We start from the raw sequence: 59,650 nt of genomic DNA on the forward strand, positions 1-59,650 counted from the left end.
AAAATAATGAGAAAGCCAGAAAACAACTGATGCAGTTCATAAAACATACTTTTCTACTATACGCTATAACTACCAATAAAAAAAGAGGACTACCAGAACCATTTATACAGTTGTAAGCAATTATCTATTTACAGTTAAGGGGGAAAAAGCTGTAAAGTTTACATTCAGGATATTTCAAACATACTGTTTGCTGTACATTGAGAGAATGGCTCAATTAAAAAAGTCAGATATATTAGCTATTAACTATTACTATCTATATCTTTTCATAGCACATAAAAACTAATATAAAATATATCATATGAAATTAGTCAAAATGACATATTGAACAGGCAGATTCAGTCTGGATCATTAACTTTTAAATCTTTGTACAATCATAGCAATGGCATATGACTTGGCAATGGTCAGGCATACACTTTTTAAACAATTTGTAAAGCGTTTCTTTTGGGGGGGGGCAGGGGATCTTCTTAAAACATTGAACATCTTTTATTTGATATGTAACAAAACACCTACTTTCTGCACCAATCTCAGCTATCCCTTATTATAATATAAAAGCACTTTGAGCACTTGCTAGGCTATATACATGCAGTAAATCATATAGATTATTATGCAACACCAATCATTTTGCTCCACAAAGCCTTTTCATGTTTGAATGTACATCAAATACACGTATACTGACAGTGACACTGAACAAGGAAAGCATAGCTCATCTTAGAAATGTGGGATGATCTTGGAAATGTAAGGCACAGTATGTACAGTGCAGGTAAGAATACCTGGGATGTTATTGTATAGGCAGACACTTATTAGCACTGCATATATAGCATGTTGTTCATTGTCATTACGGAAAAACTCAAAATTATATTAATTACACAAAATAGAAATAGGTAGGCTATAATATATGTTATACACATATTATTAACATTTTGCTCTGTTGCAACCAAACATGCAACAGATTTGGATAAATGTTACAATCATATAGGCTACTAATAAATTGGGCACCCATTAGCAAGCATAGAAAGACTATCCCTTTAAGACCTGAATGTAGTCAGATGCATTGTAGACATGCAACACTCAAAACATTGCCTGCTTAGACATCTTCAGAATCTGCTAATTTTGTAATTGCATTTCCCCCTGATCTTTACCTGTGTAAGGATTTAGCATATCATTCTTTGAATATAAGCCTTTTGAGACTAATTCAATATCCAATAATTAATTGAGAACGGTGAAATACTTTTCTCTAAGCAGTATCATCACTGGCCCAGATGAGGCATCTGGCAAATCCACTGCTTATACTGTAATAAACATTTTAGTTACATTAAGTTCATCACATGACCCAAACACAATGAGGAAAACATAAACTATGGAATAAAGACAACACACCATGTAAGAATACACATACACAAATATTCCCCTACTAAACAGTGCATATAACGTTCAAATTATTTCCTGGGAGGGAACTTCATGTGTTGTGCCGAATTGGTACATAACAACATAGAACACAAAAACATGGAGGCAAGAAAATAAAAAATATGGAGAGGTGAAATTACAAGCCAATATTTATTTGGTTATTAGCATGGCAGTGTTCGTCTCCTTTAGAGTAGCGAGATGAGATGATCAAAGTAAGCTCAAATTGTATAACACAATACACATATCACAGTGAAATGTTGACATATTTTATGAATGGTGCCATTGGTAGAATTGTCAACAAGATGGGTAAGAGAGTTACAATTATTTTAAAGGTTTGCATATAGGCAGCGGTGCGAAGTACTTAAGTAGTACTTTAAAGTATGTTTACTTAAGTAGTTTTTGGGGGGTATCTGTACTTTACTTTTTATATTTTTGACAACTGACTTTTACTTCACTACATTTCTAAAGAAAATAATGTACTTTTAATTACATACATTTTCCAAGACACCCAAAAGTACTCGTTACATTTTGAATGCTTAACAGGACAGGAAAACGGTCCAATTCACATACTTATAAAGAGACTCACTAAATACACATGCTTCTTTTGTAAATGTCTGGATATCCGTAAATAAAATAAAAAACAAGAAAATTGTTACGTCTAGATTGCTTAACATAAGGATTTTTGAATTATTATTTATACTTTTAATTTTATTTTTGATACTGAAGTATATTTTAGCAATTACAATTACTTTTGATACTGTATTTAAAACCAAATAATTTTTACTTTTACTCAAGTAGTATTTTACTGGGTGACTTTCACTTAAGTCATTTTCTATTAACGTACAGTATCTTTACTTTTACTCAAGTATGACAATTGGGTACTTTTTCCACCACTGCATATTGGTTTAACAACCAGTAATGTTACAGCGACTGCCATGATTGTGACTTGTTTAGGAATTTTCACCCTCTCTTATTTATTGTACAGAAAAACATCCATTTGAATCCGATAAACCTAACTAGTAATAAAACAAGGCACAATCTAGTTTCTTTTAGGCCTGAAAACTAAGAAAATTGTCTTTGGCAGAACATTCTTTGGCGTTGGGTAAAAGGCAGAGAATATTTTAGCTGAGAAACAGTTATTTGAAGGAAACGGGCAGAGCAGCCAAACTGCTGGTGGCTGGGGTTGATATACTGTAGGGTTGATATGGAGATGGGCACACAGGGAAGAAGAAGAGGTTCTCATGGCGACGAAGAGTGAGCTGCAGCTGTCCACTTCCTGTTTTCTGTCGTCTATGTCTGACCTCTGGCCTGCACGCCGGTCAGATCCATCCTTATGATCTCGTTTACTGCAGGGAGGAGAAGAGAAACAAATACAGGCTGTTAGTTAGTCAGAGCATCCAAGGTGTTTGATGTAATACTGTGTTTGATGTGTACTGTCATCTGTTCTTCCCAGGCAGCATTTCACAGCTCCAGGGAGGGCAATTTTCATTCCTGGCCTTTTCATATCTTCCTTTCTCTTTCAACAAACACTTACAAAAGGTACAGTATATTACACAGTAGAAAAGGGCATAACATCTTGACAAAAACATACTGATCCTACAGTAAAACATCACCAAGGGAAACATGACACTAAGTACTACTGATTACTCTGTGTGCAAGTTGGCTGTGGTAGCGATACCAGAAGATGTCACTACAGTGAGCTGCATTGGCACAGAGTGTCCACTAGGAGGACCATAGTGTTCCATTCTACTGCTCTTTTTTATTCCCCATCACTTCCTGTTGTTCTGCTGACAGCCAGGTGACACAGCACAGCAGTATATGGAAACTTCAGCGTTCTAAAAATAGACTCAGTCAAGTTGTGTGAAGTGCTTACACAGTGTACACACCACGCCATGTATAAGGTGGGGGAAACACATTTTACACACATTGCGATGAGATTAAACCTGTCCAAAGTTCAAATGTCAAGGAGTTCTTGTCTGGGAGGTCCGTGATAAGGCTAAATATAGACATCTGTATTAAATTCAAATTGCCATCATGAGGTCATTCAGATATTTTACTATTTGAAAAGTCTACATACATTGAATGTAGGGTATCCTTTTTAGCTTGCCATGATGTGTGTTTTAATGTTTAGGGACTATAACAACATATTTATAGGCCTATTGTGAATGACAAAAAAATATGCCTATACCGTGGCTATAATGGCAAGGTGTCAAACGGAATAATGTGTCTCATTCATAACTAGAGCTAGATGTTCACATGAAAATGAAGAGTGATTATATGACATCACAAAAGCAATTAGAGTGCTACTGTAGCCGTAACTTACACTGCAGCAGTTTTTGCTTCACATTGACAATGGGGGAAACCTGCAGTAAAGTTAAAGGACTGTCCAGTATGTTGAACATGTACGGTAGTGGAGTCTGTCCAGATAGGCCACATCTTCCATACTGCAGTCGGTCTGTCATTATCAGTAACTAACAGCTCCAACAGTTCTGGAAGCACACTGTGTATACTGGCACTATGACATAAGAGACCGACGCCATGGCTTCTTGTTTTGACTTTTAGGGAACACATACATTTTAAGACATGCCCAAAATGGAGGGAAAAAAGTGTGAGTATGACAGTGACATCATTTGAGTCAAAATGCATTTATTCATTGATGTAGTATATAAAAGCTAATCATATTCATGTTTACCTGCTGTATACTATATTAGCATGTTTTAAACATTCACAGGGAGGTTGTGTCTCACTTAATACAATAGTTTAATAGAGCAAACTCTGCTAATATGAAGCGTCCTAAAATATATAAAAACATGATCAATCTTTTTCACTTCAAAGGGATGAATGAGATAATATAGAGTGAGTAAGATAGTAAGCAGCAGTGCGTTGTTTTAGAGTCGGTGTCACGTTCTGACCTTAGTTGTTTTGTTATTTCTTTGTTTTAGTGTGGTCAGGGCGTGAGTTGGGTGGGTTATCTATGTTCGTTTTTCTAGGTAGGTTTTTTCGTTTTGGCCTGGTATGATTCTCAATCAGAGGCAGGTGTCGTTAGTTGTCTCTGATTGAGAATCATACTTAGGTAGCCTTTTTCCACCTGTGTGGTGTGGGTGTTTATTTTCCGTATCAGTGTTTGTTCCATAAGGGACTGTGGTCGGTTTTCATTTATTCTCTTGTTCCTTTTGTTTTTCTGTGTCCAGTGATATTTCATTAAAATATATTATGGACACATACCACGCTGCGCATTGGTCCGACATTTCTTACTCCTCGTCAGAGGAGGACGAAGAGAACCGTTACAGTCGGGTTTAGGGGAACTCAATATCCAACAGGCTTTTAGAAGGCCTATTTAAAGATTGTTTTAAATTAAAATGGTTAAAAATATATATTTTTAATTGCTTCTTTTTCTTAAGCAAGAATTTGGCAAGGACAGTACGGGAGTGGTGTGACTTGGGAGGGCAAAACTGAAAACTTGCTATTTTATCATTATTTAACTAACTAGGCAAGTCAGTTAAGAACAAATTCTTATTTTCAATGACGGTCTGGGAACAGTGGTTTAACTGCCTTGTTCAGGTGCAAAACGACAGATTTTTACCTTGTTAGCTCCGGGATTTGATCTTGCAACCTTTCGGTTACTAGTCCAACACTCTAACCACTAGGCTACCTGCCGCCCAGCTTTTATTGGCAGAGAGGTTTGGAACTCTTTCTTATCGGTCTATTAACTAATTTATTTCACCTGGCAGCCCAAAACTCCATCCCACCAAAACAAGCCAAAATTTCAGGTGGTCTTTTCAAACAACTCTCACGCTAAAAGGGCATTATCATAATTTTCACAATTTCACAGTATTATTCCAACCTCATAGTGTGGACATATATATAAAACACAGGAACATCAAGTTTTTGACTGCACTGGGCCTTTAAAGCAGTGATCTATATAGTGGGACAAGGGAAATGGTGTCGCCTTTAAACAGCAAGTTAAGCGAACAGACACACTGATCCCTGGCTGAGCATTAGTGTGTACCAAAGTAACCCCCTCAAAGATAAACATAACTGCACTCACTCCAAACAACTCCAGTCCAACAGATACCACGATGCTGAGGGGTACTCAGTGAAACTGGTATCCACTAATACTGGCACCCTGTTTTTTATGTACAGTTGGAATGAGATAAAACATTGTAAGTTATTGCAAGTCACTGAGTTATTTATCAGATGTGGGAGTTAGAAAGTATTTTGCCTGACAAACAACCCATAAGCTGAGCTAAACCATTGGCAGCTCAGCAAGCTGCAGACCTTCTAATATCATTAATAGTAGCAGCAAGTCTATCCTCCTCCTCCTTTTGACTCCCCCTGTCTCTGACCATCTGCAGATGTGAAAGAGAAATAAACCTTGGCCTTTTATAACAGCTCAACACTAAGCACACTTTATAGAGCAGAGCAGAGCAGAGCTGCATCTGAAACAGGGAGGGAGACAAACCAACTAGTGGCCAAACCGGCCCGGGTGCTCCAGCGCTCTCTGCTGTCATCACAACCACAACCTAAACGTCCATGTTTATTTTAGTCTCTAGTGGAATTCCCTTTGACACCTAATGCCTTAAATAAACTTTCATCTCCCCAATGGGGCCACAGGATTTTCCTGAGTATAAAAAAGGGGTTTAGAGGCGAGTGGTGCACCAGAGAAGTTACACAGTAGAGAGCTTTAACGGAGCCTCATGAAGGGTTGGCATGGCCATTTGAGGCTGGCCCAGGGAACACTCAGACTTAACCATACAATAGGTGAGTGTCTGGCTTTAGCGTCCTGCGCCAATGAACGTGTTTGTTTACCAACCAAAGGTGGGAGAGAGAGACACACACACTCATACACACACAGTACATTACTGTAGCTGACTCAGTCACTTCACATTGCCTACTGTGAGGGGTGTGTGTGTGTGTGTGTGTGTGTGTGTGTGTCTGAGAGGGTTGCCTGGGGGACTTTGTTGGCAACATGAGAAGAAATCAACCCACAGAACAAGTGGCATGGGTAGACAGACAGACAGACAGACACCAGACCTGCCCACCAGAACTTCTACCTTCAACTGCCAGAGAGCAAATAAGGTGTATGATGTTACACAAGTTTCCATTACACTTGAGTATCAATCATCGCCATTCAAAAGTAAAATTCTCAGAATACAGTATGCTATAACACAGTTTAGTTTCTTAACTATGGTTCTCTGTATTAGTGTGGGTATGTTGCTATTGTTGTCTTTCCTCTGCTCGCTGGTAAGTGGGACATCAGTGACCTGAAACTAATGTGTGTTCACCAAGCTGTTTTCCTGTGTGCTTTATCTCTGAATGGTAGCTCTCTCTCTCCTTCTGCACGCTGGAATAATTTCACCTGCTCCACTGCCTTCACCTGCTCCACTGCCTCTGGGGTTAATTCCAGTCAGATTCACTACAACTACAACATGGAAAGCTGCAGGTACTAGAGTGTGTCCCAACTCCCATCCTTCACAAGGAAATCACTTTCTAGGTTGTGGACAGCATCCTTACAGTATAAGAACGTTGTAGGCCTATATACACACAAAGCCCATAGCTTCTGATAAAGGCCTTTTGAGTACAGTATGAACTGTGAAGTTCATTCCATGTTTTGATTTTACTCATAGTGAAATACATTACTTTCTTCTGTTGTCCTTGACCTCTGACACCACAGAGAGCAGCGCTACCCCGATGACACAGTTCTAGAATCTAAACCACTGAGTCATGATGCTCCAGAGTTGAACACTTTCAAAATGAGCAAGGTGTGAAAGACACTCAAGAGTGACTCATTTGAAAATTGTATTTCTCAGGAAACGTCTTTGTGATGTTCAAATAAATGAATGTTTTGGGCATAAAACACAACTTGACATCTTAGTAGAGAAAGACCAACGGGGCTTTCTGCATTGCCCTGTCTTCCTGTGCTGTGTTTGAACTTTGAAGGGAAGGTTTGAAGGTGAGGCGAGGGAGGCACATGTCCTATTCCATTTCTACAGCTACTGTACATAACTACCACTTGTATTGGGTGGGTGGATTCATACTCTATACAACATAACTGACGGATGTTTGAGTAAAAAGATTCTTCTGATGCTCTGTCTCAAAGTGCACCTATAGTTGTACCTTTTTGAAATATTATATAAGGTGTCCTCCCACTCTGCCTAGAGCGGGTGAAAATGTGCTACGGTGAGAAAATGTCACTACCTTATGTTATAAAATACATTGTACCAAGACACATATGATTCTTCATGTTCTGAATCATTCAGTGGGGTCTTTCTCTAACACATCAACATTATATCCAAAAAGTCAGATTTCGTAACCTAATACATCTGATAATAACTACCGAGCTCGGTTGACATAACAGTGTAGGTTTCTCGTAACAATGTTTGAGGATTTTACATTTTGTGGTCTTAGTCTTCAAATTTGTTTCCGGGGGTCGCAAAAAGCTACATTAGCATGACACGAGCTGAATTAAATGTAAAAGGTTTTGAAAATATACGCTCAGTGCTCCGTTGACATTTCACAGGGATACGCTTGTTTTTGAGAGAAATCTTATAAAAAGAAACAGGAATTTCAAATGAATCCAAAAACCGTATACTAAAATACAACATGTCTCAAAATCAATATCCGTCTTAACTTTAGATTGTTTTATGTCCTGCGGATTTGAGAAAAAAGAGGACGAGTTCAACGGGAAAGTAATCTTGTCAGGTAGCCAGTAGCCTTAATTCTAGCACAGAATCCAGCCTAACTGACCCGATGCAATTTTCCAGATTTTTGATCCCTCTTTTTCTCTGGCCTGCATTGATTTAGTCACCCAAATTCTGTCCATCCTACAAGGGTAAACACTCCAATAACTTTTGAACCGATTATGATAGAGACATGAGGGTTGGACCATTGGTTTTCTTAGAGTATTGTCTAAACAATTACGTTACTCATTGGTCAAAATATACATTTTTGATTAGACACCCTATATTATATCAATGATTCAAATAAAAATCACATTTTATTCTTCACACGCGCCGAATACACCTTACCGTGAAACGCTTACTTACAAGCCCTTAATCAACAATGCAGTTAAGAAAAATAAGAGTTAAGAAAGGTATTATGTACATGTAGGTAAGGGTAAAGTGACTATGCATCGATAATAGATATTAAACAGCGAGTAGCAGCCGTGTAGAAAAAGGGGGGTTCAATGCAAATTGTCCGGGAGGCCATTTGATTAGCTGTTCAGCAATCTTATGGCTTGGGAGTAGAAGCTGGTCAGAAGCCTTTTGCTGTGTGGTAGCAGAGAAAACAGTCTATGACTGGAGTGGCTAGAGTCTTTGGCAATTTTTAGGGCCTTCCTCTGACACCGCCTGGTATAGATGTCCTGGATGGCAGGAAGCTTGGCCCCAGTGATGTACTGGGCCATACGCACTACCCTCTGTAGCGCCTTGCGGTCGGAGGCGGAGCAGTTGCCATACCAGGTTGCCTACCCTACCACCTGGGAGCGGTCTGTCAGGAAGTCCAGGATCCAGTTGCAGAGGGAGGTGTTTAGTCCCAGGGTCCTTAGCTTAGTGATGATCTTTGAGGGCACTATGGTGTTGAACGCTGAGCTGTAATCAATGAACAGCATTCTCACGTAGGTGTTCCTTTTGTCCAGGTGGGAAAAGGCAGTGTTGAGTGCAATAGAGATTGGCGTCATCTGTGCATCTGTTGGGGCGGCATGCAGATTGGATTGGGTCTAATGTTTCTGGAATGATGGTGTTGTGAGCCATGACCAGCCTTTCAAAGAACTTTATTTGCTACAAACGCGAGTGCTACGGGTCGGTAGTCAGTTAGGCAGGTTACCTTGGTGTTCTTGGGCACAGGGACTTTGATGGTCTGCTTGAAACATATAGGTATTACAGCCTCGGCCAGGGACAGGTTGAAAATGTCAGTGAAGACACTTGCCAGTTGGTCAGTGCATGCTCGGAGTACACGTCCTGGTAATCCGTCTGGTCCTGCGGCCTTCTGAATGTTGACCTTTAAAGGGCTTACTCACTTTGGCTACGGCGAACGTGATAACACAGTTGTCCGGAACAGCTGGTGCTCTCATGCATGCTTCAGTGTTGCTTGCCTCGAAGTGTGCTTAGAAGTCATTTAGCTCATCTGGTAGGCTTGTGTCACTGGATAGGATTCAATCTTAGTCCTGTATTTACGCTTTGCCTGTTTGATGGTTCAACTGAGGGCATAGAGGGCTTTCTTATAAGTTTCCGGGTTTGAGTCCCGCTCCTTGAAAGCGGCAGCTTTACCTTTTAGCTCATTGCGGATGTTACCTGTAATCCGTGGCATGTACGTACGGTCACTGTGGGGACATCGTCATCGATGCACTTATTGATGAAGCCAGTGACTGATGTGGTATACTCCTCAATGCCATCGGATGAGTCCCGGAACATATTCCAGTCTATGCTAGCAAAACAGTCCTGTAGCGTCCGCGTAATCTGACCACTTCCGTATTGAGCGAGTCACTGGTACTTCCTGCTTTAGTTTTTGCTTGTGAGCAGGAATCAGGAGGATAGAATTATGGTCAGATTTGCCAAATGGAGGGCGAGGGAGAGCTTTGTACGCATCTCTGCGTGTGGAGTAAAGGTGGTCTAGAGTTATTCCCCCTCTTGTTGCACATGTAACATGCTGGTAGAACGGATTTAAGTTTCTTTGCATTAAAGTCCCCAGCCACTAGGAGCACCCCCTCTGGATGAGCATTTTCTTGTTTGCTTATGGCGTTATACAGCTCGTTGAGTGCGGAATTAGTGCCAGCATCGGTTTGTGGTGTTAAATAGACAGCTACGAAAAATATAGATGAAAACTCTCTTGGTAAATAGTGTGGTCTTCAGCTTATCATGAGATACTCGACCTCAGGCGAGCAAAACCTTGATACTTACTTAATATTCGATTTAATTCGACGTAATATTCGATAACAGCTGGTGCTGTTATTGACAAATAGACACAGACCGCCACCCCTTGTCTTACCGGAGGCAGCTGTTCTGTCTTGCCGATGCATGGAAAAATCAGCCAACTGTATGTTGTCCATGTCGTCGTTCAGCCACGACTCAGTGAAACATAAGATACTACAGTTTTTAATGTCCCATTGGTAGGATAGTCTTGAACGGAGCTCATCCAGTTTATTCCCCAATGATTGGACAATGGCCAATAAGAAGGATGGTAGAGGTGGGTTACCCACTCACCAAAGAATTCTCACAGGGCACCCAGACCTGCGTCCCCTGTATCTGTGTCTTCTCTTCACGCGAATGACAGGGATTTGGGCATGGTCGGGTATCTGGAGTAAGTCCAGTTTGAGGTGAGTAATCGATGTTCTGATATCCAGAAGCTCTTTTCGGTCATAAGAGACAGTGGCAGAAACATTATGTACAAAATAAGTTAAATAACGCAGAAAAAAACACAAAAAAGCACAATTGGTTAGGAGCCATTATTTTGTTGTCTTTATTGCTTTATAAGCTTTACATAATGTGTTCTGAATTTATTATTTACAATGCTATGGGATTAAAGAGGGCACTTAAATGTAGTACTTGTGAATTTCCCAACTAATATTTTTTATGAGATTTCCAGGAAGATGGTGAATTGTTCAAGTAGCTAACAGAATAGAGGGAAGGCATTATATGGAGGGGTCTTGCTAGGGAGCTCTGAGATCAACACATTGATGTTAGGGAGGAGGATCAAACAGTCCAACCAGTATGACTCTCCCAGTTACTCTGTGTTAATTCAGAAACAGTAAATGCTGTTGCTGTTTACTGAGGGAAACACTATTAGGCCATCCAAAACTAAATTCCACTCGTCCACTCCTGTACCCTTTATTTCAGTTTCATTTATTCCATCCGAACTCAGTCCCTTCCCTCTTCCTGCTGCTGCCTTTCTCCCGACTCCCACACTTAGAGCTATCTTACGGAGAGCAGGCTGGATTTTCTGGAAGAGAGCAGCTGCAAATAGGAATTTATTGTGCCAGATTGGCAGAATCCCGGGCAGGAGATGGAAAAAAGCAAATCCTCCAGTGGGTTCCCCCACAGAATTGAGGGGTGTGGGGCCAAGGAGAAACCCTGGCCAAGTACAACAAACAAAGAGGCTTTCCCCGGATCTCCGAAGCAGCCCGTTCCACTGTTTGACAATGGTTGCCATGGAACTTGTTTTTCAGATCATAACAGTGTCAACATCTCCAGGCGATTGGTCAGGAGAACTGGCTGCTGCCTTTTCCCCTTTTTATTTAAGAGAATGAAATAAAAAAGAGAAGTGTAATTTGACAGTTGTGGTGCTTTGTGTGATATGTTGTCTCTACCTTGCCCTTTGTGCTGTTGTCTGTGCCCAATAATGTTTGTACCATGTTGTGTTGCTACCATGCGGTGTTGTCATGTGTTGCTGCCTTGCTATGTTGTTGTCTTAGGTCTCTCGTTGTGTTGTGTTGTCTCTCTTGTCGTGATGTGTGTTTAGTCCTATATTAATAGTTGATTTATTTTTTTAATCCCAGGCCCCCGTCCCCACAGGAGGCCTTTTGGTAGACCGTCATTGTAAATAGGAATTTGTTCTTAACTGACTTGCCTAGTTAAATAAATAAAATAAATAAATGTAATGATATGTGGCAATGCCAGAGAAACCCATCTCTCTCTCTGACAGGGTTGTGGTGAACTGAACCACAGGGTTGTCAGGTCCTTCAGACCACAGATCACCAGGGTTACAACCCTTCAACATGGTCTGGGAGCTGCCCTGAGACTGACGAGGACTAGCTACCTACCTCTCCATCCCAACCAGAGAGGACTAGCTACCTACCTCTCCATCCCAACCAGAGAGGACTAGCTACCTACCTCTCCATCCCAACCAGAGAGGACTAGCTACCTACCTCTCCATCCCAACCAGAGAGGACTAGCTACCTACCTCTCCATCCCAACCAGAGAGGACTAGCTACCTACCTCTCCATCCCAACCAGAGAGGACTAGCTACCTACCTCTCCATCCCAACCAGAGAGGACTAGCTACCTACCTCTCCATCCCAACCAGAGAGGACTAGCTACCTACCTCTCCATCCCAACCAGAGAGGACTAGCTACCTACCTCTCCATCCCAACCAGAGAGGACTAGCTACCTACCTCTCCATCCCAACCAGAGAGGACTAGCTACCTACCTCTCCATCCCAACCAGAGAGGACTAGCTACCTACCTCTCCATCCCAACCAGAGAAGGTCAACATCATCATCAGGTCTAGCGATCACACTGTAACAACATGTCGTTTGTATTGGAAGGGGCACAACATAATGAATGGGTGTAAGACCATGACTTCTGGATGTGGTCTGTTATTCTGATCTCACAGGGTAATAATATTAATAATGAGGCTGACACGGGTTAAGTATAAATATATGACTCATAATCCATGTTATTTCCACCTTGAGGAACATACGTAGCTACATTTCCTGGCCATTTCCTATTGGGGGGGGGGCGGGGTTGATTTTTTTTTTTGCCTTTATAATAAAACATTTGCAGGTTAACAATAAGATACATTTCCTAATGTGATGAGCAGCCAAGATTCGGGACAAGATTAGGTAACGTTAGTCACTGCAGCCTAAGTTAATTTAACTCATGACTGTTTACAAAACAAAATTGACTGTTGTGGACAGAGCAGCGCACATTTCTTTGTAGGTTACTGCATAACAATGTGTGTGTGAGAAAGAGAGAAAACAAGAGGGGTGTTGTAATTTAATTAGTAAACACAAGATAGTGCCTATTAAAACTGCGCACAAATGGACAGCTATGCGATCCATCGCAAAGAAAAGATCTCAATCCAGCACCAGTAGGTAGAAAGCGCATCTGCCACTCGCTGGGCCGCACCCAATACTGTGTTGCTTGCTAGATAGTGGGCTAGTATGCATACATGTTTGGCATGGGCAGGAGCAGACCTGCGAGTCAAAGGCGAGAGAATGCCATGTTCCTTATTTAATATTGTTTTCATTCCCTTTGACATCTTTAGAACTGTAAACTAATAGAAAATAGAAGTGGAAGACTATTTGAGAGCACTTCTCCAGATCATTTGATATTCACCACATTAGTCAAAACAGGAACATTTTACATATGGCTAGAAATTAATAAGGTAATTATCGCAGAGAAAAATTTCCTCATGTCTCCTACATATATCCCCCCAACAGAATCCCCATACTTTAACGATGACAGCTTCTCCATCCTAGAGGGGGAGATCAACCATTTCCAGGCCCAGGGACATGTACTAGTCTGAGACGACCTAAATGCCAGAACCTGACACTCTGTACACAGGGGGCACAAACACCTACTTGGAGGTTACAGTATTCCCTCCCTAATATGCCCCACTAGACACAACTATGACAAAACAACCAACCAAAACGGGTCACAAGTCCTGCAGCTCAGTCACACGCTGGGTCTGTACATAGTCCACAGCTCATCGCTTGGCAGTAGTACTGTAGATTACTTTATCATGAACCTCAACCCAGAGTCTCTCAGAGCGTTCACAGTCAGCCACTGACACCCCTATCAGTCTACTTGAACAGAGCAATATTCAACTATGAGGCGCCAAAGTAACTGAACAATACTAAGACATGCTACAGGTGGAAGGAAAGTAGTGTAGAAACCTTCCAAAAAAAACATTAGGCAACAAATTCAATCCCTTTTAGACAACTTCCTGGACAAAACATGTCACTGTAATAGTGAAGGTGTAAACTTGTCAGTGGAAAACCTAAACAGTATATTTAACCTTTCAGCTTCCCTATCAAATCAAAAAAAAATCTCAAGCAGACAACCTAAGAACATTTTAAACAATAACAAATGGTTTGATGAAAAATTCAAAAACCTAAGAAGAAATTGAGAAACCAAAAACATAGACACCTTCACTATTGTGAATCACTAAAATAATACTATGGAAAAAGAAAGAATAGCATTTCAGAAATCAGCTCAATGTAATTTAATAATCCATAGAATCTAACCACTTCTGGGAAAATTGGAACACACTAAACAAACATCATGAAGAGTTATCTATCAAAAACAGAGATGTATGGATAAACCACTTCTCCATTCTTTTTGGCTCAATAACAAAAAAACTACAGCAAAAACATATACTTGATCAATAACAAGTCTTAAAATCAGCTATCAAGGACTTCCAGAACCCACTGGATTATCCAATTGTATTGAATGAACTACAGGACAAAATACAAACCCTCCAATCCAAAAAGGCCTGTGGTGTTGATGTTATCCTAAATGAAATGATAAAATATACAGACCACAAATTCCAATTGGCTACACTTAAACATCATCCTTAGCTCTGGCATCTCCCCCAATATTTGGAACCAAGGACTGATCCCTCCAATTCATAAAAGTAGAGACAAATTTAACCCCAATAACTTCGGTGGGATATGTGTCAACAGCAACCTTGGGGAAATCCTCTGCATTATCATTGACAGCAAACTTGCATTTATTTTTATTTTTTTATTAACTTAGGGGTGGATCAGCTTAATATTGTGGAAAGAATGTTGCTTATTTCCAATCCCCCATATTTTTGGGGTAAATATATCCATACACGCATGCATACATATACATACCTATATAGACATACATACTTTTGGTAAATAGTGTGGTCTTCAGCTTATCATGAGATACTCGACCTCAGGCGAGCAAAACCTTGATACTTACTTAATATTCGATAACAGCACCAGCTATTATAAACAAATAGACACAGACTGCCACCCCTTGTCTTACCGGAGGCAGCTGTTCTGTTCATTATTATATTATTGATTGATTGACTATGGCTTTTCAAATCACCCAGTATTGCTATCTGTAGCGTTAGTCCTAGGCAAATATTGCAATTCTTCAGCCATTCCTGGACCTGTGACCAAAAACGAGCTACATATGGACAATACCATAATAAATGATCTAAAGACTCTGCCTCGTCACAGCAGAATCTGCAGAGCTGGGAAGATTATATCCCCCATATATATAACATTCTATTAGTTGCAAGAATTTTGTATAGTAATTTAAATTGAAAAATTCGAAGTTTTGAATCCGCCGTTGTTTTGCGTATCAATTCATAAACCATGTGCCATGGAATGGGTACATTGAAAATCTCTTCCCAACTATTTTGCAATTTATATGGCACAGCTGTCAGTTTTTTGGTCCTTAAATGAAATTGGTATATGTTTTTATTTATCACACTTTTCTTTAACCATTTATGTTTTTTAATATAGGGCCGACATACAAGTTCCTTACTTTTTTCCCCTTCTACTTGCCTCTTCCATTTTTGTGGTAATGCTGCAATTAATTGGTTGTAATTTTGGGTAGAGCAGACATTTCCATATTTCTGCATGTGTGACATAACTCCACCAGTCCTATTTATGATATCATTCACTAAAATTATACCTTTTTTAAACATTTCTTCGATAAAGTTTTTTATCAATTAGTATATTTGAATTTAACCACAATATTTGTTGTAATATTTGTTCCCTCCTTTCAGGTGGATTAAACTGAAATTGCAAACAACTTTCTAAGGCTTGTTAAAAAAAAAGATATTTTGGAGATTATTTCCTTTTCAAACAACCGAAAGTGAGCAGGTGTAATCTGAATAAAGGGAAAAAGGCCCTTCTTGAACATAGGATGAGACATTAGTACCAATTTACTAGAGAACCAGTTTGGATTTAAGTATAACTTTTGTATGACTGATGCCTTTAGTGAGAGGTCTAATGCTTTAATATTTAATAATTTCTGCCCTCCTAATTCATATTCGTTATATAAATAGGCCCTTTTAATTTTATCTGGCTTGCCGTTCCAAATAAAATTGAATATTTTTTGTTCATATAATTTAAAAAGCAGGTCACTAGGTGTAGGCAAAACCATAAGCAAATAGGTCAACTGTGATATGACCAAAGAGATAATCAGGGTGATTTTTCCACAAATAGACAGGTATTTTCCTTTCCATGGTAGCAAGCTCTTATCTATTTTTGCTAACTTTCTATAAAAAATTTATTGGAGTGAGAATTTCTTTCTTTTGGGATTTGTATACCGAGTATGTCCGCATCTCCGTCAGACCATTTAATTGGTAAATTACATGGTAACGTAAAATTAGAATTTTTTTAGTGATCCAATGCATAATATAGTACACTTATCATAATTTGGTTTTAATCCAGAGAGGATAGCAAAATTATCTAGATCCTCTATGAGGCTGTGGAGAGACTCTAATTGTGGTTTTAAAAGAAAACACGAATCATCAGCGTACAATGACACCTTAGTTTTTAAGCCACGGATTTCTAATCCCTTAATATTATTGTTTGATCTAATCTTAACAGCTAACATTTCGATGGCAATAATAAATAGATATTCCGATAGTGGACAACCTTGTTTTACTCCTCTAGATAGTTTAAAACTTTCTGAGATGTAGCCATTATTTACTATTTTACACCTAGGGTTACCATACATAACTTTAACCCATTATATAAGAGATTCCCCAAAATTGAAATATTCTAGGCATTTATATATAAACTGCAGTCGTACTTTATCAAAAGCCTTTTCAAAATCAGCTATGAAAACCAGGCCTGATGTCCCTGATATTTCATAGTATTCTATTGTTTCCAGTACTTGTCTTATATTATCTCCAATGTATCGTCCATGTAAAAAACCTATCTGAGGATGAATAATATCTGACAATACTTTTTAAATTCTATGCGCCAAGCATTTTGCTAGGATTTTTGCATCACAACACTGAAGTGTAAGAGGTCTCCAATTTTTTAAATGGACTGGATCTTTATATATACCACTTGGGTCCTGTTTCAGTAATAATGATATCAGACCTTCTTGTTGCGTGTCTGATAATCTACCATTTATATAGGAGTGGTTAAAACAAGCTAATAATGGTCCTTTGAGTATATCAAAAAAAGTATTTGTATACTTCCACTGGTATGCCATCCAGCCCTGGAGTTCTCCCATCCTTAAAGGCCCCAATTGCATCAAGCAGTTCCTCCTCTGTAATATGGCCTTCACATTAGTCTTTCTGTACAGATGTTTATTTTACATTATTATTAGGGGAAAAAATCCATACAATTAGTTTCAGGTAGTGGAGATGGAGGAGCCTGAAACTAAAACATATTCTTAAAGTACTTTACTTCCTCTTTCATATAATTTGGTGAATCATGCGTGACTCCATCATTTGTAACAAGTTAATGCATTTTTGTGGTAGCATTTCTATATTGAAGATTGAAAAAGAATTTGGTGCATTTTTCCCCATATTCCATCCAGTTCGCTTTATTTTTTATAATATATTACACTGGATCTTTCTTGAATAAGTTCCTCCATTTCTTTTTGTTTTTCCTCTAACTTATTCTGTGCCTCTATGGTACCGTTTTTATTGCTATCTAACTCTACTGTTAGTCTTTCAATTTCCTTTGTTAATATGGACTCTTTTGATCTAAATTGCATTTGTTTTATAGATGAGTACTGAATTGCATGGCCTCTAAAGGCACACTTAAAAGTGTCCCATACAATACGGGGATCTGCTGTACCTATGTTATGTCTGAAAAAGTCAGTTATAAATTCTTCTGTCCTAGTTCTAAACAATTTATCATCTAGTAGGCTTTGATTAAATTTCCAATATCCTCGCCCACGTGGAAATTCTGTAATATATATGCCAATTATGTGATGATCCGACCGCATTCTGTCCCCTATCAACACTTTAATTTTTGGTGCAAGAGAGAATGGCATAAGAAAGTAGTCAAGACGACTAGCTTGATTAAGCCTCCGCCATGTATATCTCACTAGGTCAGGGTATTTAAGTCTCTATATATCCACTAACTCCAATATATCCATGACATTCATGATTTCCTTAAGTGCCTGAGGGTGATAGTTTGTAGTGTGATTTCCTTTCCGGTCCATAGAGGTATTTAAGACCGTATTAAAATCTCCCACCATAATAATAGAGTCTAGTGTTGCTTGTAGAGTTGATAAATTCTTATACATATTTTCAAAGAAGCTTGGATCATCATTATTCAGACCGTATAGGTTAATAAGCCATATCTGTTTATTGTCCAATAACATATTTAAAATAATCCATCTACCTTGAGGATCTGTTTGGACAATTTGCACATTTGGATCAAAATTAATGTTAATTAAAACAATCACCCCTTTTGAATTTCTTTGCCCATGGGAGAAATATATTTCACCCCCCCCCAGTTCTTTTTCCACAAAACTTAATCTAAAACTGTTGGATGGGTTTCCTGTAAACAATAGATATTATATTCCTTCTCTTTTAGCCAGGTAAATACTGATCGTCTTTTCTTATTATCTGCTAGGCCATTACAATTGTAACTGGCTATACTTATTTCACCACTTACCATAATGAGACACAACTTTCAATTATTTTTATCAAAATATATATGTTTGTAAACGTACCATTAAAAAGTAACATGATGATTGAGTGTCTATATAGCTGTACCATGATATTTGCATTTCTACTAAGTAAACCTCCAATTGGTCCCTACTATTCCACCCGCTAAAAGCCCTCCTCATCCCGAGTTGGGTTGTCATCCCAATGCCCGGCAGACCACCCTCGACCCCCTGTATCCCATAGCCCTGAACTGACTGGGATCCATCCTTTGAAAAGAGCACACAGTGCCATTTACCGAATTGAAGTAGATCAACTGCCAAATGCATTTCCATCGCCCTCACCTCGATTTGTATTATATATAGCTGTGGATCATCCTCTATTGTCCCTAACATCTTTTACTCCTTCGCAACAGTTGTGGGATACACACATACACCCACACACACTCAACCCTTACCCCCACACAACCATAAGCTCACCTTCTCAACAATTGCACCATCCCAGAGCCCAACTCAAGATAGGTCTTGATTTACAAATGCACTTACAGTTGCAGCTGCATGAGAAGGCCTGCAAAACCGCGCAAAAAAATAGGCAAAAATTGAGAGATTTTATTTACCATTGTCACATCCTAGATGGAGGTCAAATATACACCTTTTGCCTGAAACACCCACAATACGGTCACCCGTATTGACCATATTCCCAAGCATCTCCATGCAGTCCGACTTTGATTTTGTGCCACCAGGGTCACAATAATATACCCCCTCTCTGAATGTCTGAGTGTGACCCCCTCCCCAAGGGTTACTGCAGCTAGTGTTGCCAGCATTGCCACTGCCTGGGTGGGGGCACCCCACCGGAATCCCCACCGGCTAGGTACAAGGTCGTCAAGGTTCTCATTAGCAGCTTTGAGAATTTCCTTGTGTAGTATGCTCTCCCTTTAGGGGGCTTTGGCTTTGCAGGACCAACCCTGCCAAGCAGGCTCAGAATCTTGAGGGGGCAGTGCTGCTCTTGGTCTCTGACCTCATTTTGGCTGCATACAGACCGCTTACAGCAGGCACATAAAACAGTTAGGGACTTCTCCTTAGTATCTGGGTCATTCAGGTGGGTGTCTAGGGTATAGGGTCATGGACCGTACCATTAAAATAGGATCATAAATAAATAATTAGATATAATTTATTTAAAAAAATTTAGTTTACCATGATAGGACAATAATAAGTCAAATTTATAATTTATTTTAAAACTGTTCCACCATGATAGGACAATAAATAAATAAGACGTATAATTCATTATAAAAGTATATCCATCATCTGAACAACATTGAAAGCCCTCTCATACCCAGTCTCACAGCAATACATTGGCTCTGGGATATGCAACCATTTCATTACTCACTCACACTCCAAACATAACAAATAAAATAAAAAATAAACACACACCACACACTGTGCCTTCTGTTAACTTAGTTTTTATATTCACTATGTTGAATTAGTGCTTGTGTGTTCAATTAGTTATATGTGAAGATATATAGAAAAGCTATATTTTTAATTGTATTGTTACAATCCATAACCGGGCTAGAATTGTGTTTATTTTTCTCATCTATGAGAACTTTGTAATTTTTAAAATAACCATGGAGTAGTCTTTGTGTCTCTGAACAACTGGTTATCAATATATAGTTTATCAACGACGAGAGCTACTCGTTTCGCTTTTAATCTATTTTCTTTGAAAATTGGATACAGAACTTTACGCCGTTCTGCAATTTCCTTCGGAAACTGATCATTCATGCCAATTTTGGTCCCAGCAAGTCTTGTAACCATTATTTAATCTTTAAATGAAGCAAATTTGGCAACGATTGGGCGTTCATACCGTTGGCCTCTCTGTCCGAAGCGGTGTACACGTTCAAGTTGGATTTTGTCGATAACTTCGCGTGGGATCTGAAGCGCTGTAAGGAGGAACTCTAACTACAGATTCAGGAACTTCCCCTTCTATCTCCTGGATACCTGTAAGTACCAGATTCTCTCTCATGGATCTAGTTTGTATGTCCAGTAAGGCTTCCCTCAGAACGGTGTTCTCCTTTTTAATTTCATTCATTTCGGTTTCAATCTTATTGACTGTCCCTTTTAGCTTGTGTGTTTCCTTCTCCGATGTCGCAGCTTTTTCATCACTCATCTCGAGGCTTGCCTTAAACTCTTTTATATCCTTACTAACTAATTCAAGTATACCCAGTTTGTCATTTATTGATTTTAACAGATCGGTTTGGACCTTTACCATTCCCGGTGGTGAAAATATTAAATCGTCTGTGTCTGTAGAAGAGTCACGTTTCCGTTTTGAAATCGGTTCCCCTGTCTTACTCTCCGTCATGTTTGGGTGTTGCTTGTTTTCGTAATATTTGTCAATAAATGTCTCTAGTTTTAAGATTTGTTTTGTGTTATTATCCAGATTGAAGGTTCACCCACCAGATTATGTAGTGCTAATATTTTAGTCTAACTTGACGATATTGAATATTACGTTTTATCTTGAGGTGCTCTACATAACTTCGTTCAGTCCGCCATTACCTTTACGCCCGACTTGTATATTTCCTCAGTGAAATCAATGTACTGTGCAAATGTCAAATAGTAATTTGTCAAAAAAGCCTATACGACAGACCACGTATTTCACCCTGCACACCCTAATTGGCAAACAAACAAAACAAAGGCAAAGTCTTCTCATGCTTTGTTGATTTCAAAAAAGCTTTTGACTCAATTTGGCATGAGGGTCTGCAATACAAATTGATGGAAAGTGGTTTTGGGGGAAAAACATACGACATTCTAAAATCCAACAAGTGTGCAGTTAAAATGGGCAATAAACACACATTTCTTACCACTGGGCCGTGGGTGAGACAGGGATGTAGCTTGAGCCCAACCCTCTTCAACATGTGTATCAACGAATTGGCGAGGGCACTAGAACAGCCTGCAGCACCCGGACTCACCCTAATAGAATCTGAAGTCAAATGTCTACTGTTTGCTGATGATCTAGTGCTTCTCTCCAGTATCTTCTGCACAGATTCTGTCAGACTTGGCCCTGACAGTAAATCTCAGTAAGACAAAAATAATGGTGTTTTGAAAAAGGTCCAGTTGCCAGGCCCACAAATACAAATTCCATCTAGACACCGTTGCCCTGGAGCACACAAACAACTGTACCTACCTTGGCCTAAACATCAGCACCACAAGTAACTTCCACAAAGCTGTGAACGATCTGAGAGACAAGGCAAGAAGGGCCTTCTACGCCATCAAAAGGAACATCAAATGCAAAATCCCAATTAGAACCCATTGCCCTTCATGGTCTGGGGGTCTGGGGTTTACTCACCAACCAAGAAGCCGTTAAATTCTACAACCACCTAAAAGGAAGTGATTCCCAAATGTTCCATAACAAAGCCATCACATACAGAGAGATTAACCTAGAGAAGAGTCCCCTAAGCAAGCTGGTCCTGGGGCTCTGTTCACAAACACAGACCTCACAAAGCCCCAGAACAGAAATACAATTAGACACAACAAAATCATAAGAAAACAAAAAGATAATTACTTGACACATTGAAAATAATTTACCAAAAGACAGAGCAAACTGGAATGCTATTTGGCCCTAAGTAGAGAGTACACAGTGGCAGAATACCTGACCACTGTGACTGACCCAAAATTAAGGAAAGCTTTGAAAATGTACAGTGAGCATAGCCTTGCTATTGAGAGCAGCCGCCGTAGCCTGTCTTCTCTTGAGAGCAAGTCTGCCTATGTGCACACTGCCCACAAAATGAGGTGGAAACTGAGCTGCACTTCCTAATCTCCTGCCAGATGTATGACCATACTATAGAAATACATTTCCCTCAGATTACAGACCCACAAAGAATTTGAAAACAAATCCAATTTTGAAAAACTCCCATATCTATTGGATGAAATACCAGTGTGCCATCACAGTAGCAAGATATGTGACCTGTTGCCACAAGAAAAGGGCAGCCAGTGAAGAACAAACACCATTGTCAATACAACCCATATTTATGCTTATTTATTTTCCCTTTGTACTTTATATATTTGCACATCATTACAACACTGTACATAGCCATAATATGACATTTGAAATGTCTATTTCTCTGAAACTGTCACGCCCTGACCATAGTTTGCTTTGTATGTTTTATGTTTTGGTTGGTCAGGGTGTGATCTGTGTGGGCATTCTATGTTGTATGTCTGGTTTGTATATTTCTATGTGTTTGGCCTGATATGGTTCTCAATCAGAGACAGGGGTTTTGCGTTGTCTCTGATTGGGAACCATATTTAGGTAGCCTGTTTTGTATTGTGGGTTGTGGGTTATTGTCTATGTTATGTTGCATGTTAGCACAGTGTTTATATAGCGGTCACGTTCGTCTTATTCGTTTTGTTGTTTTTTGTTCAAGTGTTCTTCATTAAATATAGAAGAATGTATTCAAACCACGCTGCGTTTTGGTCCGCTTCTTACGACGATCGTGACAGAAACTTTGTGATCGTAATGTTTACTGTTCATTTTTGATTGTTTATTTCACTTTCGTTTATTATCCATTTCATTTGCTTTGGCAATGTAAACATATGTTTGCTATGCCAATAAAGCCCTCAATTGAATTCAATTTAATTGAGAGAGAGAAGAGGTAGTGTGGCGTGTCCAATAGTAAAAAAGTGAATTGAATTAAATTGCCTCAATTATGTATTACTCCTGTCAATACAATCATTCAAAATTGGCTAGTACACCAGCAAGCATGATTTGGCCCCAGATGATCATTCGCTTCAAAATGTTTTAAAATCACAAGCATATAGACTACAGTTGGAAGGCCCACAATTTGGGCAGAACTCGTGGCAAATACCAAACAAATGATTGTTGAGTTGCGACTGTCAGTGAAAAGCTGCTAATATAGGCCCATGCATATCGCAATATTTACAATACAATCGCGGGAAAACATTGTTTGGAAAGCAATACTAATCTGTCTTCCAGTTATCAAAATTCTCAATTTGAGTATCTTAGTAACACCAGTGGAGAGCATCGTCTTCATCCCCAGTGAGTGCGCTTATTCACTCTTTATCATTGGGCTAGTGAGTGCCATTTGAAACTTTGTATTTGGACAATAATTTCCTCCTCCAGGTTAAACATCATACTGCACAATTATTGTCTCCCTTTTTAGTAGACCTAGATTAGATGGTTGCATACAAGGCATAGCTGCAAGAATTTGTTTTGAGCAGAGGGTACTGACCAACCACCTTTATAATAAAGCAATGCATGCATCTATGCAGAATAACAAAATCCAATTCCTAATGTGATGACTAGCCTAAGCATAGGACAAGATATTACTGCAGCCTCATGGCTGTTTGCAAAAAAGCATGTTGTGAACAGTGCACACATTTCTTTGTAGGCAAGAGAGAAATGTGATATTATTCCTATTCCCGTTCGCCAAGTTTAGATATGTAAACGAATAGAAAATAGTCAGTCATATATATATTTTAATATCCTGTGTTTTATCTATCTTCTACCCCTAATTTAATCAAAATAAAACATAGTTTGGAAAGCAAATTGCTATTGCTGTAAAGAGAAGACAATAGAAAGACTCTAATCTGTCTTTTACAGTAGTTATCATAATCTGCAACTTGAGCGAATAGTCTTTGGCACCAGCGTAGCACATTGGCCATATCCCCCGTGAGTGCCCCGTTGTGCACGTATTAGCTTTTTATAATTAGGTCAGTTCCGCTTGAAACTTTGTTTTGGACGATCATTTCCTCCTCCAGGTTAAATGGACTTCATATTGTACAATTTGTCAGTGTTAGCAATATAGGCCTATAGTACCCTGTCATTTTTGTTGTATTAAAAAAGATTCTGCTAATGTCTCTAGACAGAAGGTGTAGTAGAATTGCATGAAATGTGTTTATAAACACAAGGAGAAGATGCATATCTGATATAGCCTTTAGCCTAGGCCTACTCTATGCCACTACACGCTCAGCTATGCATTGAACACTGCAGTCTTTTTTGCGAACAGTGATTATTATTTGCCTAAATTATGACTATCCAATACTGTTGTGATTCACACAATAACATTTAGAAAACATGGATGTTACACCACCATGCATCATTCAAGAGCATTAATTCTATTGATGTATAAAACCCTGGCACTAACTTACACTCACCGTCATCAAGGTACATCTGATCCAGGTTCTCCTCCTTGACCGTGACCTGTCCGCCAGGGAGGCTGGCTCTCTGCTCCTCTCCAGGGGCGCATCTCTGGGCTTCCATCCCTCCAGGGGAAGACCTGCCCTTGGGCACCACCTTGGGCTGCTGCTGGATCACAGTGGTGGGGTAATGTTGAGGGGAGTGGGCCGGGACAGGGGAGTGAGCTTGGGCTCCAGCCTGCTGAGGGAAGCTATCACAGTAGATTATATGCTGCTGGTTGTCAGGCTGGAGAGGTGGAGGGTCGCCTTCCCTGAGCAGGTGTTGGTTGGTGGGGGAGAACTGGATGATGGAGGGGTGTTGGCCCTGGCCCCCTCCGTGTTGCTGCTGGACTGGGGAGCCTGTGTGGACCAGGACAGAGCGGTGTGGGTCGGGCATCATCCCCATCCCTCCAGTCTGCTGGTAGAGCCCTTCGGGACTGCCGCTCAGACTCTTGCCCCCGCGGGTGTACACAATGGCTGGGCTCTGTTGCTGGAAGCGGGGGTCTGGGCCGGGGGTGGGGAGGCCGGATCGGACCTGCTGGCATGAGGCCATGCTGGAGACCAGGCTGTTGTCTGGGTGAATGATCCCCACAGGACTGTGGTGGTAGTAGGACTGCGGGGAAACACCCAGGATCTGGGGCATGGCGAAAGGATAGTCATCCACAGGCTCTGTTTTAATGGAGGGAACTGTGGGAGAGACGGAAGACAACAGAGATATGACTGAGGGTTAAGTCATATTGCTTAAAGTAACTACAACCTACTACACCAAGCATATCAATGTGACATACTAATGACATGGAATAACATATGACTTGATATCATTCCTACATCATTGTATTGTTCTTTCAGAGCACTTAAAGGGGCTCAGAGCCTCCTTATTGCGGATGCCTATGGTACCTACCTGCCAGTGGGGTGAATGTGAAGTGCTGTGGCTGGCTGCGCTTCCTCTTTCCGTTGATGACATAGAAGTTCACTTTGGCAGGATGGCAGATAGATGGGTCACGATAGGAAGGGATCTCAACGAACAGCAGACTCTACAAAATGACATCGTTTTCAGTTCATATTAATCAGTCACATTATTATTATTGATTATAATTGTTTTCAGTTCATAATAATCTGTCACATTATTATTTAAGATTATAAATCAGAGTTGATAAAGTAGGACATTATTATTTTAAATCAAATTAGAAAAAAAAACTAAAACAAACAATCCACACAGTATAATCAGTGACTGGTTTGACCACTGTTTCAGACATGGAGAAGTGGCCATCTATGAATGGACTGGTACTCACAGGCTGACATTTATCTTTGTCTACTGTTGTCTCCATCTCCCAAATCTGCTGTCCATCTGCAGAGACAGATAAGGGAAGGGTCGTTTCAGGTCAAATCAATAATTCGGGGTATATTTCAATACCCTATTGGACACAGAAAATACAGGAACACAGAACAAGGAGGTAAAAAAAATAAACAATGGTAAAATAATGTGTGCTACTGGTACTATGCTTACTAAGTTGCTGACCAATGAAAAATGTACTCTAAACAATAACAAATGAACTATCCCAGCTGTATCTCTATTGTCTCTTCAACAGATTGAGACAGCATGGGAGGGGATTCTCCACCTGTCTCAGAACACAACACCTAGTTTAACCCATCACATCACTGTCTTCCTGCCACTAACCCATAGGCCATATGATTAACATGGTGTTAGAGAAGGCTCTTTGTGTCACATAGATTATATCTCTTTCCTAACCACTTACCACTTACCATTCCACCATTCTGATCACCTACAGCTATATACAATGCCTTCGGAAAGTATCCAGACCCCTTGACTTTTTCCACATTTTGTTAGGTTACAGCCTTATTCTGAAATGGATGAAATAGTTTATCAATCTACATACAACACCCCCCAATGGAAAAGCAAAAATGTTTGCAAATGTATTTAAAATAAAAAAACATAAATATTACATTTACATAAGTATTCAAAACCTTTACCCAGTACTTTGTTGAAGCACCTTTGCCAGTGATTACAGACTCGAGTCTTCTTGGGTACGACACTATAAGCTTGACACACATGTATTTGGGGAGTTTCTTCATTTATTCTCTGTAGATCCTCTTAAGCCCTGTCAGGTTGGATGGGGAGCATTGCTGCTCAGCTATTTTGAGGTCTCTCCAGAGATGTTTGATTGGGTTCAAGTCCGGGCTCTCGCTGGGCTACTCAAGGACATTCAGAGACTTATCCCAAAGCTACTCCTACTTTGTCTTGAATGTGTGCTTAGGGTTGTTGTCCTGTTGGAAGGTGAACTTTTGCCCCAGTCTGAGGTCCTGAGCGCTCTGGAGCAGGTTTTTTAAAGGATCTCTCTGTACTTTGCTCCATTCATCTTTGCCTCGATTCTGACTAGTCTCCCGGTCCCTACCATTGAAAAACATCCCCACAGCAAGATGCTGTCACCACCATGCTTCACCGTAGGGATGGTGCCAGCTTTCCTCCAGGCGTGACACTTTGCATTTAAGCCAAAGAGTTCAATCTTGGTTTCATCAGACAGAGTCTTTAGGTGCCTTTTGGCAAACTCAGAGCGGGCTTTCATGTGCCTTTTACCGAGGAGTGGTTTCTGTCTGGCCACTCTACCATAAAGGCCTGATTGGTGGAGTGCTGCAGAGATGGTTGTCCTTCTGGAAAGATCTCTCATCTCCACAGAGGGACGCTGGAGACCTGTCAGAGTGACCATCGGGTTCTTGGTCACCTCCCTGACCAAGGCCCTTCTCCCCAGATTGCTCAGTTTGCCTGGGTGGCCAGCTCTAGGAAGAGTCTTGGTGGTTCCAAACTTCTTCCATTTAAGAATGACGGAGAGGCCACTGTTTTCTTGGGGACCTTCGAATCTGCCGACCTTTTTGGGTACCCTTCCCCAGATCTGTACCTTGACACAACCCTGTCTCGGAGCTCTACGGACAATTCCTTCAACCTCATGGCTTGGTTTTTGCTCTGACATGCACTGTCAACTGTGGGACCTTATATAGAAGGGTGTGTGCCTTTTCAAATCATGTCCAGTCAATTAAATTTACCACAGGTGGACTCCAATCAAGTTGTAGAAACATCTCAAGGATGATCAATGGAAACAGGATGCACCTGACCTCAATTTTGTGTCTCATAGCAAAGGGTCTAAATACTTTAGGTATTTCTGTTTTTTATTTTTTAATACCTTTTCCAAAATGTCTAAAAACCTGTTTTCAGCTTTTCATTATGGGGCATTGTGTGTAGATTGCATAGGATTTTTTTATTTTTTTTATCAATTTTAGAATAAGGCTGTAACGTCACTTTCTGAAGGCACTGTATTTACCATGAAGTGAAACCATTCCCTGACCTTACATTTACCATAATATATTGTATGAAATCATACATACAATCACATATTTACTGTGTCAAGCAAAATTGGTAATATTTTAAAAGTAAAGAAAAGTATATTCTATAAACAAAGTGTGATGGAGAACATTGGTTCAATGGTTGATACACACTAGTGATCAAAAACAGGCCAAACCTGTCTTTAATATCTGACCCTTGGCAAGGCAGTGACTAGGGTCTGGTTTCAATGATGGACTCGTTGCATAGATGAACTACGTTACTGCCTACGTTGATAAGGGGGGGAGGGGTTCCAGGGACTCTCCGAACAAATCACAAGGCAGACATGCCAGAACGTCATGATTTTTGCAGGCAAAACCTATGCAGTGGCTTTAGCTGATGCAAACTAGCCACTTGTGAAATGCACTCCTTAAAAATAACTTCCATGATCTCCATCTTGCGAGCTACTATTTTGTATTTTATTCAAGCGGATAAGGTAGTGACATACGCAGTGACGCAGTTCCTCTATGCCAAAGGAGTTCATCATTGAAACCAGACCCTAGTCACTGTGTTTCCTAGGGTCAGGTTTTCGAGACTAAAACCTGTCTGGTATGAAGAGATTTTAGAGGAGATACTAACCCACTTGTTTTACACCATGTTTTATGTATACCAATACTCTGATATTGTTGCTTTTGACAACTGTCATACTGTAAGGCATTGCTTGAAACTCAAGGTTAGGTCTTGCTCAACAATGTAACATTTATGTGCTGAACATATTTAATGTGCTGGGAACCTCCCATCATAGGTGTTGTTGCTGTTATCTGCATTTAGCTGTTTGTGTCATTTTATTTTATTATATTGCAGTAACTTAAAACTGGAAAAAGATGATAGGTCAACAACTTGTTGGAAATGACGCTGATGATGAGTTCATGTCACTAGGCAGGTTTCCATTGACTCAGGTTTATTCGACAAAAGCAACGTTGCAAAAAAAATGATTGTGACGTGGAATGGAAACGGCAGATACAGTGGCTTGCGAAAGTATTCACCCCCCTGGCATTTTTCCTATTTCATTGCCTTACAACGTTGAATTAAAATAGATTTTTTGGGGGATTGTATCACTTGATTTACACAACATGCCTACCACTTTGAAGATGCTACATTTTTTGGGGGGTGAAACAAGCAAGAAATAAGACAAAAAAACTGAAAACTTGAGCATGTGTAACTATTCACCCCTAGAGCCACCTTTTGCAGCAATTACAGCTGCAAGTCTCTTGGGGTATGTCTCTATAAGCTTGGCCATCTAGCCACTGGGATTTTTGATAAATTCTTCAAGGGAAAACTTCTCCAGTTCCTTCAAGTTGGATGGGTTCCGCTGGTGTACAGCAATCTTTAAGTCATACCAAAGATTCTCAATTGGATTGAGGTCTGGGCTTTGAGTAGGCCATTCCAAGACATTTAAATGATTCCCCTTAAACCACTCGAGTGTTGCTTTAGCAGTATGCTTAGGGTCTTTGTCCTGCTGGAAGGTGAACCTCCGTCCCAGTCTCAAATATCTGGAAGACTGAAACAGGTTTCCCTCAAGAATTTCCCTATATTTAGCGCCATCCATCATTCCTTCAATTCTGACCAGTTTCCCAGTCCCTGCTGATGAAAAACATCCCCACAGCATGATGCTGCCACCACCATCCTTCACTGTGGGGATGGTGTTCTCGGGTGATGAGAGGTGTTGGATTTGCACCAGACATAGCGTTTTCCTTGATGGCCAAAAAACTCAATTTTAGTCTCATGTGACCAGAGTACCTTCTTCCATATGTTAGGGGAGTCTCCTACATGCCTTTTGGCGAACATCAAATGTGTTTTCTTATTTTTTTCTTTAAGCAATGACTCATTCTGGCCATTCTTCCGTAATGCCTAGCTCTGTGGAGTGTAAGGCTTAAAGTGGTCCTATGGACAGATACTCCAATCTCTGCTGTGGAGCTTTGCAGCTCCTTCAGGGTTATCTTTGGTCTCTTTGTTGCCTCTCTGATTAATGCCCTCTTTGCCTGGTCAGTGAGTTTTGGTGGGAGGCCCTCTCTTGGCAGGTTTGTTGTGGTGCCATGTTCTGGATTTAATGGTGCACCATGGGATGTTCAAGATTTCGGATATTTTTTTATAACCCAACCCTGATCTGTACTTCTTCACAACTTTGTCCCTGACCTGTTTGGAGAGCTCCTTGTTCTTCATGGTGCCGCTTGCTTGGTGGTGCCCCTTGCTGAGTGGTGTTGCAGACTCTGGGGCCTTTCAGAACAGGTGTACAGTTGAATTCGGAAGTTTACATAAACAATTTTTAATGACTCCAACCTAAGTGTTTCAACCACTCCACACATTTCTTGTTAACAAACTATATTCTTGTCAAGTCGGTTAGGACATCTACTTTGTGCATGACACTAGTCATTTTCCCAACAATTGTTTACAGACAGATTATTTCACTTATCATTCAATGTATCACAATTCCAGTGGGTCAGAAGTTTACATACACTAAGTTGACTGTGCCTTTAAACAGCTTGGAAAATTCCAGAAAATGATGCTGTTAGAAGCTTCTGATAGGCTAATTGACATAATTTGAGTCAATTGGAGGTGTACCTGTGGATGTATTTCAAGGCCTACCTTCAAAATCAGTGCCTCTTTGCTTGACATCATGGGAAAATCAAAAAAAAATCAGCCAAGACCTCAGAAAAAGAATTGTAGACCTCCACAAGTCTGGTTCATCCTTGGGAGCAATTTCCAAATGCCTGAAGGTACCATGTTCATCTGTACAAACAATAGTACGCCAGTATAAACACCATGGGACCACGCAGCCGTCATACCGCTCAGGAAATAGACGCATTCTGTCTCCTAGAGATGAACGTACTTGTGCGAAAAGTGCAAATCCATCCCAGAACAACAGCAAAGGACCTTGTGAAGCTGCTGGAGGAAACAGATACCAAAGTATCTTTTTCCACAGTAAAACGAGTCCTATATCGACATAACCTGAAAGGCCGCTCAGCAAGGAAGAAGCCACTTCTCCAAAACTGCTATAAAAAGCCAGACTACGGTTTGCAACTTCACATTGGGACAAAGATCTTACTTTTTGGAGAAATGTCTTCTGGTCTGATGAAACAAAAATATAACTGTTTGGCCATAATGACCATCGTTATGTTTGGAGGAAAAATGGGGAGGCTTGCTAGCCGAAGAACACCATCCCAATCGTGAAGCATGGGGATGGCAGCATCATGTTGTGGGGGTGCTTTGCTGCAGAAGGGACTGGTGCACTTCACAAAATAGATGGCATCAAAATATGGCATCATGAGTGAGTAACATTATATGGATGTATTGAAGCAACATCTCAAGACATCAGTCAGGAAGTTAAAGCCTGGTCACAAATGGGTCTTCCAAATGGACAATGACCCCAAGTATACTTCCAAAGTTGTGGCAAAACGGCTTATGGACAACAAAGTCAAGATATTGGAGTGGCCATCACAAAGTCCTGACCTCAATCCTATAGAAAATATGTGGGCAGAACTGAAAAAGTGTGTGCGAGCAAGGAGGCCTACAACCTGACTCAGTTACACCAGCTCTGTCAGGAGGAATGGGCCAAAATTCACCCGACGTATTATGGGAAGCTTGTGGAAGGCTACCCGAAACATTTGACCCAAGTAAAACAATTAAGGCAATGCTACCAAATACGGATTGAGTGTATGTAAACTTCTGACCCACTGGGAATGTGATGAAAGACATAAAAGCTGAAATAATAATTCTCTCTACTATTATTCTGACATTTCACATTCTTAAAATAAAGTGGTGAACCCAACTGACTTAAGACAGGGAATTTTTACTAGGATTAAATGTCAGGAATTGTGAAAAACTGAGTATAAATGTATTTGGTTAAGGTGTATGTAAACTTCCGACTTCAACTGTTCAATGGGGGAAAGCATGGAAAATTGCTATCAAATATTGTATCAGTAAGGTAAAGGAAGTTTCATTTAAAATGTTACATAGAATTTATCCTGTGAAACATGTTTTGGAAAGATTCAAGCTGAATATTGACTATAAATGTGATTTCTGTGGAATGGAGAAGGAGACCATTTTGCATTTGTTTTTTGCCTGTATTTATAGTAGAATATTTTGGATTGACATTAAGATTTTTATTACACAAAAATAGGACCGGTTGTACAATTTAATGGTTTTGATATGATTTATTTCAGAAATTCTGACATTGATAAAGATGTAGTGTTTTTAATTCAACTGCTAATAATATTAGGTAAATTTCATAATCACAAATGCAAATGGTCTAATTCAAAACCTAACTTTTTTTTACTTTATAAATGAATTTAACAATATGGCACTACTTTAACTAAATTGAAAAACAAAAAGGCAATTAAAACTGGTTATATTATTAATGAATATGGTTTGTTTTTTAGGATTCCTGGCAATGTAAATAGTTTGTATGTATGTTTGTTTGCATGTGACTATTCCTCTTTTGTTTGTTGATAAGGTAGCCTAGTCAAAAAATTTACATCCAATCACATTAACCCTTACTCTCTCGCGGTAATTCCACTAACTATGTAGCCAAACGTAGCTGCTGCTCATTACACCAGCTCTGTCAGGAGGAATGGGCCAAAATTCACCCAACTTATTGGGAGAAGCTTGTGGAAGGCTAACCGAAACGTTTGACCCAAGTTAAACGATGTAAAGGCAATGCTACCAAAAACGAATTGAGTGTATGTAAACTTCTGACACACTGGGAATGTGATGAAAGAAATAAAGGCTGAAATAAATCCTTCTCTCTACTATTATTCTGACATTTCACATTCTTAAAATAAAGTGGTGATCCTAACTTACCTAAAACAGGGAATTTTTACTAGGATTAAATGTCAAGAATTGTGAAAAACTGAGTTTAAATGTATTTGGCTAAGGTGTATGTAAACTTACAATTTCAACTGTATATACATGTATCCTGAGATCATGTGTCACTTAAATAAAGTCCACCTGTGTGCAATTTAACTAATTATGTGACTTCTGAAAGTAATTGGTTGCGCCAGATCTTATTTAGGGGCTTCATAGCAAAGGGGGTGAATACATATGCACGCACCACTTTTCCATTTTTTTGAATTTTTTGAAACAATTACTTTTTTTCATTTCACTTCACCAATTTTGACTTTTGTGTATATCCATTACATGAAATTCAAATAAAAATCTATTTAAATTACATGCAACAAAAAAGGAAAAACGCCAAGGGGAATGAATACTTTTGCAAGGCACTGTATAGGAGATAAAAAAAAAGATCTAATACATTTTTATCCGTTCGACAGGGGTGGAATTTTATTTAGTTTTCCTTTCTTTATTGCGACAAATGATTACAGAAATTGTGTTTTTTGAATAAATTATGATTGCTGAATACTGTAATTTTGAAGGTACGCAGGGCATGTGATGTTATCAACTATAAAGCTCCACTCCACATTTAATTCTAAATACCTACTGCTTGCAAAAAACATTTATTCAACAATAAAGATAATGTTTCTTTGCAGCACAAAGATTGTCTTGACTTTGAAGAATGCCTGAATTGCTTCACATTGGATTTTGACGTTTCACCATCGAATTGTTTCAGATCATCGGCCTACGTGAGTGCAAGTTACACTATGGCACGGACCGTGGTAATAAGTAGGCACAAGATAATTATTAGAATATGGCAAATATTAGTAGATTCTTGCATTCTATCCATGCTGGCTACCAGAGACATGAAACATAGGTGCCCTAGTAGAATACAACTATGTTTCAAGATGAATTCCTCTCCAAAACACACAAATAACCAACAAAAAGAACCCTTGTTTTCAACATTTTTACATTTAAACTAGATTGACCACCTTTTCAAAATAAACAGCCTACCTATTTTCTCAAATGGAAAGAAATCCAATATTCAGCGGCCTGATATCCTTTTAATACTGTGTGGGAAACCCCATGTCAGACCACAAATGAAAGGCACAGATGCTGAAATGAGTCAGCAGAACAAAGGTGGATTCCATGAATCTTGCCAAGATTTTGTTTTATTTTTTCCTCTTGTTTTATGGTTAACTCGCCCCGTTTCAGTACACAGTAATGACAGGTGATGACTGCTGCTGTCTTGGTGTTTATATTTGTTTGTGTTTTGTTCTAAAACTACTCTACTGGATACCTCTAGTATTTTCGTGTATCTCTGGTAATTAGGAATGGAGGCAGTCAGAAAGAGTTGAGCAGGCCCAGCTTGGCTTCTGTCTGTGTGTGTGTGTGTGTGTCCTAGAGCCAGAGAAGGCCCCAGCCAGAGCCAGTTGTGTCCCATTCAAAGGGATTTCATTGGCTCACTGTTCCAGAACTCTGTGTCATGTGGAGAACCTCTACAGCACAATGGCAATCCCTCTTCTAAGTAGATATACTTTTTTTCCTGTCTCCAATACTATACATTATTGCAGTGTGTTGTAAACCAGCAGCAGGGAAGCCCAGTGAAAAAAGTGTAGATAAGAAATCCAAGTTTTAGCTAAAGCAGTCCACAGAGAGCCCACATCTCATTGCTCCCCACACTTGGCCCCCAGAGAGCCCACATCTCACAGCTCCCCACACTCGGCCCCCAGAAAGCCCACATCTCATAGCTCCCCACACTCGGCCCCCAGAGAGCCCAAATCTCATAGCTCCCCACACTTGGCCCACAGAAAGCCCACATCTCATTGCTCCCCACACTCGGCCCACAGAAAGCCCACATCTCATTGCTCCCCACACTCGGCCCCCAGAAAGCCCACATCTCATTGCTCCCCACACTCGGCCCCCAGAAAGCCCACATCTCATTGCTCCCCACACTCGGCCCCCAGAAAGCCCACATCTCATTGCTCCCCACACTCGGCCCACAGAAAGCCCATGTCTCATAGCTCCCCACACTCGGCCCACAGAAAGCCCACATCTCATTGCTCCCCACACTCGGCCCACAGAAAGCCCACATCTCATTGCTCCCCACACTCGGCCCCCAGAAAGCCCACATCTCATTGCTCCCCACACTCGGCCCCCAGAAAGCCCACATCTCATTGCTCCCCACACTCGGCCCCCAGAAAGCCCACATCTCATTGCTCCCCACACTCGGCCCCCAGAAAGCCCACATCTCATTGCTCCCCACACTCGGCCCCCAGAAAGCCCATGTCTCATAGCTCCCCACACTCGGCCCACAAACAACCAGTTGTAATGCGACACAACCATATGCTAAGACTAATAACTAACAGATAAAGCATCTAAAAACTAGGCTACTCCATAGCCGTCAGACAAAGTCCTAAGACTGCTGAGGGCCATAAACAACAACCTCTAGAGGAAAACTATTGAGAACCACAAATAAAAACGTAGACGTGATTTATGGAAGGTGATAAACAAAACCTGGACGGCCAAGCTATGTACAGTATAACAAAACCTAGACAACATAACACACCAGCTAACCAGGAATAAAAAGCTACATTAAAACAGTCCCTAGGTTGTGCATCTGGTTTAATAACAGCTGATGTTATGTTCAGTGATTGGGTGACGACTGCCAAGGTAAACCAAGTAGCTGCCGTAAGTGCTGTAGATGGATCAATGAGGCTCTTCCCTGTGGACTCAGTATTGAGGATATTGAGGTGCAATTAGGGGACATAAACTGTATATCCCTTTCTACACAGTGGCTGCGTTATTGGCAAAATATCTGATCTGATTGGTCAAAAGACCAATTAGTGGCTAAATAATCATCTGCCTATGTAAATGCATCTAGACAGTCTGTATTGAGTGTGGAAACAGAGAGCAGCACAACAAAGACTGTCCCGAAAACTGTGACTGACTGTGACTGACATCTTCCTAGGGCTGCAGGTAGCCAAGCGGTTAGAGCTTTGGGCCAATATCCGAAAAGTTGCTGGTTCAAATACCCGAGCCAACAAGGTGAAAAGTCTGTCAATGTTCCTTGAGCAAGCCACTTAACCCTAATTTGCTCCAGGGGCGGCATATTTACAGGTGAAGTCGGAAGTTTCCATACACCTTAGCCAAATACATTTAAACTCAGTTTTTCACAATTCCTGACATTTAATCCTAGTAAAAATTCCCATTTTAGGTCAGTTAGGATCACCACTTTATTTTAAGAATGTAAAATCAGAATAATAGTAGAGAGAATTATTTATTTCAGCTTTTATTTCTTTCATCACATTCCCAGTCAGTCAGAAGTTTACATACACTCAATTCGTTTTTGGTAGCGTTGCCTTTACATTGTTTAACTTGGGTCAAACGTCTCGGGTAGCCTTCCACAAGCTTCCACAATAAGTTGGGTGAATTCTGGCCCGCACACGTTTTTTCAGTTCTACCCACACATTTTCTATAGGATTGAGGTCAGTGCTCTGTGATGGCCACTCCAATACCTTGACTTTGTTGTCCATAAGCCATTTTGCCACAACTTTGGAAGTATGCTTGGGGTCATTGTCCATTTGGAAGACCCATTTGTGACCAAGCTTTAACTTCCTGACTGATGTCTTGAGATGTTGCTTCAATATATCCACATAATCACTCATCATCACTCATGATGCCATCTATTTTGTGATGTGCATCTGTCCCTCCTGCAGCAAAGCACCCCCACAACATGATGCTGCCACCCCCGTGCTTCACAGTTGGGATGGAGTTCTTCGGCTTGAACGCCTCACCCTTTTTCCTCCAAACATAACGATGGTCATTATGGCCAAACAGTTCTATTTTTGTTTCATCAGACCGTAGGACATTTCTCCAAAAAGTACGATCTTTGTTGCAAACCGTAGTCTAGCTTTTTTATGGCGGTTTTGGAGCAGTGGCTTCTTCCTTGCTGAGCGGCCTTTCAGATTATGTCGATATAGGACTCGTTTTACTGTGGATATATTTCGTTTTGTACCGGTTTCCTCCAGCATCTTCACAAGGACCTTTGCTGTTGTTCTGGGATTGATTTGCACTTTCGCACCAAAGTACGTTCATCTCTAGGAGACAGAATGCGTCTTCTTCCTGAGCGGAATGACGGCTGCGTGGTCCCATGGTGTTTATACTTGCGTACTATTGTGTGTACAGATGAACGTGGTATTTTTCTGAGGTCTTGGCTGATTTCTTTTGATTTTCCCATGATGTCAAGCAAAGAGGCAATGAGTTTGAAGGTAGGCCTTGAAATACATCCACAGGTACACCTACAATTGACTCAAATTATGTTATTTAGCCTATCAGAAGCTCCTAAAGCCATGACATAATGTTCTGTAATTTTCCAAGCTGTTAAAAGGCACAGTCAACTTAGTGTATGTAAACTTCTGACCCACTGGAATTGTGATACAGTGAATTACAAGTGAAATAATCTGTCTGTAAACAATTGTTAGGAAAATGACTTGTGTCATGCACAAAGTAGATGTCCTAACCGACTTGCCAAAAACATAGTTTGTTAACAAGAAATGTGTGGAGTGGTTGAAAAACGAGTTAATGACTCCAAACTAAGTGTACGTAAAACTTCCGACTTCAACTGTATATGGCTGACCCTGTAAACCAACACAGGTCATTGCACCTGTATGTGACAATAAAACATATATATATATCTTTTTTTTACTATGACAAACAAAGTACATCTCTTAAGTACAGTGTACAATCCTGTAAGCTGTCAATGAAGCACATGAACAATCTGCACTTGATACTAATACTGTCAGCTTGTTGAATAATTGGGTGAAGTCTAAAATAAACCTACAACAAAACCTTGCTGTGATAAGCTTCTTATCCGAAAAAGGACACCACTGTTTAGTATCAGGAGGAATCTGAATGCAAATATCTGAGCGGTGAGTGAGGAGGAAAGGTCAGGATTCAAATGACAGAGAAAGCACGCTGGCCTTTGTCACTATTACTCAGTCACATTGATTCGTACAGCAATATCTGACACCATCTGTGTTGTAATGGTGATTCTGCCATTCCGTTGTACAAGTTAAGATCTTTAAATAGTTGTGTCACAAGGCCTAACTAACACTGGATTGAGCAGACCAATAAGAATGCAGTAATGTAATTCTGGTACTGTGATGTCACAAGCAAGGCTAGTAGCGTCTTTTTATTTTCCTAATGTACTGAGGTATTTGAAGCTTGTCTACAGGTGTGTGTACAACATGCAACAGAGGTCCTATTCCATGCACAACAAAATAAACAGCATAAAGATAACGTAACACATAAATAACAAGCGGGGAGGAGAGGGCACAGGAGAGTGAGGCTTCTGCCTTATCTGATGGATCATGCAAACTATTCATAGGTTAAACGAAGCATGGCATTAGCTATACATTAGTTTCAATGTGGTGCTGGGGAAGTGAGTTTTAAAACTGTGTAGCTGAATTTGTGAAGGCATGAACAAAATGAGAGCAGGGATGGGGTCAATTCCATTTCAATTCCAATCAATTCAGGAAGTACACTGAAATTCCAATTCCAATTCTCTTCAATGCTTTTCAATTAGGAACATTTTAAATTGGAATTGGGTTTACTTTCTGAATTGAATGGAATTAAAATGGAATTGACCCCAACCCTGCAAGAGAGTAATGTGATAATAAAGGACTGTGGTGTTAAAAGCATGGGTAATAACTGTAAGTCTGATTATCATGGCTGGTTTATGAGGGTAAATACTTTTGCAACACTTCTGGCACATAATGCAAAAGGTTTTTTGCAACAGAATCTGGCAACTGTTAGAAGAATACTGTCAAACATTTTCCTGGATCAAAATAACCATAACATTTTAAATAGATGAGGCGGCACATCATACAGCATATGGACCATGCCATTATCATTTCCTCCCTCCCTCAGAGGTGTTGGCGGAATACTCACCATGGGTTTTTTCCATAAAGATGACTTTGGAGTCAGAGCTGAAGTTCTGTCCCGTCAAGATCATCTGCTGACCTCCCAGGACAGAGCAGCTATCCATGTCTTGTTTCTCCACCATTGGTAGCTCATGGGCCGACCGCTGGGCTGTGGGATGGAAGAGAGAACATGACGTTACACATTCTGTGGTACCGACAGGTCATGTTGGCGTAGAGGGTAGAGAACTGGCCGCTGGGCTGCAGGACAGCAGACGGAGCATGGTATTATTATGACTTGACATTACACACTCTGTGGTAGGTCAGTTTGATCTCAGGTTGATATTTGCTTTGAACTCACAAGGTAATTGTTGACAGATTTCAATGAATGAGGCTTGTACCGACTCATTTCAAAACCATACTTCCTCATTGTGTATTTCAAATATTTGTCTAAATATTAGATTTGTGTAAACATTAATATAGGCCAATGACTTGGTACAGTGCAGTACATTTAGTGCAGTGGGAGGATATGAATGAAGGTTGTAATGTAAATTGCGGCTACACGCTAGAGGCCTGGACACACAGAGCACATCATGGAAGTGGGACTCTGTCCAGTGGAAACAAATGACAGAGTGCAGTAACCTATAGTACAGAAAGGGGCAGAGGGGAGGAGGAAGAATGAATATGGAGGATGGACCTCTCCAACACTATCATCATTACGCAATGGAGCGTATGTTGGCATATGTTCAACAAACCCTGTGACCTGTATGTGAAGTAGACACTGAACGGCTACTGTAGTGTATTCTCTCCTGGAACAGTAGATTTCCTGGACTGATAGCTTAAATCAGGAAGCTACAGCCACAGAGACAGCCATAGAAATATAATTACTAGAATGGGAAAAGCTCCTCAGACCATGGCAATTCAACTGGAACACTCATGGGTACATTCAATATGGTCACCTGTGCATAAACCCATCAACTTGAATGGGAATTTCAGATCTCGTCATTCTTTTTGTAATATTTATTTAACTACGAAAGTCAGCTAAGAACAAATTCTTATTTACAATGACGGCCTATCCTGGCCAAATCCGGACGACACTGGGCCAATTGTGCCCCGCCCTATGGGACTCCCAATCACAGCCAGATGTGATACAGCCTTGATTCGAACCAGGGACTGTAGTGACGCCTCTTGCACTGAGATGCAGTGCCTTAGACTGCTGTGCCACACTCGGACCCCATAGGGAGGCATCCAGGGTTGGGGAACCATTACGTTAGAGCATTAAATGACTCAGCGCTTCTCTTGCTATCTATAGTGACTGACCTTATTCCTTTGGATCAACTGTCGGCAGTCTGAAGTTGATTCATGCCAGGTAACATGCTTGAGTTACAAAGGGACCAAATTAATCACTTGTAATGAATGAGAAGGGCAGTTGCCCTCATTCTAGCTGTTTCATGTTTACTTCTAGAGTAGTTTGTGTGGCAATTAAATTTAAAAACATTTAGTACACATGAACAGTGTAATTACTTCCTCAAGCTTATCGTCATCGTCCTGCCTTAATTACTGAAATTCAATCTCCACTGAGGCTTGTGAAGTGACCTTTGGACAGTCTACTATACTGTGAGTACACTGAGGATGATACCTGGAGGCTAGTCTCTTCATCCACATCACTGACGGACAGTTTCGCTTACTTATCGGCCATTTTGACAGATGTGCTGGGTGTGTTATAGTACGATTGTGCAAATACAACTTTGCACCTGATTTTTGGGGGGGTTCGGTGATGCCAGCACTACATAATCGTAAACACACAGATACACACACAGTGTTGAGGGTTGAGAGAACCAAATCAAATTTGTTACATGCGCCAAATACAACAGGGAAGGGAAAGGTGATACCTAGTCAGTTGAACAAATGAATGCATTCAACCAAAATGTGTTTTCTGCATTTAACCCAACACCTCTGAATCAGACCGCTGCTGGAGCTGCCTTAATCAACATCATAAGGCACCCAGGGAGCAGTTTTTGGGAGTTAACTGCCTTGACTGCTCAGGGATTCGAACCAGCAACCTTTCGGTTAATGGCCCAAAGCTCTTAACCACCCAACCGCTATGCTACCTGCCACCCAACAGGTTTAGACATTAACGTGAAATGCCTACTTACAAGCCCTTTCCCAACAATTCAAAAGTAAGAAAAATGGGTAAACATTTTTTTTTATAGTAACACAACAAAATAACAGTAATGAGGCTATATACCTGTACCGAGTCAATGTGCAGGGGTATGAGGTAATTGATATAATGTTTTCAATTTTTTTATTTTTTAAGTAGTTAGGCCAGTTGAGAACAAGTTCTCATATATGTACATGTAGGTAGTGTTAAAGTGACTAGGCATTCAGGATAGATAATAAAGAGAGTAGCAGCAGCGTATGTGAGTGTGAAAGTGTTGTGTACGTGTGATTGTGTGAGTGTGTGGCGTCAATATACATGTGTGTGTGTGTGTGTGTGTGTGTTTTGTGTGCGTGAGCATATGTAGTGTGTGTGTGTGTGTGCGTCTGTGTGTTGGAGTGTTAGTGTAGTATGTGCAGGTGTGTGGGTAGAGTCCCTTGAGTGTGCATAGAGCCGGTGCAGGAGAGTCAGTGCAAATAAAAAGGCTGTCAAGCCTCATCATAAAAGAGGCTTGTATGTCCGTGTGCCTGGACCTGATGGTACTACTCCCAGCTCATTTAAATATAGACCCACTTACTATGTGTGTTACCTCTGGTTAACGTCAGTCCAATGAAAACAGGCAAGAAGAAACATAGCTGGAAATATACTGCACTGTGTAAAATCAACATACAAGCAAATGTTAAACCTAAACCACCCTTTAAGACACATCTATAGTAGGCTATAGAAGGCATAGACAGAATTATACATAAAATAAAATCATACAATCATAGGTTTATGACATATAGAATGACATGGCCCTTCTCTGGACACTGTGTTAACTAACCTCCAAACGAGCTTCAATGCCATACAACACTCCTTCCGTGTCCTCCAACTGCTCTTAAAACGCTAGTAAAACCAAATGCATGCTTTTCAACAGTTCGCTGCCCGCACCCGGCCGCCCGACTAGCATCACTACTCTGGACGGTTCTGACCTAGAATATGTGGACAACTACAAATACCTAGGTGTCTGGCTAGACTGTAAACTCTCATTCGAGACTCATATTAAACATCTCCATTCCGAAATCAAATCTAGAATTGGCATTCTATTTCGCAACAAAGCCTCCTTCACTCACACCGCCAAACTTACCCTAGTAAAACTGACCATCCTACCGATCCTCAACTTTGGCGATGTCATCTACAAAATAGCTTCCAATACCCTACTCAGCAAACTGGATGTAGTCTATCACAGTGCCATCCGTTTTGTTACCAAAGCCCCTTATACCACCCACCACTGCGACTTGTATGCTCTAGTCGGCTGGCCCTCTCTACATATTCGTCGCCAAACCCACTGGCTCCAGGTCATCTATAAGTCTATGCTAGGTAAAGCACATCATCATCTGCTCATCTATCACTCCAGTGTTAATTTGCTAAATTGTAATTACTTCGCTACTATGGCCTATTTATTTCCTTGCCTCCTCACGCCATTTGCACACACTGTATATAGACTTTCTTTTTTTTGTATTGTGTTAATGACTGTACCCTTGTTTATTCCATGTGTAACTCTGTGTTGTTGTTTCTGTCGCACTGCTTTGCTTTATCTTGGCCAGGTCGCAGTTGTAAATGAGAACTTGTTCTCAACTAGCTTACCTGGTTAAATAAAGGTGAAATAAAAATAAAAAATATTAAAAATGTGTTGGATTTATAGTACTTACAGCACTCGATTGGATGGGAGGAAACTTGCAGTGAGATGTGTTGCCCATTGGGTTGGGGTATGTGGACACGGAACACCAGACGCACACGAGTGTTCTTCCGTCCGATGTCCGTCTCGCCCTTCCTCAGCTCAATGTCAGCATTCCTGAGCTTCAGGATCCCAGCACAGTCGATTCTGTGAGAAACACACCAATATGAGATCTACTGTAAATCCTGTACCGGTAAACAAATGTTGCATTATGATTACAACCGATATGGCTAATTACATCAGACCTGTGTTCAATTAGTATGTTATTTTTCATTAAAATCCTTGATTGAGCTTGCCTGGCACAATGGAACCAATAGAATAGTTTTATCAGTGCAAATCCATCATGCCCATCTTGTGGCACTGGAGACAGGCTGAGCAAAAATGCTCAAAAAGTTTAGAAGAAAACAAATACTATTTGAACCCAGTTCTGCAAAGAACACTGCTCTGTCTGGGTGGTGTTCGGCATGTGTCACTACTCTAGCTACTCTCACATCGCTTTCATGTTGTTCTTGGGCTCCAGAGGGATCTCCAGGACTTTGGTGGAGTTGATAATCTTCTCGTAGCTGGTGGTGGTGACCGTCTTGCCCGTGATGCGGTGGACCTGGTAGAAGGCGTGAGGCTTCAGGATCCTGTCGTCTGCAGTCCCAATGAAGATCTGGAGGCCTAGGGGCTCCTTACCCCTGTAGCCATGCAACTGGAAGAAACACCAGAGGAAACTCCAATAAAACATTAATAAAACAAAGTCAAGATGCTCACACTTTTTATAATGTGTCATTTTTAAATTTAAAGAACATTTCTTCTCTACCTGTTCTTTTTCAATACTTATATACCTGCACAAACACTGGTAGGTACCCAGTGTTTTATTACATAGTTGAATTTATATCATGATTGTTTTTTCTCATTATTTTGCCAATAACTATATGTATTTTTTGCCAGTTTGCTGATAACAGTTTAGGCTGAACATAAAGCTTACACCCTGGTAGACACACACACTGCTGGAAACATAAGTATTTTCCAGTCCTCAACATTAGTATTCAGTCGAGTCTCAATTTACTGTTGAGAGTTAGAATAGTAGAATACACAAGGTGCAATTTCAAAACTTTGTTGCAGCAGTTTGTCTTGTTACATGCCACTCACTGACAGTCCCTCAATTAGCCAATGTCAGTTAAAATAATTTTGATTGGTAAATTAGTCTAATTAATCTAGCCAGCTTTCTACACTTGTAGTAATCATGGATGAATTACCCGACCGCGGAGCCCCCACTGATTTTGTTAGTCACTCGAACTCAGATATCATATTATGTCTTGCTCACAAAGGAGGGTCGAGAGTTTCAAGTTCCTTGGTGTTCACATCACCAATGAACTATCATGGTCCAAACACACCAAGACAGTCATGAAGAGGGCACAATAAAACCTTTTCCCCCTCAGGAGACTGAAAAGATTTGGCATGGGTCCTCAGATCCTCAAAAGGTTCTACAGCTGCACCATCGAGAGCATCCTGACCGGTTGCATCACCGCCTGGTATGGCAACTGCTCGGCATCTGAACGCAAGGTGCTACAGAGGGTAGTGTGTACTGCCCAGTACATCACTGGGGCCAAGCTTCCTGCCATCCAGAACCTATATAATAGGCGGTGTCAGAGGAAAGCCCATAAAATGATCAGAGATTCCAGTCACCCAAGTTATAGACTGTTTTCTCTGCTACCGCACGGCAAGCGGTACCAGAGCACCAAGTGTAGGACCAAAAGGCTCCTTAACATTTTCTAACCCCAAGCCATAAGACTGCTGAACAATTAATCAAATCGTCACCGGACTATTTACATTGACTCCCCCATTTGTTTTGTACACTGCTGCTACTAGCTGTTTATTACCTATGCATAGTCACTTCACCCCTACCTACATGTACAAATTACCTCAACTAACCTGTACCCCTGCACACTGACTCGGTACCGGTACCCCCTGTATATAGCCTTGTTATTGTTATTCTTATTGTGTTACTTTTTATTATTTGTTTTTACTTCAGTCTATTTGGTAAATATTTTCTTAACTCTTCTTGAACTGCACTCTTGGTTAAGAGCTTGTAAGTAAGCATTTCACGGTAAGGTCTACACTTGTTGTATTCGGCGCATGTGACAAATAAAGTTTGATTTGATATTGACCTGGCATAAGACATGGCAAAATGTGTTGAATTGCAGGAAATTTGGCAAAAATACAGTCAAAAAATGTATCATAAAGAATATGGTTTTGAAGTGTTTGTCCTATATCTAGAAGATATAAGAAAGCTCAGTAAATATGTGTGCTTTTTTTGGACACATATTTAACCCCTTATTTTTGTTGCCACAAAATTACATTTATACTTCCATTAGTTTGTTTGGGTTACCTTCAGACAAGTCCCGTGACACTGATGGGGGTCGTAGAGCAAAACAGAGAACACCATCATGTTTGTGAGAGTCTCCCCTTTCCATAGAGTGGTGACAACCATTCGGACGCTACAAACATTTGTGAGAAGACCGATTTTCTTTTTGTCATGGTCTGACAAACACCGCTGTAGCTCTGCCACCTTCCACCGCAGATAGCTTAAACTGACGTATTGTAATGGGGATTTTTTTATTATCTTACTTAGATTGACGCATGGGTGCGATAATAAACTCTTAAGGATTAATGTGTAGCGGCTAATTGTATAGCTAATAGTAAATGAGCTTGAACTTAAAAAAATAAATACATAAATTGGACGGCCCTGTCGGTGGATGGTTTCTGTTAGTCCTAAAGTAAATGGAATTCAAAAGAGCTAGGTAGGAATAACTATGATTCACTGGAATACTAGACGGCCAAAGCCTTAGCTTTACCCTGAGCCAATGTTCCACGGACACTTTCAAGACAAAAGAAAGAAGGCAAGGTCTACGTTCATTCCAGTACTTCTCAAGTTTCTATACAGTGGAGAGGTCTGGTGAATTGGAGGTGGCCACATAGAAAATACATGTTTATAACATGATGTAAAAGTCCTAATCATAAATGTTTATCAAAGTCATTACATAAAATTGTAAATAAGCTGTAGGCCTAGTTGTCGACAATATTGAGCTAAATAAAGTCTGCTTGCAACCTCAGACGTCTGCACTTTACGTACTTCTTTTTTAACTCACACCACTAAACCCCCTATGTCTCTGTCACACACACGCACAAACAGTGTCAAGCTCATGACTTCTTAGACAGATACTTTTAGTTGCAAGTTCACGCTTTGTGGTTTTTGCATGCTTCCTTCCAAGGTAGTTGCTGGTCTCTCCACTAATCTGCATCTGTGTGTGTGTGTGTGTGTGTGTGTGTGTGTGTGTGTGTGTATGTGTGTGTGTGTGTGTGTGTGTGTGTGTGCGCATGCATATATACACTGAGTGTACAAAACAGTCCTAATATTAAGTTGCACCCCCTTTTGCCCTCAGAACAACCTCAATTCATCGGGGCATGGACTCTACAAGGTGTCGGAAACTATTGAGTATGAAAACTAGCAGTGTTGCAGCTCTTGACACACTAAAACTGGTGCACCTACTTCCATACCCCGTTCAAAGGCACTTAAATCTTTTGTCTTGCCCATTCACCCTCTGAATGGCACACACAGAATTATATATTATTGGATGTAATGTATTTCTATTTTGTATTGTTTTAGTGAGTATGTGTATTGTGGCCTTGTAATTGTCCTTAGCTGCCCTGGAACTACAGTGAAAATTAGCTTTTGGCTAACCCTGGCACATTTACATGAATTTTGCATTATTGTAATATTGATGTTGATTAATGTACATTGTCCCCTATAAATAAGTAAATACACAATCCATGTCTCAAGGCTTAAACATACTTATTTAACCTGTCTCCTCCCTTTCATCTACACCAGGTATTCCCAAACTGGGGTACGCGTAATGCCGTCAGCGGTACGCCAAATAAAAATGTGATTCACATGAAAAATATATATATTTTTGAATTTTAATTCATTCACATTTTCAAACAATACATTTATATTTTCCAACGGCGCTATACATTTGGGTGAGTTTCTTTCTCGTCTGAGTAGCCTCGTTTCACTGCCAAAAATAAAATGTAACCATCTAGTGTTCAGCGAAATAACAACACAATGTCAAATACAGGTAGCCTAGTCAAATAATTAACATCCAATCACATTAACCATTACTCTCCGCGGGAAACCGTCACTCTTGCGCAGACATTTAGAAACGAAACATGACAATTTGAAAGATAAGCCACGGGAGTTTTTTGAACGAGAATAAAGACAACTTTCGAGAAGTAAGACGTGTATAAAAGCAACAGATACCATTAAGAAGAAGGGTCTAGAAGCCTTATATGGTGAGCTACCGAGTGGCAAGGAAAGGCAAGCCCCATACTATTGTGGAGGACTTAATTCTTCTTGCTGCTGCAGATATGGCTGGGACAATGCTGGGGGAAAAGGCCAAAAAAAACTGTACAGACAATGTCTCCATCAAACAACACTGCATCACGACGCATCAGTGACATGGCAGGAGATGTTTTGAAACAATTACTACTTCACATACAAGCCAGTGAATTCTATGCGTTACAGCTGGATGACTCAACAGATGTGGCGGACCTGGCAAGGCTCCTGGTATATGTCCGTTACGTTTATGGGGGGGGTCAATTAAGGAAGACATCCTCTTCTGCAAACCACTGGAAACCAGGACAACATGAGAGGATATTTTTTAAAGTACTGGACAGCTTTGTGACATCAAATGGACTTTGGTTGTCAAGATGTGTTGGTATGGTTAACTTTGTTAAAGCAAGGCCCCTGAACTCTCGTGTATTTTCTGCATTATGCAATGATATGGGCAGCGACCATGTAACACTTAACACATACAGAAGTGCGCTGGTTATCAAGGGGCAAAGTATTGGCACGTTTTTTTAAAATTGAGAGACAAGCTTAAAGTTTTATTTACTGACCATAATTTTCCCTTGTCTGACCGCTTGCATGATGACGAGTTTCTCACACGACTGGCCTATCTGGATGATGCATTTTCTCCGCCTGAATGGTCTGAATCTAGGATTACAGGGACTCTCCGCAACTATATTCAATGTGCGGGACAGAATTGAGGCTATGATTAAGAAGTTGGAGCTCTTTTGTGTATGTATTAACCAGGACAACACACAGGTCTTTCCATCATTCTATGATTTGTGTGCAAATGAACTCAAGCTTACGGACAATGTCAAACGTGATATAGCAAAGCACCTGAGTGAACTGGGTGAGCAATTACGCAGGTAGTTTCCCGAAACGGATGACACAAACAACTGGATTCGTTATCCCTTTCATGCCCTGCCTCCAGTCCACTTACCGATATCTGAACAAGAGAGCCTCATCCAAATTGCAACAAGCGGTTCTGTGAAAATTTTATTTAATCAGAAGCCACTGCCAGATTTCCGGATAGGGCTGCGCTCAGAGTTTCTTGCCTTGGCAAATCGCGCTGTTAAGACACTGATGCCCTTTGCAGCCACGTACCTATGTCAGAGTGGATTCTCGGTCCTCAATAGCATGAAAACTAAATACAGGTACAGACTGTGTATGGAAAATTATTTAAGACAGACTCTCTCCAATACAACCAACATTGCAGAGTTATGTGCATCCATTCAAGCCCACCCTCCTCATTAACCTGTGGAGAGTTATTCACAATTGTTGATGAATAAATAAGGTTTTACATGTAAGATGACTAAATAAAGAGAAAAATTATTGATTATTATTATTCTATTATTATTTGTGCCCTGGTCCTATAAGAGCTCTGTGTCACTTCCCACGAGCCGGGTTGTGACAAAAACTCACTCATTCTTATGTTTAATAAATGTATTGTATAGTATGTGTGGCAGGCTTACAATGACGGCAAAAAGCAACATTTGAGAGTGTGCTAACCCTGGTGCTAGAGGGGGTACGCAGCTGGAGGTTGAATGTCTGAATGGGTACGGGACTATAAAAAGTTTGTGAACCACTGATCTACACTGATTGAAGTGGATTTAACAAGTGACATCATTAAGGGATCATAGCTTTCACATGGATTGGTGTTCCCTTCACACACTGGTCTCATGACAGTGTTTCAGGAGAGATGAGCTTTTAGTTAGGCATACTCATATGAAAAAATGAAAAGCAAAAATATAACGTTTTGTTACCTTTTGACACAATTTATACATGCTGTATAGAGTTAGCAGCACTTCTTTACATGTTCAATGTAAGCTGAACTTAAAGCGCAACTGGCAAGAAACAACTTCCCTGAGAGAAAACGGCCTATGTGGTATCGATATTTTTCAGAAACAGTTATTCTAGTGTAAAAATTGACTACAAAGTGTAAATAGGATCATGTTGGTCATAAAGTCAGTCTCGTTCAAAATTGAGTTTTGTAAATGAGGTCGTCATGACTTGAGTTTGGTTTTGATTTCAACAATTCTCACTTGCCCACTAACACGGGATACACATCTGCAGCGATTGCACTCTATCCAATCCAACTGCAGAACACACAGACAGTGTGACAGACTGCCCAGCAGCGCAGCGGATCAGACTTTGTTAACAGATTTATTCTAAAATGGATTAAATATTTTTTTCCATCAATCTACAAACAATACCCCATAATGACAAAGCGAAGACAGGTTTTCAGAAATGTTTGCACATTTTTGCAATTGACATTTACATAAGTGTTCAGACCCTTTGCTATGAGACTCAAAATTGAGCTCAGGTGCATCCTGTTTCCATTGATCATCCTTGAGATGTTTCTACAACATGATTTGAGTCCACCTGTGGTAAATTCAATTGATTGGACATGATTGGGAAAGGTACACACCTGTCTATATAAGGTGCTACAGATGACAATGCATGTCAGAGCAAAAAGCAAGCCATGAGGTTGAAGGAATTGTTATAGAGCTCTGAGACAGGATTGTGTTGAGGCACAGATCTGGGGCAGGGTACCAAAACATTTCTGCAGCATTGAAGGTCCCCAAGAACATAGTGACCTCCATAATTCTTAAATGAAAGAAGTTTGGAACCACCAAGACTCTTTCTACAGCTGGCTGCCCGGCCAAACAGAGCAATTGGGGGAGAAGGGCCTTGGTCAGGTAGGTGACCAAGAACCCGATGGTCACTCTGACAGAGCTCCAGAGTTCCTCTGTGGAGATGGGAGAACCTTCCAGAAGGACAACCATCTCTGCAGCACTCCACCAATCAGGCCTTTATGGTAGTGGTCAGATGGAAGCCACTCCTCAGTAAAAGGAACATGACAGCCCACTTGGAGTTTGACAAAAGGAACCTAAAGGACTGACATACCTTGAGAAACAAGATTCTTTGGTCTGATGAAACCAAGATTGAACTCTTTGGCCTGAATGCCAAGTGTCACGTCTGGAGGAAACCTGGCACCATCCCTACGGTGAAGCATGGTAGTGGCAGCATCATGCTGTGGGGATGTTTTTCAGTGACAGGGACTGGGAGACTAGTTAGGATCGATGGAAAGATTAATGGAGAAAAGTACAGAGCGATCCTAGATGAAAACCTGCTTCAGAGCGCTCGCGACTTCAGACTGGGGCGAAGGTTCACCTTCCAACAGGACAACGACCCTAAGCACACAGCTAAGACAACGCAGGATTGGCTTCGGGACAAGTCTCTTAATGTCCTTGAGTGACCCAGCCAGAGCCCGGACTTGAACCTGATCGAACATGCCTGGAGAGACCTAAAAATAGCTGAGCAGCAACGCTCTCCATCGAACCCGACATAGCTTGAGAGGATCTGCAGAGAAGAATAGGAGAAACTCCCCAAATACAGGTGTGCCAAGCATGTAGCACCATACCCAAGAAGACTCAAGGCTGTAATGCTGCCAAAAGGTGCTTCAACAAAGTACTGAGTAAAGGGTCTGAATACTTATGTAAATATGATATTTTAATAAAAACAAATAAAAAAATTCTAAAAACAGTTTTTGCTTTGTCATTATGGGGTATTGTGTGCAGAGTGATTTTAGAATAAGGCAGTAACGTAACAAAATGTGGAAAAAGTCAAGAGGTCTGAATAATTTTCCAAATGCACTGTACCTAAGACAACATATCTCACATTTAACTTAATAAATACTGCATCAGACACCTTAGCTAGATGTAAAATTGTGCGACTAAACCTCCTCTACAAGAACGTCTCAATTAATGACAGATTTAATGAGTTATCTTAGATTCATTCTGACTATTTTGAGGAAGTGATACTGGCTTTGTTCCTATGGTGTCTCATGGGGGACAAACATCAGTAACTGCCACCGAACTACACCCCGAGACAAAAATCTTGTTTTCTTAGTGAGCAACAGACAAATACATGTGGAATCAGTGCGTTCAGATGCTCTTAATAGAAGACATTTCCACATGTTGACGGTCGTCTGTATATTTTAAGCAGGGCCTATAATTTTCAGTTCATATTTTAACGTTTCCACGGCAACGTAATGAAAGCTTCCTTGTGGTTGTTGACTGTCAGAACCTGGCCAAGCAGAAATTAAGCATTTCTCACTTTCTATTTTCTGTCTCTCACGGTCAGTGAGTTGTGCCTGGTGTCATCCAATCATGTGGCTGGCTAGGCACGTCCAAACTCCCTCCCAGTCCCAGACTGAACTCTCTTCACTTTACTTTTCCCAGTCCCCCTCATTCTGACTCACTGCAACCATGGCAACCGGCTTCTCAAATGGCCTGTTTAGTATTTGCAGCAGTAGACTATTTTACTCACTGTGTCAGACTCAGCTACCTTTGTTCAACACCACGTATTCATGTCACTTTATGACCAAAATGTTCTTATTTACACTTTGTAGTAAATTTGATACTAGAATAAATGTTTCTGAACAATATCGATGCCACAAAGGCCATTTTCTCTCCAATAAATTATTTATTGCCTTCAGTTGCGCTTTAAGTTCAGCATACATTTCTGTTTTTCATATGAGTATGCCTGACTAAAAGTTCACCACTCCTGTCTCCTGAGACCACTGTCATGAGACCAGTGTGTAAAGGGGTCACCAAGGACCAAATAAACAGAAACCTGCTTGTGGTTGAAAACATGGGGCTGTGAGGGGTACCGCAGTGCTGTGTTTTTTAGCAAGAAGACAAATCTTTTCATGACACTTAGTTTGAAATAATTCACAACACAAAATACACTGACTGTACAAAATATTAAGAACACCTGCTCTTTCCATGACATAGACTGACCAGGTGAATCAAGGTGAAAGCTATGATCCCTTATTGATGTCACTTGTTAAATCCACTTCAATCAGTGTAGATGAACGTGAGGGGCCAGGTTAATGAAGGATTTGTAAGCCTTGAGACAATTGAGACATGGATTGTGTATGTGTGCCATTCAGAAGGTGAATGGGCAAGACAAAAGATTTAAGTGCCTTTGAATGGGGTATGGTAGTAGGTGCCAGGCGCACCAGTTTGAGTGTTTAAAGAACTGTAATGCTGCTGCGTTTTTCACGCTCAACAGTTTCCTGTGTGTATCAAGAATGGTCCACCACCCAAAGGACATCCAGCCAACTTGACACAACGGTGGGAAGCATTGGAGTCAACATGGGTCAGCATCTCTGTGGAACGATTGACACCTTATAGAGCCCATGCTAAGACGAATTGAGGCTGTTCTGAGGGCAAAAGGGACATTCCTAATGTTTGGTATACTCAATGTATATTGTTCATAGGAAATGAAATAAATAATAGCCTAGAAAGACTTTACTGTAGTAAGTATGGGAGTTAGTGTGAGGATAAAGTAGCTGCCATGTATAAGATGTCAGTGCAAGATATAACTAATTTCAGTGAGTGTGGCAAGCTGCTAGGAAGAAAAGAGAGGAGTGAGAGATAGAGAGAGAAAAGATGAGGTAAAGGATGACAGATAGAACGTACACGGTAACACACAGTAGTCATTTTCATAAGCCAGGCCCTGGGGCAGTAGTACCACATGCTGTAATGATGACTAGGAAATACCATTACACGCAACAGGCCTTCCTATTCAGACTCTCCTACATTAAAATGGGCTACCTAGAACCATAAAGGGTTCTTCGCCTGTCCCTCTTCGGTTCTAGGATATGTTTTAACTTTTTGCTGCAAGGTACTGTAGATTCCTTTCACCAAATGGTTCATAAAGGTTTCTTGATGGTTCTTCATTGGGTGAAAACGTTCTACATGGAACCAAAAAAGGTTCCCAAAAGCCTCCTTTTCTAAGAGTGATACAGAGCCAGCAGCGTACCTGGACGACAGGATGACCTCCAGTGGGGGCTTTGACCGCTCCTCTGCTCCCCTCTGTCTCATAGTGGGCTCGGTGATGAGGCTTGGGCTGCACGTCAACATGGAGCTCGTACTGGTCTGTATGGCTGGGGACAGGCCATTCCAGAGGGGGCAGAGAAGAAAGTGGGATGCTACAGGAAATAAGAGATGGAAACAAGGGTTAATTGTCTGTGATTAGGCTTCCTAAAGTGTGGCTCCTAATGTAGTCATATAACTGATACAATGTAATAGACACTAAATCTGATTCATAATATGGGTGTGTCCCTGGTTAGGCAGAAAGTATTCCAGTACTGGCCTACTAACTGCACCCTTTACCTATACAGTACAGGCTTCCTACACCATTCACCTGCAAAGGTTGGGGACCAGCTGCTTGGTCCAGATGGGAGGGATAACAAAGAAGGACTCCGCCCCAGTTTTACTCTTAACGTCTTGCTCACAGGACACCAGGTAGTTGACCTCCCTGTGGTTCTCTGGGTAGAGGGCGTACGCCTGGTTGGCCGTCTTCACTACCTTGGTGGGGACGAGACCAGGCTGGACAGTGCCGTAGCCGTTCATGGCCTCAGCCATACTGTTGGGGGTCCCGTAATGGGCACTTGCGTTCTGTTGGGAGTGCTCCCCGTTGCCCCCGTGTGGGGAGGGACTGCGGGAACGGATCCCGGTGACCAAGCTGGGATTCCTGTACATGTCGTAGGTGCGCTTGCCCTGTGGCGAGGTGGAGCGGGATCCTGGCCTGATGGATGGGGAGGGCGAACGGGGGCCGAGGCAGCCCTCCTCAGTGCGGGGGGAAGTGCCTGGGGATGTGCGGGGGGAGCCGGTGTGGATGTTCTGGAAGCGGGGGCAGAGGTCTCCGGCCCCGGTCTGGCCACTACTTGGGGACACGCAAGGGGAGGCCCAGGGAGAATAGCTCTCCGAGTGCCAGCTGGTGGAGGAGTTGCTGCTGGCTGGGCTCAGGCACTGGGGCTCGCGGTATACCAGGCTGTCGTGGCCCGGGACGGTCAGAGTGGGCCGGGGACTGATGTTCAGAGGGTGGTTCTGTAGGGAGTCTCGTCCATGGCTGTAGAGCTCACGTGACGGGGTGATCTCGATCCTGGGGCTCAGGGCGATACCCCCAGGCCTGGTGTGGTCCAGGTAGTTTTTAGCCTCCAGGTGTTCATAACCAGAAAGGCTCTCTGGGTTGCGCTCGCTGCACTTGATGTCGTAGGGGGAAGTCTCCTCCAGGGGGTAGGCCAGATGAGATGCAGCACTGAGGACTCTCTGTGAGGAGAGATTTGGCTCATCTACTGAGAGGTAGATAGGGAACAAGGAAGAGAAATGATCAGAAGAAAATATATTATTTATAAACGGACTGTCCATTGTCTGTAAAATTACTGAAGATATTACGTGTTCTCAGAAATCACACATCTTACAAAACTTTGGATCCATATTTGCAATACACATGAGAGCCACATTAAACAGAAAATATATGTTCTTTGAATTCAACAAACCACCATTTCAAATAATAATGTTGTCAATCATTTTTATTCAATCCCTTTGATCAGTTTGATTAACAATCATAGAAAACAAAAGGTTTAGGCGTGGAAACTATTCACATCATCAAATGGGGCCCCTTGTGACTGTTAGAATATTTGTAAACATTAAAGCCATGCACATAAAACAAATGACAGCTGATGTTTTCCAGTTAGAAAGTGTGTTGAAACAAGCTAGCCATGATTATACAATGTATACAGACATGCATAGCAAATGCAGGATCAAATGTATAATTTTTGTGAAAAAATATATATTTCCTTTTAGTAATGTTTACTAGAACTAGAAGCGGAAAGGAAAATAGCATTCTGTCAAAATCACATCGCTGTTTATTTGTTTTCAATGACGCCACTGCATTTAACGTTTTACGTTGAAAAGTAATATAAGCATCTAAAATGTGAAAAGCGCGCGGGAGACTTGACAAGCCATTGGACAAACCTTGATCTTCCCCGGGAAAGTTGTTGCAAGGTGGTTCATATTCAAACAGGTAATCAAACTCCAACTCATCTTGGCAGTTTACTTGACTCAGTTCCTCTTCCAGCCCTAACTCACTAGGGTCTTTTCTGTCGTAAAACGAGCTCATCTGTCTTATTGAATCAATTTACTTATAATAAAAATTAAAGGAAGCAGATATTTTGTATAATCAATGATGTTACTCTGGCTGTTCTCTTCATCCACGAAGGCCTTGCGATGTCAGAGGCCTTGACGGAGGTGGATAGGCTATGATAGAATCTTCACTTGCTCAATTGAAGCGATAATACGCCACTGATGCCTCAGTAAAAAAAAAATGCGAAAAGAACGAGCAGCGAGTGCAACGTAATAGCAGCTAAACTTCCTCTTTCAAACTAAACCTCATATAGAGATAAGGCGTGTCTATTTTCATATAGAAGCCCTAAATAAATACGGTGCAAGGTGTCAAAGGCGGAGTGATCACGCCTCCCTATGATCATTGACAGAACAGCTGCAGGTGCACAACTTCATAGTGATGAGTTGCATCAGTGGTACAGTTGATGTGCTGCTGCCCCCGGGTGTCTGGCACCAAGCAATTACGCATGGCATATAGGGGTATCTTACTGTAACTTTTAATACAAACTGTAAAGATATGCCCAATTAGAGTCGCCTATATAGCCTACAGTATGAAAGGATGCTTACTGGATGAGCATTAGAGCATTTTCATTCATTTTCACCCATCATCCCAGATGCTGTATCAATGAATATTTAAATGATGAATAATTACAACAACAAAAAATAAGTTCACTGTTATGGTCTATGTTCTAATGAATGTATTACTAATAAACGTTTATACCAGACCCTTTATAAACTAAATTTGACAAAGGCATTTCTAAAGCTGGCATTGATTCATTACATGTAAATCCAATGGAAACGGCTTCAGGATTCGACTGTTTAGGTGGAAATGTTTGTAACACTCTAAAAAGAAAATGCTCCTGGAGTATATTTTCGGGGTTCTTCAAATTGAAACTGTGGGGGAAGCCCTATAAGTTCTTTAAAGAACCCCTTTTAATGGATCCTCAAAATAACCTTTTGAATAAGCTTTTGGGGTTAATTTTTTTTCTTATTTTGGGGTTAATTTTTTAATTCGCATAACAATAACACAATCTTTTAGTTGTCAGTGTTTATTAGGATTTTAGTGGCATAGCAGAATAAAAAAATAAACTCCCAGCAGAGCGCTAAGTCCAATGTGTATATCCTCTGGTGTGTTGATGTTAATGTGTTGATGTTCTCCGTATCCATAGCCAGAATGATTTTGCAGTGCATGGTGATCGGACAGGTTTCCTGTTATATTCATCAGAGGTGTAGGGAGGGTGAAGTCTGTGAATCCAAAAAATTGTAATTATAAAGATGTTTAACAAAACCTGCACATGACAGTATTCATACTTTGGTTTTTGTGGTAAATGTGAATGATTTTTTTTTTTGATAATGGTTTCATACACATACCTTGTCCATAATGTAGATGAGGATGGTACATGTGATCTGCATAACATACCAATACTAATTGACATACCTTCGTGTGCCTCCTTGTCTGTATACCTTCAGACACAAAAGTGAGCAGTTCAGTCATCTGCACCCAATACAGCTAGCCTTCAACATATTCTTATAGCCTACATATTCTTACCTCCTTGTTCATTGATATCCATTGAATTGTGTCCATTTTCTGTTTTAGAAAGATTTGCACAAATATGAAAAGATAGATGGTATTATCATAAAACAATATCAATTTAGATCATATAGGGGACAAACCTTACCTTAAATTGAGGAGATCTTTACATTGTTCAGTTAAGTGCCTGCCCCTGCTGTCCTTTCAAATTTAAAATCAAATGTTTTAGTTGGGCAGTTAGGTCCCTGCAAGAACCCCCACCAACTAAGGAGGTTCCTCGATAAACCCCACCTCTTATGGGGTTCTTGGAAGAACCTTTTTGGGGTCATTTTCCGTGCCAAGAACGCTAAGGTTCTTCTAAGAACTTTGAGGATCTTAGAAGAACCCTTGTTGAACCTCAATTTTTTTGAGTGAAGGCAGTACTGTAGACTAGGTTGAAGATACCCAGGTCAGGACAACCTAATAATTCCATGAGGAAGCTTTTGAAAATAAACAGATTCATGGGACCAATGTCGTTGCTAACCAGCATCGCTGGTCCCATTGTTTAGAATTCTTCCAAATGTATGCAAAGAGTTATGGGATATTAGAAACCTCTTGTAGACAGGCCCCCACCAGCTATACGTAACCAAGACGACACTTAGTGGGTTGTATGCATGAAACAGCACAGAATGTACCTCTGTTCAAACTGCCCATAGGAATGGCACCTCCCAGGGTGTAATGTGCTCAGTCGGATCGTACTAAAAAACAACATTATGTGGTCCAAAACCAGGGCCCGCATTCATAAAGCATCTCAGATTAGGAGTGCTGATCTAGGATCAGTTTTGCATTTTAGATTATAATAAATATGATTACAAGGACAATGGGAACTGATCCTAGATCAGCACTCCTTCTCTGAGACGCTTTATGAATATGAGCCCTGATTTACATTGAATTGAGAGAGCCTGTCCCAGATCTGTTTGTGCTGTGGCATGACAATGACCATAGGATTTGATTAAACAGCACATACATATCTAGGATCAGGCTAGAGAAAGTTGACAGATTATTGTAATTTAAACCCCAGCCTGCGCTCCTTGGTGTCTAAACATGTTTTTTAATAGGATACTTAATATTTGTGATAAACCTGACAGTGGAACAACACCATTTGTAGTTATTACACCTGCAAACCCTAAAGTATCAGCTATTACAGTACAACCTTTGCTATAGCGTTGTAATAACATCTTGTAATAACACCATACCGCAATAGCTATATTGTAAAAGTTTACAGCAGAAGTCTGAAATATGTATGGGTCCTACTCCTAATTGCTCCTAGCAACAATAACTGAAAAAGAGTCCCATGCTAAAATTAGGTGCAGCCTAATAATGCCTTGATAGCAAAAATGTGTGAAATGGCTTATTACTGAAATACACATTTTATAATTTGTTACATTTATTAATCCCAAACCAAACTGTTAAATAGCCATGCATACCTTACCTGAAAGTCTCTTGCCTTGGCATTGTCATCATACTGAACTCCCAAAGACGGTCAACATACTGAATTCCCAAGGACGGTCAACAAACTGAACTCCCAAGGACGGTCAACATACTGAACTCCCAAGGACGGTCAACATACTGAACTCCCAAGGACGGTCAACATACTGAACTCCCAAGGATGGTCAACATACTGAACTTCCAAGGAGGTCAACATACTGAACTCCCAAGGACGGTCATCATACTGAACTTCCAGCTTACCCGGTCAACATACTGAACTCACAATTAATAATGCAAATGAAATCATGTCCCATCCCATAGGCTTTAGGTAACAGCTAACAATATCTATTATACATCTTTACCATTATAGTATTATTATGAATTTTGATACATTACTGCCCATTATAGAGTCATTAATGTTATTTTAAGAATGATGTTAGCCTACTGGTAATACATGTAAACGATTAGAATTATAACCTGAAGCGTCATATTCATGTGACTACAATGACGTTTAGCCACTACATTAGCCTACCTTACACAGCGCTATAGTGTTCCCCAATGGCTGTACTGGGGGCATGTAATAGCGAATCGCCGTGGTAGGCTATAGGTTGATCAACTCATGGGCGTCAGTTATTTCTCAAACCACTAACTGTCCAGATATACCACATACGTTAGACAACTAACGAGTCCATAAACCCTATTTTGTCGAATATACAATGTATAATTACAGATACACACGTCCAGGACTAGGCTATTAGGCTACTCGAAAATCAATAGGGTTGATAAATTACCAGATTATCACAATTCAGCACGCGGCATCCATACCTTGATCCATCGACCTCATGTTGTGGTACTGTGCCAATCTCCAAGATTCTCTAAACATTTGGAATACAGTAAAAATTCAAATTAAAAAATATTATCCTATCATAGCAATAGAAATCCACTCGCGTAAAAGGCAAAATAAAAATGAAGTATTAGACGTCCAATAGTCGTTTATAAATTCAGAAACATGGAGCTACAATAGACTCCAGCAAGCTATAGTTGAACTTATTTTCCTTGCTCTGAGGATTACTTGAGTATCAAGAGCGGGTTCCTTCCCTGCTCTGGGTGTTTATAATGGTCCAATGCTGTAAAATAACGGGATTCCCTCAGTGTTTCCTCCTGTTTATGCACTTCGCCATGGAAACCTGGAGCGGCTCCATCTCTCGGAGACTCAGGGCTTTCCTGCAAAGCCCACGCTCAGGAATCCATGACGTCTCCGGCTCATGCGCCAAGGCATTTCTGCGGCTTCTCGCAGACAGTGGCACACAATAACTTCATTGTAGGGATGTGAAAA

General features: G+C 40.7%; 1 protein-coding gene across 1 annotated transcript; it reads right to left on the reverse strand.

Annotated features, from left to right (window-relative positions):
• Window positions 1-2,694: 2,694 nt before the first annotated feature.
• LOC120059614 (nuclear factor of activated T-cells, cytoplasmic 2-like) lies at window positions 2,695-54,629 on the reverse strand. The gene is made up of 10 exons (XM_039008742.1): window positions 54,614-54,629; window positions 53,554-54,487; window positions 53,170-53,338; window positions 43,436-43,638; window positions 42,919-43,091; window positions 39,101-39,241; window positions 26,217-26,272; window positions 25,826-25,958; window positions 24,904-25,611; window positions 2,695-2,750 (listed from the first exon to the last, which is right to left on the reverse strand). The coding sequence occupies exons 1-10, from the start codon at window positions 54,627-54,629 to the stop codon at window positions 2,695-2,697; spliced, it is 2,589 nt and encodes an 862-aa protein (XP_038864670.1).
• Between the last annotated feature and the right edge of the window lie 5,021 nt (window positions 54,630-59,650).

The sequence above is a fragment of the Salvelinus namaycush genome, chromosome 14, assembly GCF_016432855.1.
Source record: "Salvelinus namaycush isolate Seneca chromosome 14, SaNama_1.0, whole genome shotgun sequence".
In the NCBI taxonomy this organism is placed as follows: domain Eukaryota; kingdom Metazoa; phylum Chordata; class Actinopteri; order Salmoniformes; family Salmonidae; genus Salvelinus; species Salvelinus namaycush.

Bases quoted from the DNA above. Each gene is read 5' to 3' on its own strand.
- LOC120059614 (XM_039008742.1), bottom strand. The intron at 43,092-43,435 runs GTGAGAGTAGCT...TGTTTCTCACAG, and splicing joins AAGAACAACATGAAAGCGAT to AATCGACTGTGCTGGGATCC. The intron at 2,751-24,903 runs GTGAGTGTAAGT...TCCTCCCTGCAG, and splicing joins TCAGATGTACCTTGATGACG to TAAACGAGATCATAAGGATG.